This window comes from Triticum urartu, chromosome 3A (genome assembly GCF_056163025.1).
Source record: "Triticum urartu cultivar PI428250 chromosome 3A, HENAU_Tu73, whole genome shotgun sequence".
Classification (NCBI taxonomy): domain Eukaryota; kingdom Viridiplantae; phylum Streptophyta; class Magnoliopsida; order Poales; family Poaceae; genus Triticum; species Triticum urartu.
The window spans coordinates 70456330-70526764 of NC_141875.1; the positions used below are offsets into that span (position 1 = coordinate 70456330).

Sequence of the window (70435 nt, forward strand, 5' to 3'; positions counted from 1 at the left end):
ACATAAATTCAAACCATGTGTAGGGCAATTATGTATCATTAATTTCATCCTCTCCCAAGATTGTGCAACATGCTCATGATCAAGTTTTAAAATTCATAATATCGTTCCTAAGAGAGATGATCTTAGCGGGAGGAAAATACTTAGAGATAAAAGCATCTTTGCACTTATTCCATGAATCAATACTATTTTTAGGAAAAGACGAAAACCAAGCTTTAGCACGATCTCTAAGCAAAAACGGAAATAGCTTAAGTTTAACAATATCATTATCTACATACTTCTTCTTTTGCATATCACACAAATCAACAAAGTTGTTTAGATGGGTAGCGGCATCTTCACTAGGAAGGCCAGAAAACGGATCTTTCATGACAACATTCAGCAAAGTAGTATTAATCTCACAAGATTCAGCATCGGTAAGAGGAGCACTCGGAGTGCTAATAAAATCATTATCGTTGGTATTGGCAAAGTCACATAATTTTAGTATTATCTTGAGCCATCGTGACAAGCAAGCAATCCAACACACAAGCAAACAAGAAACAATCAAAAGAGGCAAACGGGAAAAGAGATGGGGAACGGAAAAGGAGGGCGAATAAAACGGCAAGGGTGAAGTGGGGGAGAGGAAAACGAGAGGCAAATGGCAAATAATGTAATGCGAAGGATAAGAGTTGTGATGGGTACTTGGTATGTCTTGACTTGGCGTAGATCTCCCCGGCAATGGCGCCAGAAATCCTTCTTGCTACCTCTTCAGCACTGCGCTGGTTTTCCCTTGAAGAGGAAAGGGTGATGCAGTAAAGCAGCATAAGTATTTCCCTCAGTTTTTGAGAACCAAGGTATCAATCCAGTAGGAGACCACGCGCGAGTCACCTCGTACCTACACACACAACTAAGAACCTCGCAACCAACGCGATAAAGGGGTTGTCAATCCCTTCACGGCCATTTGCAAGAGTGAGATCTGATAGAGATGATAATAATAAGATAAATATTTTTGATATTTTTATGATATAGATTGAAATTAAAGATTGCAAAATAAAGTAGATGGGAAACTTGTATGATGGAGAATAGACCCGGGCGCCATAGGTTTCACTAGTGGCTTCTCTCAAGATAGCATAAGTATTACAGTGGGTAAACAAATTACTGTCGAGCAATTGCTAGAAAAGCGAATAGTTATGAGAATATCTAGGCATGATCATGTATATAGGCATCACGTCCGTGACAAGTAGACCGAAACGATTCGGCATCTACTACTATTACTCCACACATCGACCGCTATCCAACATGCATCTAGAGTATTAAGTTCATAAGAACAGAGTAACGCCTTAAGCAAGATGACATGATGTAGAGGGATAAACTCATGCAATATGATGTAAACCCCATCTTGTTATCCTCGATGGCAATAATACAATATGTGTCGTTTCCCTTTCTGTCACTGGGATCGAGCACCGCAAGATTGAACCCAAAGCTAAGCACTTCTCCCATTGCAAGAAAGATCAATCTAGTAGGCCAAACCAAACTGATAATTCAAAGAGACTTGCAAAGATAAGCCAATCATACATAAAAGAATTCAGAGGAGATTCAAATATTGTTCATAGATAAACTTGATCGTAAACCCACAATTCATCGGATCTCGACAAACACACCGCAAAAGAAGATTGCATCGAATAGATATGCAAGAGAATCGAGGAGAACTTTGTATTGAGATCCAAAGAGAGAGAAGAAGCCATCTAGCTACTAGCTATGGACCCGAAGGTCTGAAGTAAACTACTCACACATCATCGGAAGGGCCATGGAGTTGGTGTAGAGGCCCTCCGTGATCAATGCCCCCTCCGGCGGAACTCCGGAAAAGGCCCCAAGATGGGATCTCTTGGGTACAGAAGATTGCGGCGGGGGAAATAGGGTTTCGTGGTGCTCCTGGATGTTTGCAGGGTACATGGATATATATAGGAGGAAGAAGTAGGTCCGTGGAGCAACGAGGGGCCCACGAGGGTGGAGGGTGCGCCCAGGGGTGGGCACGCCCTCCTGCCTTGTGGCCTCCTCGATTGTTTCTTGATGTCCACTCCAAGTCTCCTGGATCACGTTTGTTCCAAAAATAACGCTCCCGAAGGTTTCATTTTGTTTGGACTCCGTTTGATATTCCTTTTCGGTGAAACACTAAAATAGGCAAAAAACAGCAATTGGGACTGGGCCTCCAGTTAATAGGCTAATCCCAAAAATAATATAAAAGTTTAAAATAAAGCCCATTAACATCCAAAATAGATAATATAATAGCATGGAGCAATTAAAAATTATAGATATGTTGGAGATGTATCATCTCCCATTATATAATTGAATGGGTTTTTTTCAGGATTATCAAAGTAGTACATAATATCTTTCACATAATGAGCATCGAGGGTTTTAGGAGGTTCCCATCTCCATGAGTAGCAAGTAAACCAATTTTTTTGGCATTTCGTGTTCCATATCCATAACTAAAGATAGAGAACAACTTAGAACAGAAAATAAAAATCACTTAGTGATAAAGCAAACAAGCATACACGAGAATATCAACCCCACGCTATTGCTCCCCGGCAACGGCGCCAGAAAAAGGTCTTGATAACCCACAAGTATAGGGGATCAATTGTAGCCTCTTCCGATAAGTAAGAGTGTCGAACCCAACGAGGAGCTAAAGGTAGAACAAAATTCCCTCAAGTTCTATCAACCACCGATACAACTCTACGCACGTTTAACGTTCGCTTTACCTAGAACAAGTATGAAACTAGAAGTATTTTGTAGGTATTGTTGGATAGGTCTGCAAGATAATAAAGAGCGCGTAAATAAAAAGTAGAGGTTGTTTAGATGAAGACACAACTAAGTTAGTTTTAGTAAAGAGCTTGTTGTCACACAAGAAAGTTATTTGTCCGTAGGCAATCGATAACTAGACCGGTAATCACTATTGCAATTTTATTTGAGGGAGAGGCGTAAGCTAACATACTTTCTCTTCTTGGATTATATGCACTTATGATTGGAACTCTAGCAAGCATCCGCAACTACTAAAGATCATTAAGGTAAAACCCAACCATATCATTATAAGGCATCAAGTCCTCTTTACTCCCATACGCAAACAACCTACTTACTCGGGTTTGTGCTTCTGTCACTCACGCCACCCACCATAAGCAAATCATGAACATATTGCTAACCCTACAGCGGGGATCCCTCACGCTTGCGCGACACGGAGAGCACCATAGGACACCACCAATAATAAAACATGCAACTCAAACCAATCACGATCATCAATTAACACATAGAACAAAACGGATCTACTCAAACATCATAGGATAGCCATACATCATTGGGAAATAATATGTAGCGTTGAGCACCATGTTTAAGTAGAGATTACAGCGGGTAAAAGAGGGGTTACACCGCTGCATAGAGGGGGGAAGAGTTGGTGATGATGGTGGTGAAGTTGTTGGTGTAGATTGCAATGATGATGATGGCCCCGGCGGTGTTCCGGGGCCACCGGAAGAGAAGGGGAGAGATCCCTTCTTCTTCTTCTTCCTTGACCTTCTCCCTAGATGGGAGAAGGGTTTCCCCTCTGGTCCATGGCCTCCATGGCATGGGAGGGGCGAGAGCCTCTCTGAGATTGGATCTGTCTCTATGTCTCTCTCTGTTTCTGCGTTCCTGATTCTGCCCTTTCACCGTTTCTTAAATTCCCGGAGATCCGTAACTCCGATTGGGCTGAATTTTGGACATGATTTTATCCATATATTAGCTTTCTTGCGGCGAAAGAATGGCACCAACCGCCTTACAGGGTGGCCACGAGGTCCCAGGGCGCGCCTGACCCCTTGGGGCGCGCCCCCTGCCTCGTGGCCCCCTCGGGCATCGTCTCGCGTTGATTCTTCTTCCCAAAAATCACATATATTCCAAAAAAATCTCCATCAGTTTTTATCCCATTTGGACTCCGTTTGATATGGATTTTATACAAAACAAAAAACATGCAACAAACAGGAATTGGCACTGGGCATTGGATCAATATGTTAGTCCCAAAATAGTATAAAAAGTTGCCAAAAGTATATGAAAGTTGTAGAATATTGGCATGGAACAATCAAAAATTATAGATACGACGGAGATGTATCAAGACACATCTCTGGTCAATAACCAATAGCGGAACCTGGATGCTCATATTGGCTCCTACATATTCTACGAAGATCTTTATCGGTCAAACCGCATAACAACATACGTTGTTCCCTTTGTCATTGGTATGTTACTTGCCCGAGATTCAATCATCGGTATCTCAATACCTAGCTCAATCTCGTTACCAGCAAGTCTCTTTACTCGTTCTGTAATGTATCATCCGCAACTAACTCATTAGTTGCATTGCTTGCAAGGCTTATAGTGATGTGCATTACCGAGAGGGCCTAGAGATACCTCTCCGACAATCAGAGTGACAAATCCTAATCTCGACCTATGCCAACTCAACAAGTACCATCGGAGACACCTGTAGAGCACCTTTATAATCACCCAGTTACATTGTGATGTTTGGTAGCACACAAAGTGTTCCTCCGGTAATCGGGAGTTGCATAATCTCATAGTCACAGGAACATGTATAAGTCATGAAGAAAGCAATAGGAGTAAACTAAAATGATCAAGTGCTAAGCTAACGGAATGGGTCAAGTCAATCACATCATTCTTCTAATGATGTGATCCCGTTTATCAAATGACAACTCATGTTTATGGTTAGGAAACACAACCATCTTTGACCAACGAGCTAGCCAAGTAGAGGCATACTAGTGACACTTTGTTTGTCTATGTATTCACACATGTATCATTTTCTTATTTCATGATAAATGTTTATTATTCATGCTAGAATTTTATTCCAACAATGGGCTTCCTCAAACGCCCTAGGTCTTCATGAGCAAGCAAGTTGGATGCACACCCACTTAGTTCCCAGTTTGAGCTTTCATACACTTATAGCTCTTAGTGCATCCGTTGCATGGCAATCCCTACTCCTCGCATTGACATCAATTGATGGGCATCTCCATAGCCCGTTGATTAGCCATGTCAATGTGAGACTTTCTCCCTTTTTGTCTTCTCCACACAACCTCCATCATCATATTCTATTCCACCTATAGTGCTATATCCATGGCTCACGCTCATGTATTGCGTGAAAGTTGAAAAGGTTTCAGAACATCAAAAGTATGAAACAATTGTTTGGCTTGTCATCGGGGTTGTGCATGATTTGAATATTTTGTGTGGTGAAGATGGAGCATAGCCAGACCATATGATTTTGTAGGGATAACTTTCTTTGGTCATGTTATTTTGAAAAGACATGATTGCTTTATTAGTATGCTTGAAGTAGTATTGTCTTAATGTCAAACGATAGACTATTGCTTTGAATCACTCGTGTCTTAATATTCATGCCATGATTAGATTACATGATCAAGATTGTTCTAGGTAGCATTCCACATAAAAAATATCTTTTTTATCATTTACCTACTTGAGGACGAGCAGGAATTAAGCTTGAGGATGCTGATACGTCTCCGTCGTATCTATAATTTTTTATTATTCCAGGCCAATATTCTACAACTTTCAGATACTTTTGGCAACTTTTTATACTATTTTTGGGACTAACATATTGATCCAGTGCCTAGTGCCAGTTCATGTTTGTTGCATGTTTTTGTTTCATAGAAAATCCATATCAAACGGAGTCCAAACGGGATAAAAACTGATGGAGATTATTTTGAAATATATGTGATTTTTGGGAAGAAGAATCAACACGAGACGATGCCCGAGGGGGCCACGAGGCAGGGGGCGCCCTGGGCCCTCGTGGCCACCTCGTAAGGAGGTTGGTGCCCTTCTTTCGCCGCAAGAAAGCTAATATCCGGATAAAAATCGTGTCGAAAATTCAGCCCAATCGAAGTTACGGATCTCCGAGAATTTAAGAAATGGTGAAAGGGCAGAATCAGGAACGCAGAAACAGAGAGAGACAGATCCAATCTCGGAGGGGCTCTCGCCCCTCCCATGCCATGGAGGCCATGGACCAGAGGGGAAACCCTTCTCCCATCTAGGGAGAAGGTCAAGGAAGAATAAGAAGGGGGGCTCTCTCCCCCTCTCTTCCAGTGGCGCCGGAAACCCGCCGGGGCCATCATCATCACCGCAATCTACACCAACAACTTCACCGCCATCATCACCAACTCTTCCCCCTCTATGAAGCGGTGTAACCTCTCTTTTACCTGCTGTAATCTCTACTTAAACATGGTGCTCACCTCTACATATTATTTCCCAATGATGTATGGCTATCATATGATGTTTGAGTAGATCCGTTTTGTCCTATGGGTTAATTGATGATCGTGATTGGTTTGAGTTGTATGTTTTATTATTGGTGTTGTCCTATGGTGCTCTCCGTGTCGCGCAAGCGTGATGGATCCCCGCTGTAGGGTTAGCAATATGTTCATGATTTGCTTATGGTGGGTGGCGTGAGTGACAGAAGCACAGACCCGAGTAAGTAGGTTGTTTGCGTCTGGGAGTAAATAGGACTTGATGCCTTATAATGCTATGGTTGGGTTTTACCTTAATGATCTTTAGTAGTTGCGGATGCTTTCTAGAGTTCCAATCATAAGTGCATATGATCTAAGAAGAGAAAGTATGTTAGCTTACGCCTCTCCCTCAAATAAAATTGCAATGGTGATTACCGGTCTAGTTATCGATTGCCTACGGACAAATAACTTTCTTGTGTGACAACAAGCTCTTTACTAAAACTAACTTAGTTGTGTATTCATCTAAACAGCCCCTAATTTTTATTTACACGCTCTTTATTATCTTGCAAACCTATCCAACAATACCTACAAAATACTTTTAGTTTCATACTTGTTCTAGGTAAAGCGAACGTTAAGCATGCGTAGAGTTGTATCGGTGGTCGATAGAACTTGAGGGAATATTTGTTCTACCTTTAGCTCCTCATTGGATTCGACACTCTTACTTATCGAAAGAGGCTACAATTGATCCCCTATAGTTGTGGGTTATCATGTCTCGGTCATGTTTACACAGTTCTCGAACCCGTAGGGTCCGCACGCTTAACGTTCGGTGACAATCGGTATTATGAGTTTATGTGATTTGATGTAGTGAAGGTAGTTCAAAGTCCTGGATGTGATCACGGACATGACGAGGAGTCTCAAAATGGTCGAGACATAAAGATTGATATATTGGACGACTATATTCGGATACCGAAAGTGTTCCGGGTGATTTCGGTGAAAACCGGAGTGCCGGAGGGTTACCGGAACCCCCCGGGAGAAGTAATGGGCCAGATGGGCCTTAGTGGAGAGAGAAAGGGCCGGCCAGGGCAGGCCGCGCGTCCCCTCCCCCTCTGGTTCGAATTGGACTAGGGAAGGGGGGCGGCGCCCCCCTTTCCTTCTCCCTCTCCTCCTTCCTTTCCCCCTCCTAGTAGGAGTAGGAAAGGGGAGTCCTACTCCTACTAGGAGGAGAACTCCTCCTCCTAGCGTGCCCTGCAAGGGCCGGCCGGCCTCCCCCTTGCTCCTTTATATATGGGGGTAGGGGGCACCCTAGGACACACAAGTTGATTGCTCCAAGCCGTGTGCGGTGCCCCCTCCACCATAATCCACCTCGATCATATCGTAGCGGTGTTTAGGCGAAGCCGTGCGTCGGTAGCAACATCATCACCGTCATCACGCCGTCGTGCTGACGGAACTCTCCTGTGAACCTCTGCTGGATCGGAGTTCGTGGGACATCATCGAGCTGAACGTGTGCTGAACTCGGAGGTGTCGTACGTTCGGTACTTGGATCAGTCGGATCGTGAAGACGTACGACTACATCAACCGTGTTCTCATAACGCTTCCGCTTACGTTCTACGAGGGTACGTGGACGATACTCTCCTCTCTCGTTGTCATTTGATTAACGGGGTCACATCATTAGAGAATGATGTGATTGACTTGACCCATTCCGTTAGCATAGCACTTGATCGTTTAGTTTGTTGCTACTGCTTTCTTCATGACTTATACATGTTCCTATGACTATGAGATTATGCAACTCCCGTTTACCGGAGGAACACTTTGTGTGCTACCAAACGTCACAATGTAACTGGCTGATTATAAAGGTGCTCTACAGGTGTCTCTGAAGGTACTTGTTGGGTTGGCGTATTTCGAGATTAGGATTTGTCACTCCGATTGTCGGAGAGGTATCTCTGGGCCCTCTCGGTAATGCACATCACTTAAGCCTTGCAAGCATTGCAACTAATGAGTTAGTTGCGGGATGATGTGTTACGTAACGAGTAAAGAGACTTGCCAGTAACGAGATTGAACTAGGTATTGAGATACCGATGATCGAATCTCGGGCAAGTAACATACCGATGACAAAGGGAACAACGTATGTTGTTATGCGGTTTGACCGATAAAGATCTTCGTAGAATATGTAGGAACCAATATGAGCATCCGGGTTCCGCTATTGGTTATTGACCGGAGACATGTCTCGGTCATGTCTACATAGTTCTCGAACCCGTAGGGTCCGCACGCTTAAAGTTTCGGTGACATGACGAGGAGTTCCGGATGTGATTTGATGTACCGAAGATAGTTCGGAGTCCCGGATGAGATCAGGGACATGACGAGGAGTCTCAAAATGGTCGAGACGTAAAGATCGATATATTGGACGACTATATTCGCACATCGGAAAGGTTCCGAGTGATTCGGGTATTTTTCGGAGTACCGGGAGTTACGGGAATACGGGGAAGTAGTATTGGGCCTTAATGGGCCTTAGTGGGAAGGAGAGGCAGCAGCCGGGAGGTGGCGCGCGCCCCTCCCAAGCCGAGTCCGAATTGGACAAGGGGTTTGGGGCGCGGCCTCCCTCTCCCTTCCTTCTCCACTCCCCTCATTTCCCCCTTCTCCTAGTTGGACTAGGAAAGGAGGAAACCTACTCCTACTAGGAGTAGGAATCCTACTCCCTTGGCGCGCCCCTCCTAGGGCCGGCCTCCTCCTCCCTTGCTCCTTTATATACGGGGGCAGGGGGCACCCCCAAGACACACAAGTTGATCTGTTGATCTCTCCGAGCCGTGTGCGGTGCCCCCCTCCACCATATTCCACCTCAGTCATATCGTAGCGGTGCTTAGGCGAAGCCCTGCGTCGGTAGCAACATCATCACTGTCATCACGCCGTCGTGCTGACGAAACTCTCCCGTTAAGCTCTGATGGATCGGAGTTCACGGGACGTCATCGAGCTGAACGTGTGCTGAACTCGGAGGTGCCGTGTGTTCGGTACATGGATCGATCAGATTGTGAAGACGTACGACTACATCAACCGCGTTGTGCTAACGCTTCCGCTTTTGGTCTACGAGGGTACGTGGACACACTCTCCCCCCTTGTTGCTATGCATCACCATGATCTTGCGTGTGCGTAGGAAATTTTTGAAATTACTACGTTCCCTAACAGTGGCATCCGAGCCAGGTTTTATGCGTAGATGTCATATGCACGAGTATAACACAAGTGAGTTGTGGGCGATATAAGTCATACTGCTTACCAGCATGTCATATTTTGGTTCGGCGGTATTGTTGGATGAAGCGGCTCAGACTGACATTACGCGTACGCTTATGCGAGACTGGTTCTACCGACGTGCTTTGCACACAGGTGGCTGGCGGGTGTCAGTTTCTCCAACTTTAGTTGAACCGAGTGTGGCTACGCCCGGTCCTTGCGAAGGGTAAAACAACACCAACTTGACAAACTATCGTTGTGGTTTTGATGCGTAGGTAAGAACGGTTCTTGCTAAGCCCGTAGCGGCCATGTAAAATTTGCAACAACAAAGTAGAGGATGTCTAACTTGTTTTTGCAGGGCATGTTGTGATGTGATATGGTCAAGACATGATGCTAAATTTTATTGTATGAGATGATCATGTTTTGTTACCGAGTTATCGGCAACTGGTAGGAGCCATATGGTTGTCGCTTTATTGTATGCAATGCAATCGCCATGTAATGCTTTAATTTATCACTAAGCGGTAGCGATAGTCGTAGAAGCATAAGGTTGGCGAAACGACAACGATGCTACGATGGAGATCAAGGTGTCGCGCCGGTGACGATGGTGATCATGACGGTGCTTCAGAGATGGAGATCACAAGCACAAGATGATGATGGCCATATCATATCACTTATATTGATTGCATGTGATGTTTATCTTTTATGCATCTGAGTATGCACCGTTGCGAAAGTTCTTCATGTTGAGACACCACGTGATGATCGGGTGTGATAGGCTCTACGTTCAAATACAACGGGTGCAAAACAGTTGCACACGCGGAATACTCAGGTTTAACTTGACGAGCCTAGCATATAACGGATATGGCCTCGGAACACTGAGACCGAAAGGTCGAGCGTGAATCATATAGTAGATATGATCAACATAGTGATGTTCACCATTGAAACTACTCCATCTCACGTGATGATCGGTCATGGTTTAGTTGATATGGATCACGTGATCACTTAGAGGATTAGAGGGATGTCTATCTAAGTGGGAGTTCTTAAGTAATATGATTAATTGAACTTAAATTTATCATGAACTTAGTCCTGGTAGTATTAGCATATCTATGTTGTAGATCAAAAGCTCGCGTTTAGCTCCCCTGTTTTATTTTTGATATGTTCCTAGAGAAAACTAAGTTGAAAGATGTTAGTAGCAAGGATGCGGATTGGATCGTGATCTAAGGTTTAACCTCATTGCTGCACAGAAGAATTATGTCCTTGATGCACCGCTAGGTGACAAACCTATTGCAGGAGCAGATGCATATGTTATGAATGTTTGGCTAGATCAATATGATGACTACTTGATAGTTTAGTGCACCATGCTTAAACGGCTTAGAATCGGGACTTCAAAGACATTTTGAACGTCATGGACCATATGAGATGTTCCAGGAGTTGAAGTTAATATTTCAAGAAAATACCCGAGTTGAGAGATATGAAGTCTCTAACAAGTTCTATAGCTAAAAGATGGAGGAGAATAGCTCAAGCAGTGAGCATGTGCTCAGATTGTCTGGGTACTACAATCGCTTGAATCAAGTGGGAGTTAATCTTCCAGATAAAATAGTGATTGACAAAATTCTCTAGTCACCATCAGCAAGATAGTAGAACTTCGTGATGAACTATAATATGCAAGGGATAGCGGAAACGATTCCCAAGCTCTTCGTGATGCTGAAATCGACGAAGGTAGAAATCAAGAAAAGCATCAAGTGTTGATGGTAAACAAAACCACTAGTTTCAAATAAAGGGACAAAGGGAAGAAAGGGTAACTTCAAGAAGAACGGCAAACAAGTTGCTGCTCAAGTGAAAAAATCCAAGTCTGGACCTAAGCCTGAAACTGAGTGCTTCTACTGCAAAGGGACTGGTCATTGGAAGCGGAACTACCCCAAGTAATTGGCGGATAAGAAGGATGGCAAAGTGAAAATAGGTATATTTGATATACATGTTATTGATGTGTACTTGACTAATGTTTATAGCAACCCCTCAGTATTTGATACTAGTTCAGTTGCTAAGAATAGTAACTCGAAACGGGAGTTGCAGAATGAACAGAGACTAGTTAAGGGTGAAGTGACGATGTGTATTGGAAATGGTTCCAAGATTGATATGATCATCATCGCACACTCCTTATACTTTCGGGATTAGTGTTAAACCTAAAATAAATGTTATTTAGTGTTTGCGTTGAGCATAAAAATGATTGGATCATGTTTATTGCAATATGGTCATTCATGTAAGTTAGAGAATAATTGTTGTTCTGTTTACATGAATAAAACCTTCTATGGTTATACACCCAATGAAAATGATTTGTTGGATCTCGATCGTGGTGACACATATTTTCATAATATTGAGGCCAAAAGATGCAAAGTTAATAATGATAGTGCAACTTATTTGTGGCACTGCCGTTTAGGTCATATTGGTGTAAAGTGCATGAAGAAAATCCATGTTGATGGGCTTTTGGAATCACTTGATTATGAATCAATTGATGCTTGCGAACCATGCCTCATGGGCAAGATGACTAAGACTCCGTTCTCCGGAACAATGGAGCGAGCAACAGATTTGTTGGAAATCATACATACTGATGTATGTGGTCCGATGAATATTGAGGCTCGCGGCAGGTATCATTATTTTCTGATCTTCGCAGATGATTTGAGCAGATATGAGTATATCTACTTGATGAAACACAAGTCTGAAACATTTGAAAAGTTCAAAGAATTTCAGAGTGAAGTGGATAATCATCGTAACAAAAATAAAAGTTTCTACAATATGATCGCAGAAGTAAAAATATTTGAGTTATGAGTTTGGCCTTCAGTTAAAACAATGTGAAATAGTTTCACTACTCACGCCACCTGGAACACCACAGTGTAATGGTGTGTCCGAACGTCGTAACCGTACTTTATTAGATATGGTGCGATCTATGATGTCTCTTACTGATTTACCACTATCGTTTTGGGGTTATGCATTAGAGACAACTACATTCACGTTAAATAGGGCACCATCTAAATCCGTTGAGACGACACCGTATGAACTATGGTTTGGCAAGAAACCTAAGTTGTCGTTTCTTAAAGTTTGAGGTTGCAATGCTTATGTGAAAAAGTTTCAACCTGATAAGCTCAAACCCAAATTAGAGAAGTGCGTCTTCGTAGGATACCCAAAAGAAAATGTTGGGTACACCTTCTATCACAGATCCGAAGGCAATATATTCATTGCTGAGAATGGATCCTTTCTAGAGAAGGAGTTTCTCTTGAAAGAAGTGAGTGGGAGGAAAGTAGAACTTGATGAGGTAACTGTATCTTCTCCCTTATTGGAAAGTAGTTCATCACAGAAATCTGTTCCTGTGACTACTACACCAATTAGTGAGGAAGCTAATGATGATGATCATATAACTTCAGATCAAGTTACTACCGAAACCTCGTAGGTAAGCCAGAGTGAGATCCGCACCAGAGTGGTACGGTAATCTTGTTCTGGAGGTCATGTTACTTGACCATGACGTGCCTACGAACTATGAGGAAGCGATGATGAGCCGAGATTTCGCAAAATGGCTTAAGGCCATGAAATCTGAGATGAGATCCATGTATGAGAACAAAGTATGGACTTTGATTGACTTGCCGAATGATCGGCGAGCCATTGAGATTAAATGGATCTTCAAGAGGAAGACGGACACTGATATTAGTGTTACTATCTACAAAGCTAGAATTGTTGCAAAAAGGTTTTCCACGAGTTCAAGGTGTTGACTACGATGAGAGTTTCTCACTCGTATCTATGCTTAAGTCTGTCCGAATCATGTTAGCAATTGCCGCATTTTATGAAATCTGGCAAATGGATAAACAAAACTGCATTCCTTAATGGATTTATTAAAGAAGAGTTGTATATGATGCAACCAGAAGGTTTTGTCAATCCTAAAGGTACTAACAAAATATGCAAGTTCTAGCGATCCATCTATGGACTGGTGCAAGCATCTCGGAGTTGGAATATACGCTTTGATAAGTTGATCAAAGCATATAGTTTTATACAGACTTGCGGTGAAGTCTGTATTTACAAGAAAGTGAGTGGGAGCACTACAACATTTCTGATAAGTATATGTGAATGACATATTGTTGATCGGAGATAATGTAGAATTATTCTACAAAGCATAAAGGAATGTTTGAAAGGAGTTTTTCAAAGAAAGACCTCGGTGAAGCTGCTTACATATCGAGCATCAAGATCTATATAGATAGATCAAGACGCTTGATAAGTTTTTCAATGAGTACGTACCTTGATAAGATTTTGAAGTAGTTCAAAATGGAACAGTCAAAGAAGTAGTTCTTGCCTGTGTTACAAGGTGTGAAGTTGAGTAAGACTCAAAACCCCACCACGACAAAAGGTAGAGAGAGAATGAAAGTCATTCCCTATGCCTCAGCCATAGGTTCTATAAAGTATGCCATGTTGTGTACCAGACCTATTGTATACCCTGCCCTGAGTTTGGCAAGGGAGTACAGTAGTGATCTAGGAGTAGATCACTTGACATTGGTCAAAATTATCCTTAGTGGAATAAGGATATGTTTCTCGATTATGAGGGTGACAAAAGGTTCGTCGTAAAGGGTTACGTCGATGCAAGTTTTGACACTAATCCAGATGACTCAAAGTCTCAATCTGTATACATATTGAAAGTGGGAGCAATTAGCTAGAGTAGCTCCGTGCAGAGCATTGTTGACATAGAAATTTGCAAAATACATACGGATCTGAATGTGGCAGACCCGTTGACTAAACTTCCCTCACAAACAAAACATGATCACACCTTAGTACTCTTTGGGAATTAATCACATAGCGATGTGAACTAGATTATTGACTCTAGTAAACCCTTTCGGTGTTGGTCACATGACGATGTGAACTATGGGTGTTAATCACATGGTGATGTGAACTATTGGTGTTAAATCACATGGCGATGTGAACTAGATTATTGACTCTAGTGCAAGTGGGAGACTGAAGGAAATATGCCCTAGAGGCAATAATAAAGTTATTATTTATTTCCTTATTTCATGATAAATGTTTATTATTTATGCTAGAATTGTATTAACCGGAAACTTAGTACATGTGTGAATACATAGACAAACAGAGTGTCACTAGTTTGCCTCTACTTGACTAGCTCGTTGAATCAAAGATGGTTAAGTTTCCTAGCCATAGACATGAGTTGTCATTTGATTAACGGGGTCACATCATTAGAGATTGATGTGATTGACTTGACCCATTCCGTTAGCATAGCACTTGATCATTTAGTTTGTTGATATTGCTTTCTTCATGACTTATACATGTTCCTATGACTATGAGATTATGCAACTCCCGTTTACCGGGGGAACACTTTGTGTGCTACCAAACGTCACAACGTAACTGGCTGATTATAAAGGTGCTCTACAGGTGTCTCCGAAGGTACTTGTTGGGTTGGCGTATTTCAAGATTAGGATTTGTCACTCCGATTGTCGGAGAGGTATCTCTGGGCCCTCTCGGTAATGCACATCACTTAAGCCTTGCAAGCATTGCAATTAATGAGTTAGTTGTGGGATGATGTGTTACGTAACGAGTAAAGAGACTTGCCGGTAACGAGATTGAACTAGGTATTGAGATACCGATGATCGAATCTCGGGCAAGTAACATACCGATGACAAAGGGAACAACGTATGTTGTTATGCGGTTTGACCGATAAAGATCTTCGTAGAATATGTAGGAACCAATATGAGCATCCAGGTTCCGCTATTGGTTATTGACCAGAGACATGTCTCGGTCATGTCTACATAGTTCTCGAACCCGTAGGGTCCGCACGCTTAAAGTTTCGGTGACAATTTGTATTATGAGTTATGTGATTTGATGTACCGAAGATAGTTCAGAGTCCCGGATGAGATCAGGGACATGACGAGGAGTCTCGAAATGGTCGAGACGTAAAGATCGATATATTGGACGACTATATTCGCACATCAGAAAGGTTTCGAGTGATTCGGGTATTTTTCGGAGTACCGGGAGTTACGGGAATACGGGGAAGTAGTATTGGGCCTTAATGGGCCTTAGTGGGAAGGAGAGGCAACAGCCAGGAGGTGGCGCGTGCCCCTCCCAAGCCGAGTCTGAATTGGACAAGGGGTTTGGGGCGCGGCCTCCCTCTCCCTTCCTTCTCCACTCCCCTCATTCCCCCCCTTCTCCTAGTTGGACTAGGAAAGGAGGAAACCTACTCCTACTAGGAGTAGGAATCCTACTCCCTTGGTGCGCCCCTCCTAGGGCCGGCCTCCTCCTCCCTTGCTCCTTTATATACGGGGGCAGGGGGCACCCCAAGACACACAAGTTGATCTGTTGATCTCTCCGAGCCGTGTGCGGTGCCCCCCTCCACCATATTCCACCTCAGTCATATCGTAGCGGTGCTTAGGCGAAGCCCTGCGTCGGTAGCAACATCATCACCGTCATCACGCCGTCGTGCTGACGGAACTCTCCCGTGAAGCTCTACTGAATCGGAGTTCGCGGGACGTCATCGAGTTGAACGTGTGTTGAACTCGGAGGTGCCATGCGTTCTGTACTTGGATCGGTCAGATCGTGAAGACGTACGACTACATCAACCGCGTTGTGCTAACGCTTCCGCTTTCGGTCTACGAGGGTACGTGGACACACTCTCCCCCCTCGTTGCTATGCATCACCATGATCTTGCGTGTGCGTAGGAAATTTTTGAAATTACTACGTTCCCTAACAATATTAATTTCAACTCCTGGAACATCTCATACGTCCATGATGTTCAAAACTTTTTTGAAGTCCCGATTCTAAGCCGTAAAGCATGGCACACTGAACTATCGAGTAGTCGTCAGATCGAGCTTGCCGGACATTCATAACATCAGCATCTGCTCCTGCAGCATGCCTTTCACCTAGCGGTGCATCAAGGACATAATTCTTTTGTGCAGCAATGAGGATAATCCTCAAGTTACGGACCCAGTCCATGTAGTTGCTACCATCATCTTTCAGCTTAGCTTTCTCTAGGAACGCATTAAAATTCAAGGGAACAGTAGCACGGGCCATTGATCTACAACATAGATATGCAAAAACTATCAGGACTAAGTTCATGATAAATCAAGTTCAATTAATCAAACTACTTAAGAACTCCCACTTAGATAGACATCCCTCAAGTCATCTAAATGATACGTTCTAAATGATACGTGATCCAAATCAACTAAACCATGTCCGATGATCACGTGAGATGGAGTAGTCATCAATGGTGAACATCTCTATGTTAATCATATCTACTATATGATTCACGTTCGACCTTTCGGTATCCAGTATTCCAAGGCCATGTCTGTACATGTCAGGCTCGTCAAGTTTAACCCGAGTATTCCGCATGTGCAAAACTATCTTGCACCCGTTGTACGTGAATGTAGAGTCTATCACACCTGATCATCACGTGGTGTCTCAACAAATGAACTGTAGCAATGGTGCATACTCATGGAGAACACTTTTACCTTGAAATTTAGTTAAGGGATCATCTCATAATGCTACCGACGTACTAAGCAAAAATAAGATGCATAAAAGATAAACATCACATGCAATCAAAATATGTGGCATGATATGGCCATCATCATCTTGTGCTTTTGATCTCCATCTCCAAAGCATCGTCATGATCTCCATCATCACCGGCTCGACACCTTGATCTCCATCGTTGCGTCGTGGTTGTCTCGCCAACTATTGCTTCTACAACTATCGCTAACACATAGTGATAAAGCAAAGCAATTGCATGGCGTTTGCATTTCATACAATAAAGAGACAACCATAAGGCTCCTGTCGGTTGCCGATAACTTTTACAAAACATGATCATCTCATACAATAACGTATATCACATCATGTCTTGACCATATCACATCACAACATGCCCTGCAAAAACAAGTTAGATGCCCTCTACTTTGTTCTTGCAAGTTTTACATGGCTGCTACGGGCTTCTAGCAAGACTCGTTCTTACCTACGCATCAAACCACAACGGTGTTTCATCAAGTTTGTTGTTTTAACATTCTTCAAGGACCGGTCGTAGTCAAATTCGATTCAACTAAAGTAGGAGAAACCGACACCCGCCAGCCACCTTTATGCAAAACTAGTTGCATGTCTGTCGGTGGAACCGGTCTCATGTGCGTGGACATGTAAGGTTGGTCCGGGCCGCTTCATCCCACAATACCGCCGAATCAAAATAAGACGTTGGTGGTAAGCAGTATGACTATCACCGCCCACAACTCTTTGTGTTCTACTCATGCATATCATCTACGCATAGACCTGGCTCATGATGCCACTGTTGGGAAACGTTGCATGGAAAACAAAACAATTCTATGCACACGCAATGATCTATCCATGAAGATGCAATGCAACGAGGGGGAGAGTGTGTCTACGTACCCTCGTAGACCGTAAGCGAAAGCGTTTCACAATGCGGTTGATGTAGTCGAACTTTCTTCGCGCCCCACCGATCGAGTACCGAACGTACGACACCTCCGAGTTCTGCACACATTCAGCTCGGTGACATCCCTCGTCTTCTTGATCCAGCAAGGTGTCGAGGTAGTAGATGAGTTTCATTAGGACGACGGCGTGGTGACGGTGATGGTGTAGTGATTCTCGCAAGGCTTCACCTAAGCACCGCGGAAATATGACCGGGGGTGTAAACTATGGAGGGGGGCGCCGCACACGGCTAACAATTGATGTTGTGTGTTCTAGGTGCCCCCCTCCCCACATACATATAGGTAGGAGGGGAGGAGAGGCTGCCAGGGGGCACCCCCTTTCCTATTTCCACTGGAGAAGAAAGGAAGGGGGAAGAAGAGAAGGCAGAGGGGGGGCGAACCCCCTCTTCCCCTTCTCCTATTCGGCCATCTGCCATAGGGGGGGCGTCACCAATTGTGGGCTGGTGTGCTCCCCTCTCATGGCCCATATATTCCCCCGGGGGTTCCGGTAACCCCCCGGTACTCCGATAAATATCTGATACATTTTGGAACACTTCCGGTGTTCGAATATTATTGTTCTATATATCAATCTTTACTTCTCGACCATTTAGAGACTCCTCGTCATGTCCGTGAGCTCATCTGGGACTTCGAACAACATTTGATCACCAAATCACATAACTCATACTCCCTCCGTTTCTTTTTACTCCGCATATAAGATTTGGTCAAAGTCAAACTACACAAAGTTTGACCAAATTTATATGAAAATATATGAGCATCTACAATATTAAAACTATATAGTATGAAAATACGTTTCATGATGCATCTGATAATGTTGATTTCATATTGTGAATGTTTATATTTTTTAATATAAAGTTAGTCAAACTCTACAAAGCTTGACTTTGACCAAACCTTATATGCGGACTAAAAAGAAATGGAGGGAGTATAATACAATATCGTCATCAGGCGTTAAGCATGCGGACCCTACGGGTTCGAGGACTATGTAGACATGACCGAGGCACCTCTCCGGTCAATAACCAATAGTGGAACCTGGATGCTCATATTGGCTCCTACATATTCTACAAAGATCTTTATCAGCCGAACCGTTATGACCACATATGTTATTCCCTTTGTCCATCGGAATGTTACTTGCCCGAGATTCAATCGTTGTTATCTTCATACCTAGTTCAATCTCGTTAGTGGCAATTCTCTTTACTCGTTTCGTAATACATCACCTCGTGACCAACTCCTTAGTCGTTTGCTTGCAAGCTTTATGATGTGTATTATCGAGAGGGCCCAAAGATACCTCTCCGATACTCGGAATGACAAATCCTAATCTCGATCTATGCCAACCCAACAAACACATTCGGAGATACTTGTAGAGCATCTTTATAATCACCCAGTTACGTTGTGATGTTTGATAGCACACAAGGTATTCCTTCGGTATCTAGGAGTTGCATAGTCTCATTGTCAAAGGAATATGTATTTGGCATGAAGAAGGCAATAACAATAAAACTGAACGATCAATATGCTAAGCTAACGGATGGGTCATGTCCATCACATCAATCTCCTAATGATGTGATCTCGTTATCAAATGACAACTCATGTCCATGGTTAGGAAACCTTAACCATCTCTGATCAACAAACTAGTCAAGTAGAGGCTCACTAGGGACACAATGTTTGTCTATGTATTCACACATGTATTTAGGTTTCCGATCAATACAATTCTAGCATGAATAATAAACATTTATCATGAATAAGAAAAAATAAAATAACAACTTTATTATTGCCTTTAGGGCATATTTCCTTCACCCTCCTCAGCATGCAACAGCTATACAAGCTACACGGCTCCCCGGGGCTATCGTGTCTGACCATGGCCCAGTTTTTACCAGCCACTTCTGGCAGGAACTGTTTAAGTATGCATGTAATGAGCTGAGGATGAGTACCGCTAACCACCCATAGACCAACGACCAGACAGAAAGGGTGAACCAGTGCATCAAGACTTATCTGTGCTGCTTCGTCCAAGCATGCCCGAAGCGTTGGAGCTTTTGGGAGCCATTGGCGCAGTTTTGGTACAACTCCTTACACCACTCTGCCATCGGGATGACACCATTCAAGGCCATGTTCGAGAGGGAGCCGAGGCACTGGGGGTTCACTACATCTACTTCCTAAAGGGTGCCAGCACTGCAAACGTGGCTTGAGGAACGGGCAGTCATGCAAGACTTGATCCAACAGCAACTTCATTGCGCGCGGCAGATCATGTAAGACCAGGCGAACAAGAAACGCTCCTTCCGCCAATTCCAAGTCGGCGACCAAGTCTTCCTCAAGCTCCAGCCATATGTCCAGTCTTTGGTGGCTCCTGACGCCAACCAAAAGGTCAACTACAAGTTCTACGGGCCTTTCCCGATCATTACCAAGGTTAACGACGTGCCTACGAGCTCAAGCCGCCACCTCAAGCCACGGTACACCCCGTCTTCCACGTCTTGCACCTCCGTCACGCGCTCCTCCCCGGCATCATCGCGTCGACGTCGCTGCCAACGAGCTCTGAAGACACGACGATCCCGGTCAAGGTGCTAGAATCAAGATGGTGCAACAAGAACAACACGATGATCGAGCAAGTTCGTGTGCAGTGGTCTTCGGGAGCCGGCCTCGACACCACCTGGGAGAACAAGCAAGCACTCCAAGCAAGATTTCCTGATGCAGAGGCTTGGGGGCAAGCCTCTTCCCAAGGAGGATGGAATGTCAACGCCCCTGACGAGTCGACCCCACCAAACAGCAAGACACTGGCACGGCTCGACCGCGCCAGGCGCAACAACCCCCGCTTCTTCGCCCCAGAGTGGCGTTGGCGGCCCAACCCATCACCTGCTATACTTAAGCCAGGCACCGCCCCCTTCGCTCACCATCGAGTGGATCAGAAACGGCGGCGGCGACACGAATTGTATTCCCTTTTTCCTGTTCTTCGATTCGTGTATCCCATCTTGTAATTGCAACTCGAGTTGTTATTCCTCAGACAATAGATCGATCCACCTCGCTGTTCCTAACATAAAAGGAAAACAAAAAAGTGAAAAAACAGAAGAAGAAAATGTTTTTTTAGGGGAAGAAGAAAAAAATGTGCATGTGGCCTCCCGCGAGCTAGGTCGGCCCAGTCTCGCGCTCCCGCCGAGCCCATGGGCCTTGCACTTACAAGTGGGCCTCAGCAAGCCCACGTCTCAGTTCGCATCATCCCCCAGTCCGCAATGCGCACCCACCCAAACCCTACCCTTCTCGCACCAGCTATAAATTCCACCCTCTCGCTTCCCTCCCCCTCTCCCGCCGCCGCCCCTCTTCTCTTCCTCTGCCCACAAAACCCTAGCCGTCGCCTCAAAGCTCGCCGCCGACGCAGCGAGCTCTTCCTCCACCGCCGCAACCATGGCGACCCAGATCAGCAAGAAGAAGAAGGTAAGGAACCACCTAGACCCAGCGTATTCCGCCGTCCCCAGCACGATCTATCGGTGGTGCATCAACCGATCTAACGATTTCCCGTTTGCGCTTCCTTAGTTTGTGAGCGATGGCGTTTTCTACGCCGAGCTGAACGAGATGCTGACCCGGGAGCTTGCCGAGGACGGCTACTCCGGCGTGGAGGTACGCGTGACGCCGATGCGCACGGAGATCATCATCAGGGCCACGCGGACGCAGAACGTGCTTGGTGAGAAGGGCCGCAGGATCAGGGAGCTCACCTCCGTCGTCCAGAAGCGCTTCAACTTCCCGGAGAACGGCGTTGAGCTTTACGCCGAGAAGGTCGTCAACCGTGGCCTCTGCGCCATCGCCCAGGCCGAGTCACTCCGCTACAAGCTCCTCGGTGGCCTTGCCGTCCGCAGGTATGATAACGACCAATTCTTAAATGTTTTTCATATATGCGATTTGTAGATGCTAGTAAATGGTCAGAGCTGTTGTGATACACTTATCATTTGTTTAGATGCTATGAGATCTACATCAAATACTATTTGATGTTTCAGTGTATGTTGTAGTCCTTGAAGTTTGTGGTTAGCTTCATGTTTGTATGCACACTTAGTAAGGAAGTGATTATTGTTGCACCTCTGCTTTACTCTGCCCTGCTTTCTGATCGTGTTTGTGGGGCATTTGCATTAGTGCAAAAAGTAAAAGCTGTTCTTTGAAGCAGCAGCGGCCAGACAACCGTAGAGATAGATCCACAGATGAATGGCTGATTTGCTGCTTGTCTACTAGTTCTATCTCATATTTCTATGAATAATTTCCTGTAATTTATTGTCTTAGATTAGTCAGCATTACACAAATATCCAGAATGCAGTGGTTATGTTGCACCTTCTCCTTTGTGTTGTAGCCGTGCTAGTAGGATATATCACTGGTGCAAAAAGGAGAAGCTGCTCCTTGGTCACCAGCGGCTGTTGATATAGATCCACAGATGAATGGCCAACCTGCTGTTTGTCTACTGAATACTGATGCTTCTGTGCAATCTTGACATATTTGCTGTAATATCTGTCTTTTCCAGAACAGCCGTGCATTTTATGGCAAAATGTAGTCGTCGATTTGAATCTATGTTAACTGTATGGTGCTGTTCACTTTAAATTACTGCATATATAATCTGTTCATTTCTGCTCTCTTACTATGATGATTGTGAGAATGGTTCACACATTCCTGCTTCTGTAGCAGTAGTGGCCAGACGACCATTGAGATATGTTGTTTGTCTACTAATAAATATATCTGGAATCTATTTCTCTTAATGATTTCTTGTTTTGTTTCAACCTTATGCTTTCTGTTGATGTTATATTTCTGCTTGTAGTTTCAATGGAATTGTTGATTTTATTGCAGGGCATGCTATGGTGTTCTTCGCTTTGTTATGGAGAGTGGTGCTAAGGGTTGTGAGGTAAATTTCCTCTGCACATGTGATCTGACATTCTTATCTTGCACTTCCTGTGTTTAGTTGCTGACTGCTCTCTTGATTTTGTACTAGGTCATTGTGAGCGGCAAGCTCAGGGCCCAGAGAGCCAAGTCGATGAAGTTCAAGGACGGGTACATGATCTCATCTGGTCAGCCCGTTAACGAGTACATTGATGCTGCAGTTAGGCACGTTCTTCTCAGACAGGTTTGTTTGCTGTGCTGCTTACTTAACCTTGTTTTTCCAGTTTGTTGCTCATGGAACTACATATGATTCAACATTGGCTTGGTTTTGTAGGGCGTTCTTGGTATCAAGGTGAAGATTATGCTTGACTGGGACCCCAAGGGCAAGCTTGGCCCTACCACCCCGCTGCCTGACCTTGTCACCATCCACCCCCCGAAGGAGGAGGACGAGCTGCGCCCACCGGCTTTGGTCGAGGTCTAAAGTCCCAATAGAGCAAGCAGACCATGAAACGGCACATCATTTTGGTCCTAGCTAGTTTTCTATCCCTGTGATAAGCGAGGGCTATGCAACGCTTGGTTACCTACCTTACCTTTTAATGGACAAAAGTTTCTGTGTAATGCTTCTATGTTAATTTCGTTTAAACTAAGTTTTGCCGAGACAAGTTACTTATGTATGCCAGAAACCGTTGTTTGGATTGATTCTGCCCAGCTAGTTTGTTGCTCTTCGTTTGTGCCACCTTTTTACTGTTTGTTATGTCTTATGCGTTCATTCCGTATCCACCTTTTTACAATCATAATTTGTTTTTTCAGAATTTTTTAAAATAATAATTTTCTCATCTATCTATTTTGTTGTTCACACCAGGAGCATATGAGCTCAGGTGTAGAAAGGTAGTATCGGAAATTCAGTTTTGTTTGAAGCAAGGTTGCTTTTGTTGGTCATTGAATTGAGCATCTTTTGGAGTTGCAGCTATGCGAGTCCTTGAAAGTAAAATCCAAAAAAGGAAATGAAAACAAATTCAAAACATTATGAATTTATTTTGTGGCAAACTTTGATAAAAGGGTTGAATTGTCTCCAAAGATGGTTTGCTTTAGAGATGCAAATGTTAGTACTTGCGAAGTCAATTAAACTCGTTAACAGTTTCGCAAAGGGCGCACCCTCGCGCGTTCCCCCTCATCGTTTTTATCGTGCCAGCGAGAGGAAAAGAAATACTGTGCTACGTTTGTCTTTTGCGGCCCCACCGCGTTGTTTGCTTCGTCCCCATGCCCCCACCCCTTCTGACGCACGCAACCTCTCCTCCCCTCCCAAAAATTTCTCTCTCGTTTGCCGCTGCCACGGCCTCGCCTTGTCGGCACATCCCAGGTCCTCCGACGCCGGCCATCGGAGAAGGAAGCAAACTCAACATCCAGTTGTCCTCCTCCCAACCCAGGCACGTCGCCTCCTTCCCTCCCCTTCCCTCACTCCTTGCCCCTTCTCTGCCGCTCCTACCCCTTTCTTTTCTCAATCCGGATCTGTGGAGGTGGCTGGCAGAGAGGATGGTCATGGCAGGAGTGCTCAACGCGGGAGACGGCAGATCGATCCGCGGAGCTGCCTTATGCCTGCTTCCTCACCATGTTGCGACCACCGCCTCCGCAGGCCGGTCGTTGATGTCACTCTTCGGCAGAGGCGAGATTGGGTAGGAGCACGGGCGAGTGGGAGGCGTGGTGCTGCGAAGATGTGGGACACGTCACAAACAGGAAGTGGGTGTGACGTGAGGAGATGGGCGGCGACACCATTCGCTGGCTCCTGTAGCGGCTAAATTTCGTGTTTTGACCCTTTTGACAAACAATTTCAGGATCTGACCCTGGTTTGAAATATTTTCGGGATTTGACCCTTTTGCTACCGCCAGAGCCTCTGGCGGTAGGGTGTGACGGAGGGGACGGCGGCCGTCACCGCGTGCTGATGTGGATAAGTACCTTACCGACAGGGTCCCTGGCGGTAGGCTGTCTAACCTTACCGCCAGTGCCTCTAGCGGTAAGGTGTGGCAGGGTTTTGCTGTGCAGACATTCTGTAACGAAAGATGCAAGGGCCCTGGCGGTAGGTTGTCTGACCCTACCGCCAGGACCCCTGGCGGTAGAGTCTTGTGTTTTGCCGTATATAGCTTCTGTAACGAAATATGAAAGGGCCCCGACGGTAGGTTGACCCTATCGTCATGGGGGCTGGCGGTAGGTTGTCTCACCCTACCGCCAGGGTGCATGGCGGTAGGGTCCTCTGTTTTGTTTTTTCAAGTTCATTTGGTTACTTGTTCTCAAATTCAATATGACAGCAATATCACAACAAGTTTCACAAATATGACAGCAATATTATAGATTTTAAACAATTAAACTTGGGCATCACAGAGATCCATATTAAGATAACTTGAAGTGCATAGAACATTTCAAACACATAGATCCACAAATAGAAAACACATAGTTCCACGTAGTTTCACAACCACTAGACAAGTTCAACCAAACGAAGTTCAACCGAACTAAAAGAGCCAAGTATCGAAGAGCATAACCAGTTGCTCCTTCCCCTCTTGGAGGTACGGTCCTCGTTACTCTTTGAACGAGTCTCTTCGGTCTTCTTCTTGGGCCGGTGAGGAACCGGTCTCTGGAAAGGGTCCGGACTCAGCAAATCCTTCTTCTTCGGATTCCTCTTCGGCAGCTGAGATGCTTGAGATGTTTGAGTTGGTGGAGGTCCATAATCTTCATCGTACTCCTCCTCCCCGTTGCTCTCCTCCTCCTCCCCTTCTTCATGTGTGGCCTCCTCCTCCTCCCCAACTAACCTAGACGACGAGGGAGCATGGCTCGATGAGCCGATGAGACCCTGTGTGGCTACAGGCTAATAAGCTTCAACTGACCCAGCTCCAGCACACCCAAGCAGCCTTACCAGCTTGCGACAACGCTTCATTAACTTCTGCACTCACAATGAAACAAGGGCATAATAAGTATCAGATCGACTGATTGCAAGTGAACAAGATGCATCTGTTCCGAGGAGGCTGAAATTGTACCTTCATCGTCCCCCTCACTTTGTTCTCACATTCTATGCTCCCGGTGTTACGGCATATCTCTCTCAAGGTAGTTTTGGTGATTGATGACAACATGTTTGCGGACTAATCTTGTGCTTTGAATAATTCACAGATTCTCCCCTGGCACGAGACGCTTTCTTCCCCTCGGAGTGTATTTCAAGACGGTGTAGCTCTTTCGTTTCTTTCTCGATGGACTAGTTGCGTAGAGGGCACCGTACTATCAAGAGGGGGTCCGCTGGGGTTTTGCATGGGTGGAATCATCACGTACACATCAGCTTCTCACCCTCCGAGCTTTTCCTGTCCATTGAAGAGATCTCTCCTCTCTTCCTTGTTCTGTCTGGGTCTAAGCGGCAGTACCGCGCACCCAGCGATAGTACCGCTGAGAAGCCACAAGCGGCAGTACCGCTTCGCAGCGGTAGTACCGCTGTGGCTCCACAGCAGTAGTACCGCTGGGGGCCTGGCACATCCGCCATGTCCTCAGCATTTTTGAGAGATCCCTTCTCTCTCTCTCTCTCTCGCGCGCCCCAGCGGTAGTACCGCACTGCCTGCGGTACTACGGCCGAAGGGTCACAAGCGGCAGTACCGCTCCACAGCGGTACTACCGCCCTTGACCCCACTGCCGTAGTACCGCTGGGTAGTCTGGCTCCTACCGCCTCGATTCGAGAGGTCTTTTTCTCGTGTCGGGTTTTGCGGCACTAGTCACGGTTGTAGTGGCGGTAGTACCGTTCCAGGAGCGGTAGTACCGCCCTACCACCGCGGTAGTACCGCTATTGGGGTCCATTCCCTACTAAGTCTCCTCAGCGCGGCAGTACCGCAGGGTGGCGCGGCAGTACCGTCGCCTGGCGGTAGTACCGCCCCCTCTCAGCGGTAGTACCACCCTGTGCGGGGCTGGTTGGTGGGGGGGCAACGGGATTGTTGCCCCCACTATAAAAGGGAGTCCCCTTCCTCCTTCTCACTTACCTCTTCCTCCCCCAAAGCTCCATTTATTGCTCAAGCTCCATTAAATACTCCAAGCTTCATTTTGCCCGATCTATCTCCCTAGCTAATGAAACTTGTTGATTTGCTCGGGAGTGGTTGAGAAGGCTCCGATCTACACTTCCACCAAGGGATTTTCGATTCCCCCACTCATCCCTAGCGGATCTTGTTACTCTTGGGTGTTTGAGCACCCTAGACGGTTGAGGTCACCTCGGAGCTATATTCCATTGTGGTGAAGCTTCGTGGTCTTGTTGGGAACCTCCGATTAAGTTGTGGAGATTGCCCCAACCTTGTTTGTAAAGGTTCGGTCGCCGCCTTCAAGGGCACCAATAGTGGAATCACGGCATCTCGCATTGTGTGAGGGCGTGAGGAGAATACGGTGGCCCTAGTGGCTTCTTGGGGAGCATTGTGCCTCCACACCGCTCCAATGGAGACGTACTTCCCCTCAAAAGGAAGGAACTTCGGTAACACATCCTCGTCTCCACCGGATCCACTCTTGGTTATCTCTTACCTTTACTTGTGCAAGCTCTTTAGTGTTTCTACCCTTGCTTGCTTGTATGCTTGTTGATATTGCATCATATAGGTTGCTCACCTAGTTGCACATCTAGACAACCTACTTTGATGCAAAGTTTAATTTGGTAAAGAAAAGCTAAAAATTGATAGTTGCCTATTCACCCCCCTCTAGTCAACCATATCGATCCTTTCACCCGGGGAGATCACCTAGTGCATCTGAGGCTTCAAAGATGCATCTGTTCAGCTCACCAGACTGCAACGACATAAGTCAGTCACGATGACGAATAAACTAATTTAAATACAACCGTCGGTTCAAACTTACCACTCTGTTGATGAGGGGTGCAAACTCCCTAAATCCACTGTGCATGTCTCTGATGCCGGTCTGGTAGGCCTCTTCCTCGGGGTCATCCCTCTCCAGCTCCGCGATGTCTTCCGCCGTCCACCAAGGCCTGAGACGAAGACGGTGCTTCTGGCCATCATCGTACCACCTCATGTGTCGGATCAGGTAAGCATCCCAGTCAGTCACTTTCCTCTCCACGTCTTTATGGAACCTCTGTCGGTTCCACTTCGTCACATGAGTTTTATGCTCCTCTCCCTAGTCTGTGATCGACTGATTCTTCTGCCGGCTCATCCTGCAAGGCATAAGCAACAAGAATCATCATAAGCGCAATGAGATCATCATAAGCAACAAGAAACATGATAAGCGTAATGAAATCATGGGCACGGAGAACAAAGCGCTCACAGGTGGAGCGCGTGGCCGCCGGTATCGGTGGGCTGGCCCGGTGGGGTATGCTGATAAATCCCAAACTGCGTGGCCATGCGGTGTGGCAAGTGCCACTTGACGGCGTACACACAGATGATGGGCACGATGCACCGCCAGAGACCACGGTCCGCGTCGCACATCACGTTCAGATCAAAGCCCCACTGTCGGTCATGATACGGCCACCAGTTTACCTGTTACATATACATAGGTAAGTTCCCGCTCTCGGTCAAAAGTGGAATCAAAGAGAAAGGTGTTGAGCGAGTTCATATACCTGCGTATGCGTCAAAGCGTCCAACTCGTTGGTGTAGGTCTTGTACGAAGTCTTGTTTAGGCCCGTGTAGAGTTTGACAACGTCCCACTTGTAAGCTACGGTGGGGTGTCGAGTCTCGTCGCCGTCTTCACTATAGGCACCCCACGGGCGTCTTGGCAACTTCTCCGGACGCCCCACCGGCAGCCGCTCCCACATCTAAATGGAGAAGGCCCAGACAAAGCCACCCATATTGGACTTGTCTCCCGTCCTCTGCGTTGCGTCGTCAAGCTGCAAAACATCAAATGAGGATCAGATATAAGAAAATGTCATGGACACACTTTCGTAGGTAGGTAGGCAATTAGACCCTCTCTTACCGAACGGTATAGGTAGGCGAGAGATGCGGTCCCCCAACTGTACCCTACCTCCCAGTCCGCTAGGAAGAAGAGATACGACCAGTTGACAGAGTTCCCGGAGCTGTCTGGAAACACGCCCTCCGTGAGAAGATACCACAGGTAGGCCCTCGCGTACCACTCCACGGTCATCTCGTCGGCGCCTTCGGGGCATTTCTGCCGGTGCTCCGAGAGCCAGGTCAACGGCACACCGGTTATCCTTGACAGCAGGGCAGTCGCCGATGAGGGCTGCAACCCTCTGCTGCCAATTGGTCCTCTCCACTCGCCCGGTGAGTGCATGACCCTCGATCGGCATGGCAGTAATCATCGACCAATCCTCGAGGGTCACCGTCATCTCCCCGCATGGTAGATGGAAAGAATGGGTCTCCGGTCGCCACCGGTCAATCAACGCCGTCAGAGCTGCGTGGACAAGCATCGGCGGCTGACGCTTGAACTGTAACACAAAACCCAACAGACGGGCTCTCTTGAAGAACAGCGCGTAGCGCTCGTCGTAGTCCATATGCCCATGAACCCCATGACCCCTCATGCGCAGTGGCTGGAGCATCTGTCAAAAAGTGAACGCCAAAATTTAGGAAATTATTTTCATCAATCCGAAAACTTTCATCAAAATTTCATTCATATCACTTGCCTCTCCGTTCTCTATGAACCGGGCACGATGACCCTTGTCGAATGCCCAGTCCAGCATGGAGTACCGTGGGCCGATGTTGTCTGCAAGAGGTGGCCGCCTTAATAAAATTTCATAAACAAAACCACCATAAGCATAAAGCATACATAAACAAAAAATGAACTCAAATCATATCAACATGCATCATATCAAAATAAAATTTTAAGCATATTCCTCCAACAACAACTACTACACATGATGGATCAAATCATATCGACATGCATCATATCAAAAAAAAATCCTCCAACATATATCATATCATCATATTTTTAAATAAAATTTTCCAAACAACATCTTCATATCATCATATCAACATGCATCATCAAACTAGGGTTCATCTTCACACTAGATCATATCATCATATCAACATGCATCATCAAACTAGGGTTCATCCTCATATCAACATTACATCATAATTTTTTTAACAAAAAAATTATGAACTAGGGTTCATCTTCACACTAACATATGAACTGTTGATTAGAGTTCATATCCAATACCACTAGTTACTAAAGAACTAAGAACTACAACTACAATCAATCTTAGGTGAAAAAAGTCCAATCTAAGTTCAAAAATATGAGGGATTTCAAGCAAATAATGCATCGAATCGGAAGCAAGTTTGCAAAAACTAATTGGAGGGATTGGAGGAGCTTACATTTCTCTCTTCGGGGCCATCTCGATCCGCAAAAACGATCAACAAACGGTGAAGATCCGAGGGGGGAGTGGAGATGAGAGAGGGAGAGAGGGGCGACTTGGGGGAGAAAAATAAGAACTGCCGACGGGGGGAGGGGGAGGGGTGGGGAGATGGGCAGGGGCGGGGGGGGGGGGGGGGGGGTTCGGCGAAAATAACTGCCCCGGACCCTACCGCCAGGGTCTCTGGCGGTAGGGCTAGACAGCCTACCGCCAGGGCCCCTGGCAGCCCTACCGCCAGAGTCCCTGACGGTAAGAAAAAGGGTCAAATCCCGAAAAAATTTCAAACCAGGGTCAGATCCTGAAATTGTTTGTCAAAAGGGTCAAAACATGAAATTTTGCCTCCTGTAGCAGTCGGAGCAGCCTATCATTGCCCCATGGGCACAGGCACGGTGCCCTTGATCGCCACCACCGTCAATGGCTTGCTCCACATCCCATCGACCAATCGAGTCGCCATCGGCCGGAGGGATCAATCTGTTCTTCCTACCCCTGCATTTGTTGTCCCTGTCGAGATGCTAAATCCAGTTGAGCTTTGATTTTCACATGGCACATGTGCTGGTAAGGGTAAAATAGGAGTTTAAGTTTGTACTGTGAAATACACAAACTGACATATGCTCTCTTGTAAAATACAGATTGAACCTGAGCCAATGACCTATCCCCGAGGCCTGGAGAAATTATTTATGATGTATGTAGATAACTATCTCTGTACCAATTGCTGCAGCATGTCCCTACAAGTTCCACTGTTTTTTCTCATTTTGCTTGGTTAATGCAGTTCTATATGAAGACAGGGTTTTGTAAGTTTATTGAAAGATGCAAGTTTCACCATCCAGTTGATTGGTCTGCACCTGATTGCATTGCAAAATGGAAGGAGAGAGGTAACATCAAGAAATAATCCCACTAAACTGTTGTCAATTCAGGATATAAATGTATCCGTGCTTCTTTTTGCACACATTTGCTGTTTGTTGTATGCTTCAGAATTAGCTTGTGATGTGTTCAGTTTGTAGCAAACGTTAGCCTGCCCTTTTTACATTAAATATGCACTGCTAATGGTACCATGCTCCAACCTTGTATTCAAATTGAACAATCAAATTCGAATTGCCATCTGCAAGATTGTGTAAATCTGTATATCATCACAACTCAAAGTTTAAAATATTGTTCTGCTAAATACCCCCGATCGTCTCAGTGGTTTGTGGTTCATTAGGATCATCATTTGTGATTCGCATCAAAATTGTTTATGCATGGAGAAAATTACTTGGATCAAGTTGGTTTGGAGTTGGATAACCAGACCTTTTGTGCATTTAAGTGTCTTGACATTGATTGGTGTTCCAGTTTCATCTAATTTTCCACGTGTCTGAGTACTGAAAGGATCGGTGACCATTTTGTTAAATTAACAAAGATAATTGTTGCATGTAACTGCTGTTGTGTCTTCACCAGTTCCAAATACACGGAGCTGGCTCAATTGTACGAGAAGTACAAGGACCTGGGTATGATTTATTTTATATAATTAGTCCTTGATTTTCAGTTATGATAGATTATGCTAACAATTTGATGTGACTACAGGTTTTGAGAATTGAGATCTTTGATTTCCCATGCAACCAGTTTGGTGGGTAGGTACCAGCTGGCACTAATGAGGAATATTTGCGCTTGTAAGTCCGAGTATCCGATTTTTGACAAGGCAAATGCGTGCTTGATACTTCATCCTTCCTTTGTTTTGTTGGTCTCTCTGTTTCAAGCTGAAAGAAACAATTGCTTCAGTGTACAATGTACACTACGACTGCTTCCATGAACAGTTATTATAATGATGTTTGCCCGGGCACTTCTGTTGTCTGCACCCCGTCCCACTGAGGTAACAGCAGCTGGATTGTATTCATCCAGCGCACAATCAGTTCTCTGTATTGCCAAATCAATCAATCCAACAAGGGTAGGGAGGGATCCTTCACAATTTCATCTAGATCCGCCCATGTATGTGTTAGTGTTCAAGATCACTGAGGTTATTTTTGTCGTACTATCAGGAACTTGTTAATCGGTGGCACTCTTCTTTCAAGCTCGAAAAAATGTCAGGCTCAAGCCTACCTTCTTATGATTGTAATTGAGTAGTTTTTCTTACTAATGGGAGATAATAATTAATAAAAGCTTACTAGTGATTCATGTTTTTCTTACTAATGATTCATGATTTATTTACTGAAATAGCCGACTATTAGGCAAATTTATCGGTAGATTTGACAATGCTGGTGTATTGGTTGTATTCTGCAGTGTGAGTGTTGTTAACTTGTTGCAGTGTCATACTAGAATAATTTTGCATCACGTCTTGTCCATTCTTTTTATATATTTTAACCGATCTGTTAAATAACATGCCCTTTGTTAATCTCCATCTGTTTTGCCTTCTTTAAAAAGGTTAGCATATAGAACATGAAATCTGTGAGCAAAGATAGCCAATATGTTGATTCCAACCAAAGATTGCTGGCTACAATGTGTGACCATTTTGGGTCAGTAAACTGTGTGAGATGGGCCAAGAATGGACGCTATCTTGCTTCGGGATCGGACGATCAAGCTATCCTAATTCATGAAAGGAAAGCTGGTTCCAGTACATCTGAGTTTGGAACTGGAGAGCCGGCAGATATAGGAAATTGGAAGGTCGTTATGATCTTAAGGGGGCATACTGCGAACGTGGTAATTATCTTCCAAAGTTTTAGTCTGGCTGTTTTTCTTTCCAATTTTTGGAAACACGATCAGAACTTGAATTGTTACCTGCAATCCTTAGGTCTTTCCTATTAAACATCTTTCTGTTTCTTATGCCTAAAGTAGGTAGATCTCTATGTGGTAATTATCTGCCAAAATTTCAGAGTTGTCTTTCTTCCCCAAATTTTGAATTGTTACAGTGATCCTTAATCTTTTGTATTAATCATATATCTGTTTCTTATATATTTTCATGCAGCTGCAGAAGACAAAGGCGTAGATGTCATTATTTGCAGATGTCATGCGTGTGGCCCTGCGCACAAGAGAATACAGTGAGTCAGCATGTGCTCTCTATTTTGTATGCAATCTAGGTGATATAAACTCTGAACTTGATGTTCGTTATCACAATCGGACTTTAGTTGTACCAACTGTCCGTCACCCCGGCAGTCTCGCCATTAGTGTCCCCGTGCTCCCTTTTGCCCTTGCGGGTCTACTAGATAAGTTGTAGACTGTGTATGGATAAGTATGATATATGTCTGCTAGGTGCAAGTTTGTAATTTTGTTTTAATTGTAGGGACATGTAGGTCCTTTATTTGTATTTCGGGCTCTTGTACTAATGTTCAGGGCAGTGGAAATGTTGTATAATAATCTGTACGTAGTTGAGACTAAGAACAGAACGATGACATGCTTGTTTTTGGGCATAAATTTATCATGGGGTGGGGGTTGTAAAGGAATAAGGGAGGTTGATATTCTTTTAATCTTTTTAATTCAACTCTACCATAGTTATATGGAATGCTCTACTTCCAAACAGTTGCATGGAAATGTCCACTGTCCATACAAAATGAACTCAAGTTTTCTGCAAATATTGTATATTAACCAAAGATGATTTTAATCTCATCCAAATGGTTTTACAGGTACACAACGATGATAAGGTCAGAGCCTTGTTTAAGCAAGTGCAAGGAGAAGTTCCTGGATCGCCTATATTTATTATGAAGGTGGCATCTCAGGTGATACATGATACACTGATAACAGTAATTATTTTCTGTTGTATCTTTGTGTTACTCATGTTCAATATTCAGCGAGTGCTTCTTCTATACTGATAGAGTTTATTTATCTACAATCTTGCTTTTCTGTTCTTTCATTGTAGAGCCAACATCTAGAGGTTCATTTGCTCTGTAACAAGCATGACAATGTGGCAGCACTGCACAGTCGAGACTGTAGTGTTCAAAGAAGGCACCAAAAGGTTAGTTATTCTCCTGAAACATTGTGTTCTTCAATATCAGTTTTGTTGAAATTAGTCTGAGCCAAACATTTGTGTAGTGAGTATTGGTAGATGTTCTACAGCTTCAGGGAATTACAACCTCATTGGACGATGTAGCAATAATACATACTGTTTAGCAAAGTGCAACATGTTGCATGAGCTATACAAAATTTAAGTCTTAGGATTTTCTCCAATGGAATCATTTATTTCTGCCAGTTATACTTATACTGTACTAAATAGTTGGATGTTGCATTTCGAATTCAAGAACAAACTTTTTCTTCCTGTACTGATTCCATTTATGTGTCGGGACGTCGGCCTCTCTCTCCCTAAGCTAGCGCGCCGCCGAACGGCAGGACCCGTCCATTCGGTTTCGATCTGATCGGGGGTTTCCTTATCCTTTGGCTTACGATTCGAGGTGCGCTCGTGCATGCGCACGATTTCGTCTTGGTTTCTGGCGAGCGGCCGAGATCTGCTCTGCTCTGCTCGGTGCCGGAAAACTCGAGGTTTCAATTGAGGTCTGTTCGTTCGTTCGATAGAAGCTGATTCAGTTGAGCCCTTATATTGCTGCTGCGGCTTCCAATAATTGATGCGTAACAATTCTGAGATACACATACTGATGCTCCTTCATGCAAATATTGCTTATTCTTGATTGAAATGGCATCAAATCGAGTAAAAAAGAGTATTCGTTGATCCATGCCACATCTGTTGAATGTGACCTCTTGGTCCTCCCTACTTTTCAATATATTTTTGGTGTTGTTACCAGGTTATGAAAGGCTAAAACTCTGTAGTTAAAATGTCAAATTTAAACCTGAGCTCCATGTAAGTTTCACTGGTATTAAGTTGCTGATAATTGAGTTGTTTATACAAAGTAACTCTATTGTGCAATCCATTTGCCATTTATTGGTTTTTCTATAATGTATTCACCATTTTAATTTTGCAGGTAATTCTCACTTTCTTACCTGTACATGATGGTCCTCACTTTCCTTTTTAGATCAGACCCCGTTCCAAATATGATCGAAATGAATCCAATACTAATTATGATTTGCAAACAGGATTTTGAAGTAATAACTATAACTCTACACTCTACAGTAAGGTGTGCAGAGTACAACAATGGTCAAGTCCAAAATAGGCCATTTTAGCTAATGAAGTATTCTTTTACAGCTTACATTCTGTAGTACATTTGGTCTAAATAAATGAAGAGACCCCCTGTACAAGCAACTTTTGATAAACACTAATCAAATCATTCTTGTGAAATCCGTAGAGTATTTCTGTTGTTTCTTGATGTAGGCATATTTTATTACCGAGTTATTTTGGTGCATGTCCAATCTTGTATTTCAAGCTGAGGCATACAATCGGAATTCACAATGTGGCTGGTATTGAGATAGTACGTGGATGTGATTCAGTCGCTTAGTGTCATTCTTGATTTGCGGTTTAATCTACCACAGGGCGTGTTTCTTCCCTCTGCAGGAGAGCGGGAGGACTTAGAGCAGGGCCAACCCGAGCTGGATGACAGGGTGTCATCGGAGGCGGAGGAGAGGTCCGGCGAGAGCAGTGACATGGTGGGGTCCGTCAGGATTAATAAGGTGACCCGCGGGGCTTGGCAAGATGGGTGAGACATGGCCGCCGGAGCGGAGCACAGCTTCGGAAGGACGAACAGGCACAGCGATGGCATACACCTCTTTGCCGCCTCAATGTCCTTACATCAGGCCAGTTCAGGCTTCTGAATTTATGGTTTTGATCGATGGCAAGCATGTACATAGCCGTAGCAGAATTCGTTAGACACGGTTACCAGTTGTGCATTCGTTGCAATATCAGTTATCAATATATTTGATGTTCGTTCGTGTAGCCTTTGGTTTCTATATATTGATTAAAGGTTGTACCTACGCTTGGCAGCTGGAAAAGAAGGGAGGCTTGGCAATGATTTGTGGAAGAGATTAAGATGAGCAGATAACCTGGTAGTGCAAAAGAACAGTCCTAGGACGGTTGACAACCAGGCAGCACAGAGGAACTGCTTGGCGCGCCCCCGCCTCTAGTAAAGACAGAGGGTGGTGATTTTCATAAGAAAAAAGTTTCTTTCGCTGGATCATTGTAAAGCAGGTTGAATTGTTCGCTGTCCCAAGAGATTTCTTAATCTGAGCCCTTGCTATCATTCCGATCACCTGAATGATAATAATAACAATTACAAGGCACCGGATACAAACTGCGGGAACCTCCAATATATAGACCAAATAGTTGTCCAACAAGAGATACACAGAGTAGGATACACACACCCCCTACACAACATAAACATTCACAACACACACTTGTGACAGCTGCTACATGTTGGCTCCAAATCTTCATCGAGTAAAGCTGAAGCTTCAATGAACATTATCGACGCAGCTGCAGGAGCAACAGTGGTGGTAGGTAGTACAGGCACGGCTAACGAAAGCCAGATATGACAACAATGAAATAACCCCTGGAGCCCTGGATCGAGGCACAGGAGCAGTCGAGACAAGCTCTACCCTCTGTACACGCCCGAGGGGTCGGCGTTTTGGACGATCCAGGGGTGCTCCAGAACCTTGTGGAGGGGTAGGCGGTGAGCCGAGTTCTTCACCAGCATCTGCAACAAGCCAGAACAAACAAGCCATTTGTAAGACAGACGTTCAGCACAGGACATGTCACATAAACTATAGCTATTTCTTGTTGTAATCAGGTACCTGTGAGATGAGGTCCTTCGCAGCAGGAGATACAAACGGTTTCAACGGGAACTTCAGGTCCACTTTTACTATCCTGTATTTTGAACAAGGCAGTTTGAGAGACAGCAGTTGCTTATAAGGGTGCGAAGGGAGCTAAGTAGAGTTGCATGGACTGAATGAATCATGAAGATTTAAACATGTGATTCAATCGAAATAACTTATGGTGCAATGCTGCAAATGTGGTACTATCACTGCTGATGCATACACGAAACCATGAACCTAAAAAAAGCATGCCTAGCCAGCCCTGATCAATGCAACTGTGTGTGTTTCATGTAGAAGCACCACCCATAGTTCAAGAGTATGCTTGTAGAGCAAAATGTACAAATGCCCAAAAGACTACTTTGGACAGAAAATATATGCAAGGCAATAACGTTTGTAAGAGCGTCGAATCAAGAGATGCAAATCGCGAAGGTCATAGTAAAATCAGTTCGTTCATCACGAGTTACCTTCGATAGGTCTCAGAGTGTTCTTTGGCTTCAAAAGGTGGGAGCCCATAAAGGAATTCATAACATAGGATGCCCAAGCTCCATATGTCTACATGGTAATCATGCTCTGTCTTCTCCACTGGACAAATCGCAACAATTTGAGAGGCAATTATACTAGAAAATTTGTGGTATTCTATTTCACCACGAATCAGTTGTGACACTTAAGTAAATGAAAAGGAAAGTACCCATTTCGGGAGGCAGATAATCTAACGTCCCACACATCGTCCTTCTTCGGTTAAAGGTATGAACAGACCAGCCAAAGTCTGCAATCTTTAGCTCTCCCTGTCATGAAAAGCATATACCTATGTAAACACCAGAGAGCATACTATTCCAGATCATAAAAATTGAAGCAAAGTAGAGCCAATACCTGTACTCCAACTAAAAGGTTTTCCGGTTTAATATCTCGATGTATCACGTGCTTCCCATGAAGATAGATGAGGGCACGGGCCAAAGATGCAATGTACTGAAAAGAAAAAACAAGGGAAGTTCAGATATAATACTTTTGAATAGTGGGTAGATGATACATTTACCACGAACACATTCAGAGCATATACTTACAGTTGCCGAGCGTCTTTCAGAAAAATGCTTGCATCTCTGCAACTCCTTGTACAGCTCTCCTTTTGCGGCATGTTCCAAGATTAGGTAAACACGGGTCTGCAAAACGCATATGGAACTGATGATCAGACGAGGGTGAAATGAAGCTATAATGATTCTCCGTGTTATAGTTGGGCCAATCTGTACCTGATCATAAAAATACCCATATAGGCGAAGAATATTGGGGTGTCTAAGGTGACTCTGTATCTCTACTTCGCGCCGTAACTGATGCTCCACCTGTGATTGTTTCAGTTGGCTCTTGAAAAGAACTTTCAAAGCCACAATCTGACTACTCTGTTTCCATGGAAAGAAACTAGTGTAAGACTTGGTTGATTACTCGAGTATTAACAATTCCACTCCTGCCATCTGAGTGTATATAACACCAAACAACCCATTTGTACTACTATGAATGAAAGGTATTCATGGAACTCATAACTTACTATGCATGGCATCAAAATTTCTGCAAAGTAGCTAGACACTTACAAACAAAAGTCAAAAGTAGAGAAAAGAGATGGTAGATATAATAAGCTTCTGGACTCAGTTGGCTGTTGAAAAGAACTTTGAAAGACACAATCTGACTAGTCTGTTTCCATGGAAAGAAAATACTGTAAGACTTCGTTGATTACTCGAGTATTAACAATTCCAGACTCCTGCCACCTTCAGTATATATAACACCAAACAACCAATTTGTACTAATGAATGAAAAGTGTCCATGAAACTTATAACTTACTACACATAGACATTTAGTAGGGAAAACAGATGGTAGATACAATAAGCTTCTGGACTCAGAACATATGCAATGTAGATGACAGTGTCATTCAATGCTACATTTAGTAGCAGAACAAATAGATCCGAGCTCTAATTATTAAACATTAGCTACACTTGTTATCTAAATCAGCTCGGGGAAACATAAATTCCTTCACTCAAATTATGATACTGGATTATTTGAGATTAGCTAGAGTAGTTACCCTCTTTTCTCTGGCCAAGTAGACATGGCCAAACTTGCCCCTGCCAAGTGCCTTCCCAACATCGAAGTCAGACAACACCCACCGCTTCTCCTCCTGAGAATGCTGCGAAGGCTACAGAGAGGCGACAAAAATACACCATTATTGCTCCACTTCACCGGAAGAGTATCATACTCATGAAGTCCAGGTTGACCAAACAATATATATACATATTACCCACAAGATGCATCTTTTAACCATGCAGTATAAATAAACCATTACAAGAGCTGATAATTTAGGGCTGCCCAGATGGAGAGGAAAACTAAGCATATGCCAAAAATCGATGGGTTTGTTTGCTTTACTGGGCCCAAAATATAATCTTGAACCAACCAAGAAGAAAATAGGACCCGGACCATTTCAACGCCTGGACACTACAGCTAGCTAACCCTAACCAGCAGCCCACCCCCAAAACGCCAAGGGGAAGCAGAAGTGAACAAATCGCCAACTAAATCCGGCGCCAGAGCACGAGCACACAGCCGCCCCAGGAGCAACCGGGCGCCGGCCCGGCGTCGAATCCCAAGAATCTACCGCTACGCGCCCCCGCCGGGAGCGCCTAGATCGCGCGCAGGAGACGCGGGGATGAGATCCGGGAAGGGGGGGCGGGGGAGGGGCGACGGTGAGCACGCGTACCTTCTCCTCGCCGCGCGAATCGGTGGAGATCGCCATGGCTGGCTGGCCGCGGGGCGGAGGAGCGGAGGTGGGCGCGGGGGGAGGAGCGGCCGGGCGGGGCGAGGCGGAGTTTGGAATTGGGGAAAGATCCGGATCGCGGATTTTGGAGGTTTAAAGGCTCTTGCGGAGGCAGAGGCAGCGGCTGAGGCCTCAACGGTCGGATTATTTTGCCCTGCTGGCCTGGCCGAGTGCGTGCGTGCCACTCACGTGCGCGGTCGAGAGCCGTTCGATTGCGTTGACAGAGGTTAGAATGGGCTTTGGGCTCGGCCCCGTAGTTGAGAAACTGAAACGGGCTCGATCGTGGGCAATCGGCCGTGGATGGGCTGAGATGCTGGGCCTCATTGCTTTTGGAAAATCAAAACACCTCGGAATTTGCATGTGTTAACATCAAAATTTTAACTCGAGATAACCATGTTTTTAAATGTGAAGGTAGACTGTTGGAAAAAGCCGGAGGACGGTTGGGTTAAGGCAAACGCGGACGGCGCGTTGGCGAAGGACCAAGGCAAGGGAGGGGGAGGAGTTGTCCTCAGGGACAACCATGGCGCTTTCCTGGCAGGATCGTGTTATTTTTTTCCATCCTCTCACGATGATGGGGTGGTTGAGCTGCTAGCATGCCGGAGAGCTCTTATTCTGGCTCAAGAATTCAAATTCACAAGGTGATCCTTGAATCGGATTCTCATGGAGCTGTCGGTAAGATCAAGAATGTGCAAAGGGATTTCTCAACTAATGGGCAACTAGTTGAGGAAATAAAAGGTTTATTGAGTTCTTTTCAGGAGTTTAGAGTTACTTGGGTGCGACGATCGGCAAATAAAGTCGCACATGTCCTAGTTAGGGAAGATTGTATTAGATCGCTTTGTAAAACTTGGCTCCATGTGCCCCCCGAGTGGGTTAGCTCGGAGGTTGCACAAGAAGGAGCTATGAACATTGAATAAAGTGACAACTATTTCCCCCTAAAAAAACTCGAGATAACCTGTCTAAGCGTCGCCATGTGGATGACCCTACTTGTGTGTTCTGTCATGAAAAAAAGAAGAATATGTTGGGTATCTATTCTTTGATTGTGTTGTTGCTTCTAACGTGGGGAAGATCATCGAGGAGGTTTTGGACATTTCGGTCCCATACTCTTGGATGACCTTTCAAAGCATTGGAAAAATAAGAAAAATGATGTTTTGAATGCTGCCTCTCATGGACCATGCAAAATGATTTTGTTTTCGGGGAAGGGTTTGGCGGAGTCTAAAGTGCGTCCTGGATCGAGTGAGGTCGCTACTGCATCAATCAAAGGTATTGTGTGTCGATGCTCAGGGTGCACTCCTACTTCGTTGCCCGATGCTCCTTGATCATCGTCGTGGAGAGCTTGTAAGGATAGCTTAGTTTTGAACCTCTTTGAAGTGGCGACTACTGAGCATAAGGCGACAACTCAACTTAGGGACTTCTTTGCGTTTCAACCGTTCTAGATTTAGGTTGTTTATGTTGTTTCCCCTTGTTGTTATGTTGTTTTCCCATGTTGTTGTGTTGTTTGCTCTGGTTATTTGTAGCGTGTGTTCTTGACTGGAGTTATGTTTGTCGCAGCTGCTCCCAAGTTTGTGGTTGAGCGTTGTGTAGCGATCCTTGTTGGATGTTTACCTCTCTTCAATAAAAGTTGGGGGGGGGGATCCCTATTTCTCAAAAAAAGGAAGACGTTGAGCCTTAATGATAACTATGTTGTATTGTGGTAGAAAATTTTAGTCTCATATCAAACGTCTTTGTTGCTGTCAAACCAATAATCAAAGGTCTTTTTTCACGTCAACAAAATAATAATCAAAACATATTAGTTACCATCTAGGTGAGTATTTGTGTGGCCGCTTGCGTGATAGTCTCTTTCCTCACGTAGATGTGCTATACAGTTGCTACAGGTCGTAACATCGGTCGGGGCGCGGAGGCCAAGGAGGCCGCTCTCACAAACTAGTCAAAAGGGCGTCTCGCAACATGCAAAATATTTGATGTGACGACATGAGAAGCTTCGCTATGGCATCACTTGCCGCTTCGTATTCCACACGATTGAAGCAAATATGCCCTAGAGGTAATAATAAAATTGTTATTTATATTTCCCTTATATCATGATAAATGTTTATTATTCATGCTAGAATTGTATTAACCAGAAACTTAGTACATGTGTGAATACATAGACAAACAAAGTGTCCCTAGTATGCCTCTACTTGACTAGCTCGTTAATCAAAGATGGTTAAGTTTCCCGACCATAGACATGTGTTGTCATTTGATGAACGGGATCACATCATTAGGAGAATAATGTGATGGACAAGACCCATCCGTTAGCTTATCATACTAATCGTTTAGTTTTATTGCTATTGCTTTCTTCATGACTTATACATGTTCCTCTGACTATTAGATTATGCAACTCCCGAATACCGGAGGAACACCTCGTGTGCTATCAAACGTCACAACGCAACTGGGTGATTATAAAGATGCTCTACAGGTGTCTCCAATGATGTTTGTTGAGTTGGCATAGATCGAGATTAGGATTTGTCACTCCGTGTATCGGAGAGGTATCTCTGGGCCCTCTCAGTAATACACATCACTATGAGCCTTGCAAGCAACGTGTCTAATGAGTTAGCCACGGGATGATGTATTACGGAACGAGTAAAGATACTTGCTGGCAATGAGATTGAATTAGGTATGATGATACCGACGATCGAATCTTGGGCAAGTAACATACCGATGACAAAGGGAACAACACATGTTGTTATGCGGTTTGACCGATAAAGATCTTCGTAGAATATGTAGGAGCCAATATGAGCATCCATGTTCCGCTATTGGTTACTGATCGGAGATGTGTCTCGGTCATGTCTACATAGTTCTCGAACCCCGCACGCTTAACGTTCGATGATGATTTGTATTATGAGTTATGTGATTTGATGAACCGGAGTTTGTTTGGAGTCCCGGATGAGATCACGGACATGACGAGGAGTCTCGAAATGGTGGAGACATAAAGATTCATATATTGGGAGGTTATGATTGGACACCAGAATGGTTTCGGAAAGGTTCGGGCATTTTCCGGAGTACCGGGGGATACCGGAACCCCCAGGGGAGTTAATGGGCTTTCATGGGCCCTAGTGGAGAGAGGAGGCGGCCACCAGGTGGTGGCGCACCCAAGCCCAATCCGAATTGGACTATGGTTGGGGGGGGGGCTTTCCTTCTCTTCTCCTCCTCCTTCCCTCCTCCTAGTGGGAATAGGAAAGGGGGGGGGGACCGAATCCTACTTGGACCAGGAGTCCAAGTAGGACTCCCCCCATGGCGCGCCCCCCTTTTGGCCGGCCACCTCTCCTCCCCCTTTATATACATGGGAGGGGGCACTCCAAAGACACACCAAGTTGGTGCCCCCCTCCACAGTAACACACCTCGGTCATATTGTCGTAGTGCTTAGGCGAAGCCCTGCGCCGGTAACTTCATCATCACTGTCTCCACGCCGTCGTGCTAGCGGAACTCTCCCTCGTCCTTAACTGGATCAAGAGATCGAGGGACGTCATCGAGCTGAACGTGTGCTGAACGCGGAGGTGCCGTACATTTGGTGCTTGTATCGGTTGGATCGCGAAGACGTTCGACTACATCAACCGCGTTACTAAACGCTTCTGCTTTCGGTGTACGAGGGTACGTGGACACACTCTCCCCGCTCGTTGCTATGCATCTCCTAGATAGATCTTGCGTGATTGTAGGTAAAATATTTGAAATACCGTGTTCCCCAACAGTGGCATCCGAGCCAGGTCTATGCGTAGATGTTATATGCACGAGTAGAACACAATGAGTTGTGGGCGATAATAGTCATACTGCTTACCAGCAACGTCTTACTTTGATTCGGTGGTATTGTTGGATGAAGCGGCCCGGACCGACATTACATGACCGTGTTCATGAGACTGGTTCTACTGACGTGCTTCGCACACAGGTGGCTAGCGGGTATCTGTTTCTCCAACTTTAGTTGAATCGAGTTTGACTACGCCCGGTCCTTGTTGAAGGTTAAAACAGCACACTTGACGAAAAACCGTTGTGCTTATGATGCGTAGGTAAGAACGGTTCTTGCTAGAAGCCCGTAGTAGCCACGTAAAACTTGCAACAACAAAGTAGAGGACGTCTAACTTGTTTTTGCAGGGCTTGTTGTGATGTGATATGGTCAAGACGTGATGATATATAAATTATTGTATGAGATGACCATGTTTTGTAGAAGTTATCGGCAAATGGCAGGAGCCATATGGTTGTTGCTTTATTGTATGAAATGCAATCGCCATGTAATTGATTTACTTTATCACTAAGTAGTAGCGATAGTCGTAGAAGCAATAGTTGACGAGATGACAACGATGCTACGATGGAGATCAAGGTGTCAAGCTTGTGACGATGGTGATCATGACAGTGCTTTGGAGATGGAGATCAAAGGCACAAGATGATGATGGCCATATCATATCACTTATTTTGATTGCATGTGATGTTTATCCTTTATGCATCTTATTTTGCTTACTACGGCGGTAGCATTATAAGATGATCTCTCACTAAATTTCAAGGTACAAGTGTTCTCCCTGAGTATGCACCGTTGCTACAGTTCGTCGTGCCGAGACACCACATGATGGTCAGGTGTGATAAGCTCTATGTTCACATACAACAGGTACAAGCCAGTTTTTGCACACGCAGAATACTTGGGTTAAACTTGACGAGCCTAGCATATGCAGATATGGCCTCGGAACACTAAGACCAAAAGGTCGAGCATGAATCATATAGTAGATATGATCAACATAGCGATGTTCACCATTGAAAACTACTCCATCTCATGTGATGACCGGACATGGTTTAGTTGATATGGATCGCGTGATCATTTAGATGACTAGAGAGATATCTATCTAAGTGGGAGTTCTTAAGTAATATGATTAAATTGAACTTTAATTTATCATGAACTTAGTACCTGATAGTATTTTGCATGTCTATGTTGTTGTAGATCAATGGCCCGTGCTACTGTTCCTTTGAATTTTAATGCGTTCCTAGAGAAAGCTAAGTTGAAAGATGATGGTAGCAACTACACGGGCTGGGTCCATAACTTGAGGATTATCCTCATTGCTGCACAGAAGAATTACGTCCTGGAAGCACCGCTAAGTGCAAAACCCGCTACAGGAGCAACTCCGGACGTTATGAACGTCTGGCAAAGCAAAGCTGATGACTACTCGATAGTTCAGTGTGCCATGCTTTACATCTTAGAACTGGTACTTCAATGACGTTTTGAACGTCATGGAGCATATGAGATGTTCCAGGAGTTGAAGTTAATATTTCAAGCAAATGCCCGGATTGAGAGATATGAAGTCTCCAATAAGTTCTACAGCTGCAAAATGGAGGAGAATAGTTCTGTCAGTGAACATAATACTCAGAATGTCTGGGTACCACAACCACTTGACTCAACTGGGAGTTAATCTTCCTGACGATAGTGTCATTGACAGAGTTCTTCAATCACTTCCACCAAGCTACAAAAGCTTCGTGATGAACTATAATATGCAAGGTATGACGAAAACGATTCCCGAGCTCTTCGTGATGCTAAGATCGGCGAAGGTAGAAATCAAGAAAGAGCATAAAATGTTGATGGTTAACAAGACCACTAGTTTCAAGAAAAGGGGCAAAGGAAAAGAAAAATGAACTTCAAGAAAGAATGGCAAGCAAGTTGCCACTCCCATGAAGAAACCCAAAGCTAGACCTAAGCCTGAAACTGGGTGCTTCTACTACAAAGGGAATGGTCACTGGAAGCAGAACTACCCCAAATACTTGACGGATGGCAAAGTGAACAAAGGTATATTTGATATACATGTTATTGATGTGTACTTTACTAGTGTTCATAGTAGCCCCTGGGTATTTGATACTGTTCAATTGCTATGATTAGTAACTTGAAACAGGAGTTACAAAATGAACAGAGACTAGTTAAGGGCGAGGTGACGATGTGTGTTGGAAGTGATTCCAAGGTTGATAAGATCACCATCGCACACTCCCTCTACCTTTGGGATTAGTATTGGACCTAAATAAATGTTATTTGGTGTTTGAGTTGAGCATGAATATGATTGGATCATGTTTATTGTGATACGGTTATTCATTTAAGTCAGAGAATAATTGTTGTTCTGTTTACATGAATAAAACCTTCTATGGTCTTACATCCAATGCAAATGGTTTACTGAATCTCGATCGCAGTGATACACATATTGATAATATTGATGCCAAAAGATGCAAAGTTAATAATGATAGTGCAACATGTTTGTGGCACCGCCGTTTAGGTTATATTGGTGTAAAGCACATGAAGAAACACCATACCGCTGGGCTTTTGGAATCACTTGATGCTTGCGAACCATGCCTCATGGGCAAGATGACTAAGACTCCGTTCTCTGGAACAATGGAGCAAGCTACTGACTTACTGGAAATAATACAGATTGATGTATGCGGTCCGATGAGTGTTGAGGCTCGTGGCAGGTATCATTATTTTCTGACCTTCACAGATGATTTGAGCATATATGAGTATATCTACTTAATGAAACACAAGTCTAAAACGTTTAAAAGTTCAAAGAATTTCAGAGTGAAGTAGAGAATCATCGTAACAAGAAAATAAAGTTTCTACAATCTGATCGCAGAGGCGAATATTTGAGTTACGAGTTTGGCCTTCATTTAAAACAGTGTGGAATAGTTTCACAACTCACGCCACCTGGAACACCACAGCGTAATGGTGTGTCCGAACGCCGTAACCGTACTTTATTAGATATGGTGCGCTATATGATGTCTCTTACTGATTTCCACTATCGTTTTGGGGTTGTGCATTAGAGACAACTGCATTCACATTAAATAGGGCACCATCTAAATCCATTGAGACCACACCATATGAACTATGGTTTGGCAAGCAACCTAAGCAGTCGTTTCTTAAAGTTTGGGGCTGCGATGCTGTAGCGACCCGACCTCAGATGGCCAAGTCTCTGTGCTTCAGTGTCATCCCTGGATCGGTAATGCTGACACACACAGTACTCAAAGGATTTATAACAGAGTGGAAATCACACACTTATTACATCGAATATCTCAAAAAGAGAACTTATTACAATAATATGGCTTAAGGCCATCTAATACGATAACAGCGGAAGGCTTGGAAGATAAAGTGAGTCCATTAACTCCAACGGCATAGCTGAGCTGCACGGCAATGACCTAACGAACCTTACTCCCCGTCTGAAAACTTCTCCCGCTTTGCGGCATCTGTGGCCACATCATTAGGGGCATAGCGTTATAACTTGCTAAAATCATCCACGTACTGAGCCACAGTACGGTTCCCCTGGTGTAGGTTGCGGAACTCCCGCTTCTTCATCTGCATAGCTCCAGTTGAGACATGGGCCGTGCGGAAAGCTTGCTGAAATTGGTCCCAAGTGACGTTGGCTATGGGAAAAGTGGCTGTGTAATTCTCCCACCATGATGCTGCTGGTCCATCCAACTGATGTGCGGCAAAACGCACCTTCTCAGCATCAGTGCATCCCATAGTGGTCAACTCCCTTCCAATACATCATAGCCAATCATCAGCAACTATTGGCTCGGTGCTACTGGAAAACACCGGCGGTTGTAACCTTAGAAAACAGGCTAGGTTGTCCACTGGCGGCGGGTTGTTGTTGTTGTTATTGCCCTGGTTCTGGACTAGCAATTGCATCAAAGTATTCTGCTACTGGATCAACTGGGTGAGCTCCAGTGGGAAAGCAAAACCGGTGTCACGTCTCGGAGGCATCTGATGGGTTTAGATGGAAGAGATCAGAATAGAAAAGGGGTCTAATGAGAAAACACTACCCATATGCACATGAGACAAACACAAACATTTCACTCAATCAATCAAGCAAGGTGTAAGTGCATCTAGTGCCACCCCTAGTTGGTTTTGGAGTATTGATGACAAACCTAGTTGTGGGACTAATGTGTTTGTGAGAATTGCAGGATAACACAGGTAGAAGTCCCTCATTGATTCGGTTTTCCTACGAGAGATGACCCCTAAAAATGTATGAAGACATTGAAGTCAAAAGTGGTATGTGAAGACATTCACCTTGAAGACTATGACAAGAGAAGACATCGCATGAAGATTATGGAGTGCGAAGACTTAGATCTTTCGTAGTTCTTTTTCTTCTTTGTTGAGTCATAGGAACCACCGTACTGTTAAGTGGGGTCCAAGAGAACCAGTTAGAATGACTGAAGTGATGCTTAACCAAAATCCTATGTCTTCAAGTGAAGACTATGAGAGCGAATCTTGTCCAGAGTTGGACAAGTCAGCTTTGCTTGTAGCCCAAGTAAAGTTGCCGTGTGTGTTTGAAATCTGACCATTGGAACACGTGTCAGTTCCTTAGTGACCCAGGGTCATTTCGGACAAATCAGGTCGGGTTGCCTAGTGGCTATAAATAGCTCACCCCCTACAACCATAAACGGTTGGCTGCTCAGAGTTAAAGTACGGCTGTTGTCATTTGAGAGCAACCCACCTCGAAGCCTTTGAGAGAGAATTCCTTGTGAGGATAAAGCCCTAACCACCCAAAGCCAAAGAGTGTTAGGCATCACTTAAGTCGTCTTGTCTGTGTGATCTGAAGACTTATTACACTTGAGGACTGTGAATCCTCCAGCCGGTTAGGCGTCGCGTTCTGAGCATCCAAGAGTCATTGTGGATCGCCCCTGAACGAAGTCTGTGAAGGTTTGGGAGTCTACCTTGAAGACTTACCAGAGTGATTGGGCGAGGTCTGTGTGACCTTAGCTCAAGGGGAATACGGTGAGGACTAAGGGTTCTGAGCTGCGTGTTCAGGACTGGGTGTCCGGGACTGTGTGTCCTCAGGTTTAAATACCTAGCCGCCCTAACCAGATGTACAGTTGTCACAAAACTGGAACTGGTCCAACAAATCATTGTCTTCAATGAGTCACTGGTTTCATCCTTCCCTTCCCTTTACTTACTGTTGGTCCTTGTGAAGTCATTGCATGATTGCATTATCTTTTGTCTTCACTGAGTGACTGCTTGTTCTGATTGGCTTCACAATATCTTCCTACCTGATCCTTACTGCCTAGCTGCTATTAGTCATTGTGCTTTCACTTCATTGAATACTTGACTAAGGTTTGCCTAGTGTAGTCTATCTTCCGCTGCGTGGTAATAGGTTTACTTCCATCGTTTGTCTTCGAAACTTTCATGTTTTGAAGACTTTCATAAAAATCACCTATTCACCCCCCTCTAGTCGATCGCTAGCACTTTCAATTGGTATCAGAGCAAGGTACTCCCTTGTTCTGTGTGATTCGGTTTAACCACCTGGAGTTTTAGCTATGTCGACTGCAGGGATAATTAAAGTCTCCGCTGCGTGCCCCATCTTTGATGGAACTGAATATCCCTACTGGAAGAATAAGATGCGCATGAATCTTGAAGCCATTGATGTCGACCTATGGTATGTCGTCAAGAACGGCGTTCCCAAGGCTGGAGAAGGTGTCACTGCTGCTGATGTCAAGAAGTTTGTTCAACTGGACTCTACTGCCAAGAATATCATCTGTGGTCATCTGACCAAAGGACAGTATGGCCGTGTGAGTGCTTTGGAGACTTCCAAGCTAGTCTGGGACTGGCTCTCCAAGGTCAACGAAGGCGTCTCCACCCATAGAGATCAGAGAATCAGTGTCCTTCGCAACCTCTTCAACCGCTTCAAGAGAAATGACAATGAGAATGTCCAACTCACGTTTGATCGACTCACTGACATCACAAATGAGCTTCAAGCCCTCGACGCCACTGAGATCACCAAGCATGAAGTCGTCAAGACACTCCTGAGATCACTTGACAGTTTGTTTGACACCCTAGCCCTGATGATTCAAGAACGTCCTGATTTCAAGACACTCGATCCGTTTGACATACTTGAGAGGCTCAACACACACGAATTTCAGCTTTCTGAGAAAAGAGACATCTACGGTCCCAACTATGGCGAACTCGTGCCTTGAAGGCAAAAGCTGTCTCCTCATCTGAAGAAGAATCTGACAGCAGTTCTGATGATCCTGAAGACATTGGAAAGGAGCTTGCTATGTTTGTGAAGAAGTTCCAAAAATTCACCAAGAAGAAAGGCTTCAGAAAGTCTTCACGATCAAGCTCAAGGAATGATGAAGCTTCTGCTCATGACTACAAGAAGAGAACATGTCACAAGTGCAAGAAACCTGGCCACTACATCTCTGAGTGTCCACAGTGGGACAATGAGAACAACAAGAAGAAGAAGAGCAAGGAGTATGACTCTGACGACAAGAAGAAGAAGAAATACTCAAAGTCTTCTTCCAAGTCTTCCTCAAAGTCTTCATCACACAAGAAGAGCTCATCTGGCAAGGCACGTGCGTTTGTTGGCAAGGAAATGGATTCTGAGGAGGAGTCTGCTTCTGAGGAGGCGGAGGTGGAGTCTGAGGAGGAGTTCGATTCTGGCGTTGCGAGTCTGGCTACAACATACGTTGCCATCTTCAACACTGAAGACAATGACTTCATCACCGACACCGATGCAAATGACAAGGACTACTCCGCTCCTTCCTACTGCTTCATGGCACGCGGTGCCAAGGTAAACACACGCACTACTCACTATCAAACATCTAGTGACGATGACTCTGATTGTGATTCCAAACCTAGCTACAAAACACTTGCTAAAATTGCAACTGAACAACAGAAAGCTATGGAACACATTCAAAAACTGTTAGACAAAAGCGATGATCTGTTAGACGCTGAAATGACTCGATCTCAGTCCTTAATTGAAGACATAAAAAATCTTCATGTTAAGTATGAGGAACTTGAAAGTCGTCATGAAACGCTCTCAACAACTCATGAAAGACTTTCCTATGATTATCTTCAAAGGAAGCAAGATCTTGAGAAATTGAGAGCGGCTCATGAAGATCTTCAAAAGGAAAACGAGTCACTTCGCGCCAAACAGATCAGTTCAGCTCAGGAAGGATTTGAACCACCATGTTTTAAATGCATTGAGCGTGATAACGCTACTTCTGTTGCTGAATGTTCTACTGCTGCTACTGTTGCAATATCTTCAACTGTTGATATGGTAGCTAACCCCTCTGCTGAGGATACCACTGCTATTGCTGATGAGAATGCTCGGTTGAAGACACTGCTTGAAACAGGGATGTACAAAAGTCTCAAAGGGCATCAGACACTATGTGATGTCCTCAAAAGGCAGATCCTAAACCGAAACCCTAGGAAAGAGGGTGTTGGGTTCGAAAAGAAAATGAATGCCGATGGCTCTTACTGGAAACCTGAGCAGTACCCCAAAACCACATGGGTTGCTGCAAAGGAACCTTTAGCGGATCCATCCACCCTATCTAGCTTCACTTGTGCTAATCCCATTGTTATTGATGAATCCTTTGATGCAAACTACAAACTGTTTAAGATTCAGAATGGTGAAGTGTTTGCCAGGTATATTGGTACTAACTGCAGGAATGGAGCGCCTATGAAGAAGATCTAGGTGCCGAAAAGGTGTTTGGAGAATCTTCCTGTGAATGTCATCATGACACCACATGTGAAGAAGACAAACCCCAGACCACAGGCCTCATACGGTCCAAAGGCTTCATACAGACAGAGGACTCACTTGAGTCGCACTAATGCAAATGTTTTGCAGGGAAGCCATACTCAAGCCTATGAATATGAGCGCGGTTCATCAAACCGCCATGTTCATAAGACCAAGAACTATTCTGCTTATTCTTATGAGTACTATTGTCCACCTGCAAGACTTTTTGCTAGGGCTCCAAAGCCAAAGTTCTCAGATGCTGCACTTAGACTCATTGCTTCAAAGCCACCCTTGAAGATGTGGGTGGCTAAGAAAGCTTAACTCTCTTTTGCAGGGAAAGGTCTCCAGCAGAAAACCAAAATCGTCTGACGCTATTGCTGGGGACCTTAAACATCTTGTAGGGCGCAAGATCAAATGCCCAAATGGTCTTATTATGTACTCTGTTCCCGAGTCGCTTGCTGCTTGCCCCATCAGTCCGAATCTCGATCTAAGTTTTCATAATCCACTGGCTCGTCAAATGTTTTTGCTTCACAATTCTCTTCGTGAAGCCTATCCCCCTAACTGCACTGTAGGGTACGACACCAGCTGCTTCAGAATGGATTATTGATAGTGGGTGTACCAATCACATGACTGGCAAGCGAAGCCTTCTTATGGACTCAACCTTACGTCCATCTGACAAAAGTCACATCACATTTGCTGACACTGGTAAAAGTAAGGTATTGGGTCTAGGTAGAGTTGCAATCTCAAAGGATCAACACATGGATAAAGTCATGCTTGTTGAATCCCTTGGTTTCAACTTAATGTCTGTCTTAATGCTTTGTGATTTAAACATGATTGTGATGTTTGGAAAATATCGTTGCCTTGTTCTAATGGAATCTGACAAGTCTCTAGTGTTTGAAGGGTATCAGAAAGATGATTTGTACGTGGTAGATTTCTCAGCAGGACCACAACTTGCCGTGTGTCTTCTAGCAAAAGCTTCTGAATGCTGGCTCTGGCATCAGAGGCTAGGGCATGCTGGCATGAGGAACCTGCACACCCTTGCAAGGAAGAAGCATGTCATAGGCATCAAGGACGTCAAGTTCAAGAAAGATCACTTATGTGGTGCCTGTGAAGCAGGAAAGATGACAAGGGCCAAGCATCCCTCGAAGACAATCATGACAACGACTCAACCCTTCGAACTGCTCCACATGGATCTTTTCGGTCCCACTCATTACTCAACTCTTACTACTACTGCTTGTCTCTATGGCTTTGTCATTGTTGATGATTATTCTAGATATACTTGGGTGCATATAATCCTCTACAAGACTGAAGTGCAGGATGTCTTCAGACGCTTCGCCAATCGAGCAATTAACAACTATGGCGCCAAGATAAAACACATCAGAAGTGACAATGGCACTAAATTCAAGAACACTGGCCTAGATACATATCTTGATACTTTGGGCATCACACATGAATTCTCAGCTCCATACACGCCACAGCAGAATGGCGTCGTCGAACGCAAGAACAGAACACTTATTGAGATGGCCCGAACGATGCTTGATGAATACAAGACTCCAAGAAAGTTCTGGCCTGAAGCCATTGATACTGCATGCCATATAATCAACCGTGTTTATCTTCACAAGCTTCTGAACAAGACATCCTATGAGCTCCTTACTGGCAAGAAGCCAAATGTCAGTTACTTCAGAGTATTTGGTGCTAGGTGCTGGATCAAGGATCCACATCACACTTCAAAATTTGCACCAAAAGCACATGAAGGTTTTATGCTTGGTTACGGAAAGGATTCACATTCCTACAGAGTCTTCAACCTCTTTCACTATAAAGTGGTTGAAACTGTGGATGTGCGGTTCGATGAGACTAACGGCTCGCAAAGAGAGCACCTGCCAAATGTGCTAGATGAAATTCCACCCAGTGAATCCATCAAGCTTATGGGAACTGGAGAAATCATACCGTCTAAAGTACAGCCTGAAGAGGAACTTATCATCTCTGCACCTAATCAACCTGAAGACAATGCTCAGCCTAAAGACAATCCTTCAAACGATGACAATGATCAGCAAGAGCAAAATCTTCGTCCAGTTCATCCTCGTGTTGCAAATGAAGTACAGATTGAGAAGATAATTGATAGCATCAATGCACCTGGTCCACTCACTCGTTCAAGGGCAACACAACTAGCAAATTTCTGTGGGCACTTTGCATTCGTCTCAATATCTGAACCCAAGAAAGTTGATGAAGCCTTCTTGGAACCTGAATGGACTCAAGCTATGCAAGAAGAGCTTCAACAGTTCGAGCTGAATAATGTATGGGAATTGGTCAAGCATCCTGATCCTCGTAAACACAATATCATAGGCACTAAGTGGATATATCGCAACAAGCAAGATGAGCATGGTCAAGTTGTCAGAAATAAGGCTTGTCTCGTTGCTCAAGGATACACTCAAATTGAAGGAATTGACTTCGATGAAACATTTTCTCCTGTGGCTAGGCTTGAAGCTATACACATACTGCTAGCCTATGCAAATCATCATAACATCCTTCTGTATCAAATGGATGTGAAGAGCGCCTTTCTCAATGTCAAGATTGAATAAGAAGTGTATGTTGCACAACCGCCTAGCTTTGAAGATCCAAAACATCCTGACATGGTTTACAAGCTCAACAAGGCACTATATGGCCTCAAACAAGCCCGTCGTGCTTGGTATGACACACTCAAAGACTTCCTGAAGAGCAAAGGCTTCAAATCTGGTTCCTTGGATCCCACACTGTCGGTGTCAAAACCGGCGGATCTCGGGTAGGGGGTCCCGAACTGTGCGTCTAGGCCGGATGGTAACAGGAGGCAAGGGACATGAAGTTTTACCCAGGTTCGGGCCCTCTTGATGGAGGTAAAACCCTACGTCCTGCTTGATTAATATTGATGATATGGGTAGTACAAGAGTAGATCTACCACGAGATCGAAGAGGCTAAACCCTAGAAGCTAGCCTATGGTATGATTGTTGTTGTGTATGTTGTCCTACGGACTAAAACCCTCCGGTTTATATAGACACCGGAGAGGGTTAGGGTTACACAAAGTCGGTTACAATGGTAGGAGATCCACATATCCGCATCGCCAAGCTTGCCTTCCACGCCAAGGAAAGTCCCTTTCGGACACGGGACGAAGTCTTCAATCTTGTATCTTCATAGTCCAGGAGTCCAGCTGAAGGTATAGTCCGGCCATCCGGACACCCCCTAATCCAGGACTCCCTCAGTAGCCCCTGAACCAGGCTTCAATGACGATGAGTCTGTCGCGCAGATTGTCTTCGGCATTGCAAGGCGGGTTCCTCCTCCAAGTACTTCATAGAAGATTTTGAACACAAAGATAGTGTCCGGCTCTGCAAAATAAGTTTCCACATATTGCCAAAGAGAGAATAATATTTACACAAATTTAATCTGCTGACGTATTCCGTAGTGTGTCATCGCCACGGCCAAGCCTTTATTCGAATCGTTTCATTGTCCCACCTCAGCGTGTCATGCGAGGCGGTTTCTTTGGCATGTCTCGTCGAAGAAGAGATCGTGTCCCCTTATTTCGGGATTCTCATCAATACGGGCGTGGGTAACCCAACTGCGCCATTGATTACGGCGCTTGGAGATAAGCGTGTTGGGTTTCATAGTAATTTCAAAAAAATTTCCTACGCACACGCAAGATCATGGTGATGCATAGCAACAAGGGGAGAGTGTGATCTACGTACCTTGTAGATCGACAACGGAAGCGTTTGGTTGACGTAGTCGTACGTCTCCACGGCCCGACCGATCAAGCACCGAAACTATGGCACCTCCGAGTTCTAGCACACGTTCAGCTCGATGACGATCCCCGGACTCCGATCCAGCAAAGTGTCGGGGAAGAGTTCCGTCAGCACGACGGCGTGGTGACGATCTTGATGTACTACTGCCGCAGGGCTTCGCCTAAGCACCGCTACAATATTATCGAGGACTATGGTGGCTGGGGCGCCGTACACGGCTAAGAGAAAGATCACGTGGATCAACTTGTGTTCATGGGGTGCCCCTTGCCTCAGTATATAAAGGATGGAGGAGGAGGAGGCCGGCCAAGGCAATAGGTGCGGCCAGGATGTGGAGTCCTACTAGGACTCCAAGTCCTAGTAGGAGTCCACCAAGAGGGGAGGAAGGGAGAAGGAAGTGGAGGAGAAGGAGAGGTGGCCGGCCCCCTTTTCCCTAGTCCAATTCGGACTAGAGGGGAGGGGGGCGCAGCAGCCCCTTGGCCTTTTCTCCTCTTCCCACTAAAGCCCATCAAGGCCCATTGCTTCTCCCGTAACTACCCGGTACTCCGAAAAATACCCGAATCACTCGGAACCTTTCCGATGTCCGAATATAGTCGTCCAATATATCAATCTTTATGTATCGACCATTTCGAGACTCCTCGTCATGTCCCCGATCTCATCCAGGACTCCGAACTCCTTCGGTACATCAAAACTCATAAACTCATAATATAATTGTCATCGAAACCTTAAGCATGCGGACCCTACGGGTTCGAGAACAATGTAGACATGACCGAGACATGTCTCCGGTCAATAACCAATAGCGGGACCTGGATGCCCATATTGGCTCCTACATATTCTACGAAGATCTTTATCAGTCAGACCGCATAACAACATACGTTGTTCCCTTTGTCATCGGTATGTTACTTGCCCGAGATTCGATCGTCGGTATCCCATACCTAGTTCAATCTCGTTACCAGCAAGTCTCTTTACTCGTTCCATAATACATCATCTCACATCTAACTCATTAGTTACAATGCTTGCAAGGCTTATGTGATGTGTATTACCGAGAGGGCCCAGAGATACCTCTCCGACAATCGGAGTGACAAATCCTAATCTCGAAATACGCCAACCCAACATGTACCTTTGGAGACACTTGCAGAGCACCTTTATAATCGCCCATTTACGTTGTGACATTTGGTAGCACACAAAGTGTTCCTCCGGCAAATGGGAGTTGCATAATCTCATAGTCATAGGAACATGTATAAGCCATGAAGAAAGCAATAGCAACATACTAAACGATCGGGTGCTAAGCTAATGGAATGGGTCATGTCAATCACATCATTCTCCTAATGATGTGATCCCATTAATCAAATAACAACTCTTTTGTTTATGGTTAGGAAACATAACCATCTTCGATTAACGAGCTAGTCAAGTAGAGGCATACTAGTGACACTTTGTTTGTCTATGTATTCACACAAGTATTATGTTTCCGGTTAATACAATTCTAGCATGAATAATAAACATTTATCATGATATAAGGAAATAAATAATAACTTTATTATTGCCTCTAGGGCATATTTCCTTCAAAGCGAGTTTTACCAGGCTGGTGGGGACACGTAGTTGCGTCCACCCATATAAGGGGATAAGGATCCACCTTTTCACCTACGCCTTCTTCCTCCTTTGCCTATCCATTTTCGCGCACTCGAGCTCCAGCGCCCAAGTCCGCACTCCCCACCTCAACCTTCTCCAGCCATGTCCGGAGCGGGAGGAAAGTGGATGGTCTCCTCCATCACGGAGGGACACATCAAAAAACTGAGGAAGGCCGGATACTTGTCTAACGACATCGCGTACCGGCTTACCGAAGAGGGGCAGCTCCTCCCCACCCCAAGGCCCCATGAGAGGGTAGTGTTCCTTCCCCACTTCCTCCGCGGACTGGGCTTTCCTATCCATCCGTTCGTCTGGGGACTCATGTTCTACTACGGCCTGGATTTCCATGATCTGGCCCCGAACTTCATCCTCAACATCTCGGCGTTTATCGTCATGTGCGAGGCTTTCCTCTGCATCCGCCCCCATTTCGGCCTATGGCTCAAGACTTTCAATGTCAAGCCGAAGGTGGTACGCGGCAACCAGGCGGAGTGCGGAGGCGCCATGGTGGGCAAGATGCCCAACGTCTTATGGCTCGAGGGCTCCTTTGTGGAGACCTTGAAGGGGTGGCAATCGGGGTGGTTTTACATCACCGAGCCGCGCGACCCTGAGTGGGTCGCAGCCCCCGAGTTCCGGTCCGGAACCCCAACACAGCTCACGTCCTGGAAAGGGACGGGCCTGTCATGGGGCAGCAAAGGAGAGGTGACTGGACTGCAAACATGCGTCCAAACCCTGGTGAACAAGCAACTCAAGCTTGTCAACGTAGTCCAGGTTATGCTCATCCGCCGGATCCTCCCGTGTCAACAACGGGCCTTCAGTCTGTGGGAGTTCAACCCGGCGCAGCACCGAACTCTGAGCAGGCTATTCGACACGACATACGAAGATGCCTGGAAGGTGCTTTTCAAGGGCGCCGAGGCTCCCGCATCTGCCACCGAGGATCGCGGATTCAGCGCGCAGCGTCACGCTAGCGCGATAAGTTGTTTGTACCTTTTACAGTGTACTAGTTTTTCATAGTTTAACTCTATGCGGGATCTAAACTCCCTTACCTTTGACAGGATTGGTAGGCGAAGTCCGGACAGATCGACTGTCCGGCTCCTTTGCCCGAAGACCCCGCTGATGCCCGCTTGGCGAAGCTGCTGGTTCCGGCACCCTATGTGGTGCCGGAGAAGAAGGCCACGAAGAAGGCCACGGGGACTCGAAGAAGTGCCCGGCGCCAGGAGGTGCCGGGTTCATCATCCGACGGCTCCAAGGCGCATTCCTCCCGTGGAGACAAGGAGGAGGAAGAAGAGACCTCTCCCCCTCCAGCGGGGGGAGAGAAGAAAAGGAAGGCCACCCTCACTGGGGAGGCCGAAGGTTCCAAGAAGGGGAAAACCCTTCCTCCAGACTACTCACCAACACCGACGACGGCGGAGAGGAGTGGCCGCTCAGGGCCAAGCCCCTGGCGAAATCGTAAGTATCTGGATACTAGAGTAATTCATAGTATTCCTTTATTGCACAACTTTCCCTTATGTCGAATATGATTATGTAGCCCACCCAAAGACCGGCTCGACGCGCCGTCGAGCGGTTCACTGGACTCGTCGGATGTGAATTCGCTTCCGACGGCTACCTCCCCCCGCCCTACGGACGCCGCCGAAGTGTTGTCCCGACAGGTTCCCAGCCATGAGGAGGTGGTCCTAGAGGCGCCGCAAGGCGACCTCCCGGACTCCAAGAGTAAAGGGGATAAAACCCCCCAGGGTTCCAAGTCCGGCTCTAGGTCGGACGCCGCTCCGGAACCTTCAAAGGTTCCAGAGTCCGGCGGGTGACCTCCTTCCAAGAGGAGCAAGCCCACTGTGCCGGTGAACCCCGTCCAACCGGAGGCGTCGGACAATCTGTTGGAGGTGCTCAAAGGCGCCTCCATCGACGAGGAGCACCGCACCATTATGAGTGTGGTGGTCTAGAAGGTTCAGTCCGCCAAGAGCGGACTGACTGAAGCTTGTGCTAGCCTTTTAACAGGCTTTGAGGTAAGTAAAGAATGTGTAAATAATATTACCGCATAGACAGTAACCCCTGATGCTCTGTTTGGCGTTCGGGAAGAAAAGCCGAACAGAGGATCAAATAAAATTCGTAGGAGTCTAACAAAAAGGAGTCAATATGCGTATGCAGGCTTCTCTGCTGGCGTCCGCCGCACTGACTGCGGGAGTGGACACGCTAAAGCAGAACCTCGAGCAGTCCGAGCAAGAGCTCGGGCGTGCCAAGAAGCAGCTCGAGGACAAGGAAGGTAAGAAATACCTTGTTTAAATATATATAAAAAAGTGCAATTGCAAAAAATGATAGGATTATCGTGGCTATTGTAGGGGCCATGTCTGAGGTGGCAACTCTTAAGCAAGCGCTGTTCGAGGCCGAGAAGACGGCGGCCACGGAGCGCACCGAGCGGGAGAAGTATGAGGCCCATGTTGGCAAGGTGCGGCAAGAGCTCCAGGCTCTCATGAGAAAACATGAGAGTTTGGAGCTTGACTCAAAGACGCGAGCGTCCGAGCTCGCGGTGGCTATTGAAAATGCCAAGTCTGCCAAGGCCGAATCCCAGAAGACCCTCCAGGAGTTGGATGCGGTGAAAAAGGTAGCGGCGGGTAAGGCATTCTTTATGCAAAGCAAACACATAAACGTGAGTTACTTGTTACTTACCCGAATCCGGAGCTCTCCAGGAGCATTCGCAAATCTTCCCCGTAGCGTGTCCGATGCCGCCGCATTCTATCGAGCCGAGGAGGGAAGCTCGACAAAGAAGGTGTTCTGGTCTCAGTATGCTGAGGCCGGACACCCCGTGCCCCTGAGCGACCAGCTGAAGCAACTGGTCGAGCTCCACAAGGCGGCCGAACAAGCCATGAAGGGCCTCATAGTTTGGCTGTGGCCTGGAGAGGCTCTGCCTGGGAGCTATTTCGGGCTGGTGCGGCGGCTGGTGGGGGCCTGTCCAAGGCTCGAAGTCGTCAAGCGCTCCGTCTCCATTGAAGGTGCCCGTAGGGCCCTTGCCCGTGCTAAGGTGCACTGGGGCAAGCTGGATGCTGAGAAGCTTGTGAAGGATGGGCCACCGCCGGGGAAAGAGCATCGCAAGCCCGAGAATTATTATAAGGATGTTCTGAAGGGTGCCCGCCTTACTGGCAAGAAGGGATTGACTTCGATGAAACATTTGCTCCTGTGGCTAGACTTGAAGCTATACGCATACTGCTGGCCTATGCAAATCATCATAATATTCTTCTGTATCAAATGGATGTGAAGAGTGCCTTTCTCAATGGCAAGATTGAAGAAGAAGTGTATGTTGCACAACCGCCTGGTTTTGAAGATCCAAAACATCCTGACATGGTGTACAAGCTCAACAAGGCACTGTATGGCCTCAAACAAGCCCCCCGGGCTTGGTATGACACACTCAAATACTTCCTGAAGAGCAAAGGCTTCACACCTAGTTCCCTCGACCCCACTCTCTTCACGAAGACATATGATGGTGAACTGTTTGTGTGCCAAATATATGTGGATGACATTATCTTCGGCTGCACCAATCAGAAATACACTGACGAGTTTGGATATATGATGCAAGAGCAATATCAGATGTCCATGATGGGTGAGCTGAAGTTCTTCCTTGGTCTTCAAATACGTCAACAACGCAACGGAATCTTCATATCTCAAGAGAAGTATCTCAAAGATTGCTTGAAGAAATTTGGGATGCAAGACTGCAAAGGCTTCACGACTCCAATGCCAGCCAAACATCATCTGGGTCCCGACGACAATGGTAAAGAGTTTGATCAAAAGGTATACCGCTCCATGATTGGGTCTTTACTTTATCTATGTGCATCTAGGCCAGATATTATGCTTAGTTTTTGCATGTGTGCTCGGTTCCAAGCGGCACCAAAGGAATCGCATCACTTAGCTGTGAAGCAAATTCTTCGATATTTGGCTCACACCCCAACATTAGGATTATGGTATCCCAAGGGCTCAGAGTTTGATCTAGTTGGATTCTCGGATGCTGATTATGCTGGTGACAAAGTGGATCGCAAGTCTACATCAGGCACATGTCATTTTCTGGGACGATCACTTGTATGTTGGTCTTCAAAGAAGCAGAACTGTGTATCTCTCTCCACTGCTGAATCTGAATACATTGCTGCTGGATCTTGTTGCGCTCAGCTTCTATGGATGAAGCAAACACTCAAAGACTATGGCATTCATCTGAAGCAAGTGCCACTCTATTGCGACAACGAAAGCGCCATCAAGATTGCCAACAACCCAGTTCAGCACTCGAAGACAAAGCACATTGAAATTCGTCATCACTTTCTCAGAGATCATGTTGTGAAGGAAGACATTGACATAATACACGTCAACACTGAAGAGCAATTGGCAGATATCTTCACCAAGCCCTTGGATGAGAAGAGGTTTTGCAAGTTACAGTGTGAGCTAAATATCTTGGAATCCTCATGTAACGCCCTCGATGCGGCTATAGCTCCCACGTGTCGAGGCACGACTTAGAGACATAACCGCATTGAAAGCAATGTCGCAAGTTAGGCAATCTTCACAACATCCCATGTAATGTAGATAATAAAAGGGGAGATACATCAATCAAAGTACATAAATAGCATTACAACATTCAAACACTCATGGCCCGACTACGGCGTCAAAATGAAAGATAAACCCAACATGCGACACGGTCCCGATCACCCCAACTGGGCACCACTACTGATCATCAGGGAAAGACACGTAGTAACGGCGTGAGTCCTTGTCGAACTCCCACTTGAGCTCAAGCGCGTCATCTGAAACGGAATCATCAGGCCCTGCATCTGGTTTGGAAGTATTCTGTGAGCCACAGGGACTCAGCAATCTCGCACCCTTGCGATCAAGACTATTTAAGCTTATAGGTAAGGGCAAGGTAAAATATGTGGAGGTGCAGCAAGCGACTAGCATATATGGTGGCTAACCTGTTCGCAAGAGAGGGCGAGAAGAGAAGGCAAAGCGCGAACGAGTAACTAGAAAACATCCTGCGGCAAGCATTACTCCAACACCGTGTTCGCTTCCCGGACTCCGCCGAGAAGAGACCATCACGGTAACTCACACAGTTGATTCATTTTAATTAAATTAAGGTTCAAGTTATCTACAACCGGACATTAACAAATTCCCATCTGCCCATAACCGCGGGCACGGCTTTCGAAAGTTCAAATCCCTGCAGAGGAGTCCCAACTTAGACCATGACAAGCTCTCACGGTCAACGAAGGAATAGACCTTCTCCCGAGACATTTCGATCAGACTCGTATCCCGGTTCTACAAGACACTTCGACAAGTTAAAACAAATCCAGCAACACCGCCTGAATGTGCCGACAAATCCCGATAGGAGCTGCACATATCTCGTTCTCAGGGCACACTCAGATTGTCTTAACTTCCGGTAGGCCAGCCCAGAGTTGCCCCTGGTGGCCACCGGCGGCTGACGAGTTGGACCAACACTCAGAGGAGCACTGGCCTGGGGGGGTTTAACATAAGATGACCCTCGGGCTCCGGAAACCCAAGGGAAAAAGGGCTAGGTGTCAAATGGTAAAACCAAGGTTGGGCATTGCTGGAAAAGCTCTAATCAAGGCGAACTATCAAGGGGTTCCCATTATCAGCCAACCGCGTAAGGAACGCAAAAATCCGGGAACATAACACCGATATGACGGAAACTAGGCCGGCAAGAGTGGAACAAAACACTAGGCGAGAGGCCGAGCCTTCCACCCTTTACCAAGTATATAGATGCATTAAGATAACATGGCAATATAATGATATCCCAACAAGTAAATAATGTTCCAACAAGGAACAGTCTCCAATCTTCACCTGCAACTAGTAACGCTATAATAGGGGCTGAGCAAAGCGGTAACATAGCCAATCAACGGTTTGCTAGGACAAGGTGGGTTAGAGGTTTGACATGGCAATTTAGGAGGCATGATAAGCAAGTGGTAGGCATCGTAGCATAGGCATAGCAAAAGAGCGAGCATCTAGCAAAGCAAAGATAGTAGTGATTTCGAGGGTATGATCATCTTGCCTGCAAAGTTGTCAGAGTTGACTAGATCCTCGAAAGCAAACTCAACGGGCTCCTCGTTAGTGAACTCGTCTCCCGGCTCTACCCAAACAAGACAAACAAACAAACGGAGCACAATCAACCACGTGCAAACTCAAATGACATGATGCAAACATGGTATGCTATGCGGGATGCAATATGGGATGCATATGCAAGATTTGACAAGGAATGCATGAACCTGGACTCAACTTGGAAAACCAAGTGTGCCACTGGAAATATGAGATGAGATCACTTGAAAACAATATAAAGAACGCCGGAATCGGAGTTACGGTTTGGAAATGGCAAGCAATTCAAATATGACCACGTTCTACGATTTACAACAAGTAGCCATCTAAATGCAACAAGATGAACATGCTACAACACCCAAACATGGCATCAAAATACATGGCAGGGATCCATTCATGATGCTTAACAAAAGACTAGCACTGAGCTACGTCCAATTCATCCATTAACAGGTTCAAACAAGCATGGCAAAAATGCATTTGGCAAACAGATCTCAGACTTAGTGAAATTAATACTTGTCTGGAATTTCAGATCAGATAACACTCTGTGGAGCATGAAAACTATATGCTACAGGACCTGAACATGGCAAATTAAAGCATGGAATGGAGCTACTCAAAGAGCTTAACAAAAGTCCCTTAGTGACCTTGAGCCAAAAGGGATCAGAAAATACATTTGCAAGCATGTGAACATGGCAAAAACATAATCAGTTCTCAGACTTTGTGAAAACTGGAGCATGCTGAAACAGATATCAAGTAGGCATGTTTATGAGCTCGATGCACTCACTACAGAGCAATTCATGACAATCTAAGCATACACCCATCAAGAATACACAAAAATACAAGCTAGACATGGCAAGAACAATAACATAGCATGCACGGATCAACTACAACATCCTCGACAAAATTGCTAACAAGTAGACAATCTGCCCAGATTCACGAAATGACAAAAGTAGAGCTCGATTGACTCAAGCTAGGGTGCCCCATAATTGCAAACAAAGACATGGATGGATAGAGCACTACAAGATTAACAAAACATCCTTACTGATCATCCTCAAAAGAGGCACGGATCACTAGGAAACAACATGAACATATGGCATATTGAGATAAACAGCTCAAGGACTTAGTGGAAATGCTAAGTCCCTGAAATCAGCATTAACGAATGCACCACTTTGCAAGCTTGTGCTAGTCACCACACACATCACAAAAAATACATGGGTTGCACCCCTGGATAGATGGCAAAACATATAACAAAACTTATGTAGAGCTCAGGGGCATATCATGCACACAATAATCATGGAAAAAAAGACAAATATCTAAATGGAGCAGCAGATCTGACAATTATCTCAAATAGCATCCTTCTAACAGCATTTCGGGCATCAAGATGAACTCAAATGAAAATGATGCAATGAGATGAAATGATGTGCTCTCTGAGAGGAACATTTTGATATGCTATCTGCCCAAAACGAAGCTACGGATGAGGAGTTACGATGCGATGAACATAGCCAAAATATTAGGGTTCGGGGATAAAAAGTCAACCGGGCCAAGTCTCAGATCCAGATCCGGCGGCACGCGGATCGAGGTTGGCCAGAAATGTCGACGGACATCGCCGGAGTTGCGAGGAAGGCGGCGGGGAGACGCTCCCGGGCCGGATCTCGCCGGATCCGGCCGCCGGGGAGCCGTAGTGGCGGCGGGCGAGGTCGGAGTTGCCACCGGCGGACGGGGCGGCGCGCGACGCTCCGGTGGCGCGCGGCGCCGGCGAGGGTTGGTGGCGGCGGCGGCGATCGCCGGTGGCGGCGCGGAGGGAGAGGCGGCGGGCGCGGCCGGCTGGAGCGACGACGGGGAACGGGCCGCGCGGGGGCCCGGTTCGGGCTCGCCCGGGCTGCGGCAGGAGGCGGACATCGGCGCCACATGGCGGATCCCGGTTGGGCAGCGGTGGCGGCGGACGTTGTCCGGCGCCGGCGGACACGTCCGGCGTGCGGAGAGAAGCGGGGCTAGGGTTTCGGGGAAGAAGGAGATCCGAATTTCGGAGGGGGTCTTTAAATGGAGGTAGAGGGAGCTAGGAGTGTCCAAAAGAGGTGCGGTTTTCGGCCACGCGATCGTGATCGAACGCTCTAGATGATGGAGAGGGTATTGGTGGGTTTTGGGCCAAAATGGAGGGGTGTTTGTCTGCAACACACACGAGGCCTTTTCGGTCCCTCGGTTAACCGTTGGAGCATCAAACGAAGTCCAAATGGTACGAAACTTGACAAGCGGTCTACCGGTAGTAAACCAAGGCCGCTCGGCAAGTCTCGGTCCAATCCGGAAATGTTTAATCCCCACACATGAAAGAAAGGTAGAAATGACCACCGGAGGAGAACGGAACGCCGGAATGCAAAACGGACAACGGGGAAAATGCTCGGATGCATGAGATGAACACGTATGCAAATGCAATGCACATTATGAAATGGTATGAGATGCATGACAATGATAACAACACATGGAGACAAAAACCCGAACCCGAGAAATAAAATAACTTAACGCCGGAAACGGCAAGAGTTGGAGTACATATTGGGAAAATCATATCCGGGGTGTTACAACACTCCACCACTACGAAAGGATCTCGTCCCGAGATCTAGGATTGAAAGAACGCCGGGTACTCAGAACGGAGGTGATCCTCGCGTTCCCAGGTAGCTTCATGGTCGGAATGGGGTGACCACTTGACTTTGAGGAATTTGATTGACTTGTTGCGAGTCTTGCGTTCAGTCTCTTCAAGAATAGCAACGGGGTGCTCATGATAAGAGAGATCTTCTTGGAGCTCAATGTCCTCGAAGTTGACGGTGCGGTCAGGAGTCTTGAAGCACTTTCGGAGCTGAGAGACATGGAACACGTCATGAACATTTGCAAATTTTGAAGGAAGCTCAAGTTGATAGGCGAGATCGCCTCTCTTGCTGACGATCTTGAAAGGTCCCACGTATCTAGGGGCAAGCTTCCCTTTGATACCGAAGCGACGAGTACCTTTCATAGGAGAGACGCGGAGGTAAACATGATCTCCGATCTCGAAAGCCAAATCACAGTGCTTATTATCATAGTAGCTCTTCTGGCGGGATTGGGCTGCTTTGAGGTTATCTCGAATGACTTTGCACATCTCCTCTTCCTCTGTGATTAAGTCATTTCCCAAAAGCTGACGTTCACCGGTTTCAGACCAGTTGAGGGGGGTACGGCACTTCCTGCCATACAGAATTTCGAATGGGGCCTTGCCCGAACTTGCTTGAAAACTGTTGTTGTAGGAGAATTCAGCATAAGGAAGACAATCCTCCCACTTCATGCCGAAGGAGATCACACAAGCCCTGAGCATATCTTCAAGAATCTGGTTGACACGCTCGACTTGACCGCTAGTTTGAGGGTGGAAAGCTGTGCTGAAGCGGATGTTGGTGCCCATGGCCTTCTGAAAAGAATCCCAAAACTTTGAGGTAAAGATGCTGCCACGGTCTGAAGAGATCACTTGTGGAATACTGTGCAGAGAGACAATTCGCGAGGTATAGAGTTCCGCCAATTGAGCTGCAGTGATTGACTCTTTGATAGGCAGAAAGTGAGCCACTTTAGTGAGTTTGTCGATGACCACGAATATAGCATCATTGCCACGCTTGGACTTTGGAAACCCAGTCACGAAGTCCATCTCAATGCGGTCAAACTTCCATTCTGGAATGGCAAGAGGTTGGAGGAGACCCGCTGGTCTTTGGTGTTCCGCCTTCACTCTTCTGCAGACATCACACTCATTCACGAATTGAGCAATCTCGCGCTTCATTCGAGTCCACCAATAGGCCTTCTTGAGGTCCCGATACATCTTCGTGCTCCCAGGGTGGATGGAGAGGAGAGAATTGTGAGCCTCGTTCATGATCACTTTACGAAGGTCACCTTTGGGCACAACAATACGATCCTCGAAGAAAAGAGTGTCCTTGTGATCAAGGCGGTAGCACTTGTACTTGGGTTGACTCTTGGCAATCCCAACCTTCACCTTTTTCACCATAGCATCAAGAAGTTGGGCTTGGCGAATCTGGTCTTCCAAGGTAGGAGAGACTTGAAGGTTGGCGAGGAAACCTTGAGGAACAACTTGCAGATTAAGTTTGCGGAAAGCTTCACAAAGCTCGGGTTGATAAGGCTTGAGAATCAGACTGTTGCAATAAGCCTTCCTGCTCAATGCGTCAGCAATCACATTGGCCTTGCCTGGAGTATACTCGATACTCGGATTATACTCTTGAATCATTTTGACCCATCGAGTCTGCCTGAGGTTGAGATTAGGCTGAGTAAAGATGTACTTGAGACTCTTGTGATCAGTGAAAATGTCCACTTTTCTTCCCAATAAGAGATGTCTCCAAGTCAAAAGAGCATGCACAACTGCCGCCAACTCAAGATCATGAGTGGGGTAGTTCTTCTCGTTGGGCTTCAACCGGCGAGAGGTATAAGCCACAACTTTCTTCTCTTGCATCAACACTGCGCCAAGACCTTGGAGAGAGGCATCGCAAAAGACCTCGTACGGCTTGGATTCATCAGGAGGAGTCAGAACTGGAGCAGTGACCAATTTCTCTTTCAAAGTGTTGAAAGCAATGTCACACTCCGGAGACCAAACGTACTTGACGTGCTTCTGGAGAAGATTTGAGGGAGGCTTCGCGATCTTAGAGAAGTTTTCAATGAATCTTCGACAATAGCTTGCGAGACCGAGGAAGCTACGGAGTTGCTTCACGTTCTGAGGTGGTTCCCAATTCACAATTGCAGACACCTTCTCAGGATTCACCGCAATGCCCTTGGCAGAGATGATATGGCCAAGATAAAGAACCTCATCGAGCCAAAATTCGCACTTGGAGAACTTGGCGTAGAACTTGTGTTCCCTGAGCTTATCGAGCACCAAACACAAGTGCTTGGCATGATCTTCCTTGTTCTTCGAAAAGACCAGAATGTCATCGAGATAGACCAAAACAAAGTCATTGGTGTAGGCGTTGAAGATGAAATTCATCATGCGAGAGAACGTCAGAGGAGCGTTGACGAGGCCAAAAGACATGACAGTGTATTCATATGAACCAAAGCTTGTCCTGAAAGCCGTCTTGGGAATATCTTGCTCACGGATACGAATCTGATGATAACCCATACGGAGATCAAGCTTGGAGAATACTTGGGCACCTTTGAGTTGTTCGAACAGCTCGTTGATGTTGGGAAGTGGGTATTTGTTCTTGATGGTCTTCTTGTTCAATGGACGGTAATCAACACAAAGTTGATCCGTTCCATCCTTCTTCTTCACAAAAAGAACACCACAACCCCACGGAGAAGAACTAGGCCGGATGAGACCCATTATCTCTTGAACATCGAGTTGCTTCTTCAGCTCCTTCAACTCTTCAGGTCCGAGCTTGTAAGGACGCTTGCACACAGGTTCCATGCCGGGCTCAAGATCAATGACGAATTCAACTGGCTGGTGCGGAGGCATTCCTGGAAGCTCTTCTGGAAAGACATCTTGATATTCTCAAACGACTGGAATTTGCGAGATAGCATCCAGTTCACCCTTCTCATTGAGAGAAAACAGACGGATGGTATTATCCCGAGCGGCAAAGACAATTACATCCTCAGACGAATGAGTCAATTGAATCTGCCTGGCTACACAATCAAGCCGAGCCTTGTGCTTAGATAGGCAATCCATCCCGAGAATAAGATCAATATCCGAGTTACCAAGGATCATTGGAGAAGCCAGAAACTTGAAATCACCCAACGAGATAGAAATATCCAGAACCTCGTAGTTAGCGAGCAAACATCTACCCGGAGAGACAACTGCTAACGGTGTATGCATAACTTGAGAAAACCACCCATGCTTAGATGCAAAAGGTCTCGAGATAAAACAATGCGATGCACCAGTGTCAAAAAGAACTTTTGCAGGAACGTCGTTAACAGGAAGGTTACCCATGATGACATCTGACGAGTCCTCTGCCTAAGCTGCGTTCATCAAGTTGACCTTGGCATGCTTGGGGTTATGCTTGACCACAGCTGTACTTGCCGATCTCACAGGAGGAGGAGGAAGACGCCTCTGATTGAAGTATTTGTTGGCATAGTGACCCTTCTGTTGGCACTTGTTGCACGTGACCTCTGAAAGCGGACGGTGATACGGAGAACTCGATCTTGGAGCTTGAGACGAAGTCTTGTTCTGAAAGCCAGGGTTGGGTGGGTGGGAAGATCCACTGCCACCTTTGCTCTTCTGATACGGCTGACGGAACGGAGGAGGAGGAAGCCAATACTTCTGCTGCTTGGCCACTTGAGTAGAGGAAGAAGGAGTAGTGTCTCTGACTCGCTTCTTGGAAGCATCACACCTCAGTTGAGCAGCCTCTTGCTTCAATGACATGTTGTAGAACTCATCGTACCTCAAGGGCTCAAAGAGAACAAGAGCTAGTTGAATTTCTTCTCTGAGACCACCCCTGAACTGGTATATCATGCTCTTCTCGTCGGGGACGTCCTGCTTAGCAAAGCAGGCGAGCTTCTGAAACAACTTGTTGTAGTCATAGACAGACAAAGAGCCTTGCTTCAGGTTGCGGAATTCCTCACGCTTGCTTTCAACCATGCTCTGAGGAATATGATGAGCTTCGAAGTCTTGATGGAATTCATCCCAGGTAATCGCACGGCCTCCTCTGGAATCCTTGTACTGTTGGAACCATTCTGCAGCTTGGTCTTTGAGTTGGAAGGAAGCGAACTTGACGAAGTCCTCAGGCCTGACGTTACTGCACTCGAAATGCTTGCACAGATCCACGAGCCAATCGTCAGCATTAGTTGCCTCAACACAATTGCTGAAAGTCTTTGGCCCGTTAGCAAGGAACTGGTTGAGTGTAGCAAAGTGATTCTGATTGTTTCCTTGGTTGCCTTGGTTCGCTTGATTGCGCTCTTGAAGAATTTGCATGATCAATTGTGTGTTTGCATTGGTTGTGGCCATCACAGCTTGCCATGCCTCCGGAGGAGGTGGAGGTGGTGTCGGATCCTGATTCTGATTCTGATTGGTGCTCTTAGCGGGAGCCATCCTGAAGAGGGTGACAACCGTTAGCACATTGATAGACAAAATGAAGCTGAATCAAACGGGTTGAAATTGCAACATATAGTCTTCACATCCGAACAAAATGAACGAATGCATTCCACTTGAAATGGTCACATATCCATAAATTGAGAAGCCACTTAGAATTTAGGTAGAGAAATAAATCAACAAGGTACGGATCAAGAACGAATACTCGGTAAGAAATCCCAATCTCAAACCAAATATCCGTGGAAGAAGAACTAGAGCTACAAGAATTCCCACCTATGAAACTCCCGAACCTTTCTGGTTATGCAATCAGGTGTTGGGGATACAGGGGAAGCATAATATCTCACCCAAATCTAGCAATTCCTACATCCAGCTGTATCCATCCTTCAACACATAACCGAGAAAAACTTCGGAAACCATCTACCTCAACCTTCGAAAAGCATCCGTTATACAAGTTATGGCGATACTCCCGAACTCCCGCCCCAGTACTGGGTGGCGTCGAGGTTATCTCACCAACGAACTGCATAAAAGAGATTTTCGATGTCGGCGTACTAAACTCAGGTATTCCAGAACTGCAACGATAAAATTGTGACGACAACACCTCGGAGCTTAACTCCCCGGGACACTGCCACAACCCCTAAAGACAGGAGGCACCAAGAACAATGTTCTCGTCACAAAACCATCAGAATGATTCCAAGATACCCGCGTGATCCTAAATTTTTTTTAGTGAAATTTGAGAAGAGAAGAGTCAAAACTCTACATCAGGATGCCTTACCAGAGCGATGAGGAGACTGGGAGTAAAAAGAATTCCTAAACTCTCCGATATATAATTCCTAAATGACTCAAAACATTTTTCTAGACTCAACTCGGCCGCTAATAACGATCAAGCAATGGGGCTCCTAAGGTCGGGGATGGATCTGATTACCAACTTGTAACGCCCTCGATGCGGCTATAGCTCCCACGTGTCGAGGCACGACTTAGAGACATAAC

General features: G+C 45.6%; 5 protein-coding genes and 1 non-coding gene across 10 annotated transcripts; 3 read left to right on the forward strand and 3 right to left on the reverse strand.

The window, feature by feature from the left end:
* The first annotated feature begins 21149 nt into the window (after positions 1-21149).
* LOC125542908 (small ribosomal subunit protein uS3x) lies at positions 21150-23456 on the forward strand. The gene is made up of 5 exons (XM_048706133.2): positions 21150-21315; positions 21415-21734; positions 22705-22759; positions 22847-22978; positions 23069-23456. The coding sequence occupies exons 1-5, from the start codon at positions 21286-21288 to the stop codon at positions 23213-23215; spliced, it is 684 nt and encodes a 227-aa protein (XP_048562090.1). The 5' UTR covers positions 21150-21285; the 3' UTR covers positions 23216-23456.
* On the forward strand, positions 21946-22116 carry LOC125549774 (small nucleolar RNA snoR143). Its single transcript, XR_007301495.2, has one exon. It is a non-coding gene; the product is annotated as a small nucleolar RNA snoR143 (small nucleolar RNA).
* A 4405-nt stretch (positions 23457-27861) lies between the features above and the next one.
* On the reverse strand, positions 27862-28495 carry LOC147978622 (serine/threonine-protein phosphatase 7 long form homolog). The gene is made up of 3 exons (XM_087514823.1): positions 28301-28495; positions 28009-28190; positions 27862-27898 (listed from the first exon to the last, which is right to left on the reverse strand). Exons 1-3 carry the CDS (start codon positions 28493-28495, stop codon positions 27862-27864), a joined length of 414 nt encoding a protein of 137 aa, XP_087370949.1.
* Positions 28496-29374, reverse strand: LOC147978623 (protein MAINTENANCE OF MERISTEMS-like). The gene is made up of 4 exons (XM_087514824.1): positions 29318-29374; positions 28895-29233; positions 28654-28845; positions 28496-28567 (listed from the first exon to the last, which is right to left on the reverse strand). Exons 1-4 carry the CDS (start codon positions 29372-29374, stop codon positions 28496-28498), a joined length of 660 nt encoding a protein of 219 aa, XP_087370950.1.
* Positions 29375-30195: 821 nt separating this feature from the next.
* LOC125547988 (acetyl-CoA carboxylase 1-like) lies at positions 30196-36029 on the forward strand. 5 transcript variants are annotated; one of them, XR_015618207.1, is made up of 9 exons: positions 30196-30598; positions 30673-30725; positions 30813-30915; positions 31475-31524; positions 31601-31686; positions 32435-32710; positions 32976-33048; positions 33631-33723; positions 33864-36029. XR_015618207.1 is itself a non-coding variant. In XM_087546413.1 (8 exons), exons 5-8 carry the CDS (start codon positions 33013-33015, stop codon positions 35460-35462), a joined length of 243 nt encoding a protein of 80 aa, XP_087402539.1. In that variant the 5' UTR covers positions 30196-30598; positions 30673-30725; positions 30813-31524; positions 31601-32710; positions 32976-33012; the 3' UTR covers positions 35463-36029. The 5 variants fall into 5 exon arrangements, 1 of the variants encoding a protein (XP_087402539.1); XR_015618208.1 differs by having other exon boundaries at positions 32440-32710; XR_015618206.1 differs by having other exon boundaries at positions 30813-31524; positions 31601-32710; positions 33864-33959; positions 34309-36029.
* Positions 36030-36169: 140 nt separating this feature from the next.
* On the reverse strand, positions 36170-39583 carry LOC125542910 (serine/threonine-protein kinase Aurora-2). Its single transcript, XM_048706134.2, has 9 exons — positions 39426-39583; positions 38760-38870; positions 37939-38085; positions 37756-37851; positions 37565-37660; positions 37383-37479; positions 37159-37276; positions 36674-36746; positions 36170-36576 (listed from the first exon to the last, which is right to left on the reverse strand). Exons 1-9 carry the CDS (start codon positions 39459-39461, stop codon positions 36475-36477), a joined length of 876 nt encoding a protein of 291 aa, XP_048562091.1. The 5' UTR covers positions 39462-39583; the 3' UTR covers positions 36170-36474.
* Positions 39584-70435: the final 30852 nt, after the last annotated feature.

What these genes read in the sequence shown, in the direction of transcription:
- LOC125542908 (XM_048706133.2), top strand. Translation starts at nt 21,286, where the DNA reads ATGGCGACCCAGATCAGCAAGAAGAAGAAG. An exon ending in GGTGGCCTTGCCGTCCGCAG is followed by an intron (nt 21,735 to 22,704) that starts GTATGATAACGA and finishes ATTTTATTGCAG; the next exon opens with GGCATGCTATGGTGTTCTTC. An exon ending in GTGGTGCTAAGGGTTGTGAG is followed by an intron (nt 22,760 to 22,846) that starts GTAAATTTCCTC and finishes ATTTTGTACTAG; the next exon opens with GTCATTGTGAGCGGCAAGCT.
- LOC147978622 (XM_087514823.1), bottom strand. Translation starts at nt 28,495, where the DNA reads ATGTGGGAGCGGCTGCCGGTGGGGCGTCCGGAGAAGTTGCCAAGACGC. An exon ending in ACGCTTTGACGCATACGCAG is followed by an intron (nt 28,191 to 28,300) that starts GTATATGAACTC and finishes CATGACCGACAG; the next exon opens with TGGGGCTTTGATCTGAACGT. An exon ending in GGCGGCCACGCGCTCCACCT is followed by an intron (nt 27,899 to 28,008) that starts GTGAGCGCTTTG and finishes TATGCCTTGCAG; the next exon opens with GATGAGCCGGCAGAAGAATC.
- LOC147978623 (XM_087514824.1), bottom strand. Translation starts at nt 29,374, where the DNA reads ATGCTGGACTGGGCATTCGACAAGGGTCATCGTGCCCGGTTCATAGAG. An exon ending in TCATCGGCGACTGCCCTGCT is followed by an intron (nt 28,846 to 28,894) that starts GTCAAGGATAAC and finishes GAGCACCGGCAG; the next exon opens with AAATGCCCCGAAGGCGCCGA. An exon ending in TCGCCTACCTATACCGTTCG is followed by an intron (nt 28,568 to 28,653) that starts GTAAGAGAGGGT and finishes GATGTTTTGCAG; the next exon opens with CTTGACGACGCAACGCAGAG.
- LOC125547988 (XM_087546413.1), top strand. Translation starts at nt 33,013, where the DNA reads ATGTCATGCGTGTGGCCCTGCGCACAAGAGAATACA. An exon ending in CCTGCGCACAAGAGAATACA is followed by an intron (nt 33,049 to 33,630) that starts GTGAGTCAGCAT and finishes ATGGTTTTACAG; the next exon opens with GTACACAACGATGATAAGGT. An exon ending in TTATGAAGGTGGCATCTCAG is followed by an intron (nt 33,724 to 33,863) that starts GTGATACATGAT and finishes CTTTCATTGTAG; the next exon opens with AGCCAACATCTAGAGGTTCA.
- LOC125542910 (XM_048706134.2), bottom strand. Translation starts at nt 39,461, where the DNA reads ATGGCGATCTCCACCGATTCGCGCGGCGAGGAGAAG. An exon ending in ATTCGCGCGGCGAGGAGAAG is followed by an intron (nt 38,871 to 39,425) that starts GTACGCGTGCTC and finishes GCCTCTCTGTAG; the next exon opens with CCTTCGCAGCATTCTCAGGA. An exon ending in CACTCTGAGACCTATCGAAG is followed by an intron (nt 36,747 to 37,158) that starts GTAACTCGTGAT and finishes TTCAAAATACAG; the next exon opens with GATAGTAAAAGTGGACCTGA.